General features: G+C 32.7%; 4 protein-coding genes and 1 long non-coding RNA gene across 6 annotated transcripts; 3 read left to right on the top strand and 2 right to left on the bottom strand.

Annotated features, from left to right (window-relative positions):
* The first annotated feature begins 9,870 nt into the window (after positions 1-9,870).
* LOC144574910 (vacuolar-sorting receptor 1-like) lies at positions 9,871-16,846 on the top strand. Its single transcript, XM_078325012.1, has 13 exons — positions 9,871-10,175; positions 11,709-12,012; positions 12,443-13,144; positions 13,720-13,808; positions 13,934-14,003; positions 14,115-14,198; positions 14,442-14,518; positions 14,763-14,844; positions 15,353-15,435; positions 15,578-15,635; positions 15,906-16,034; positions 16,307-16,413; positions 16,493-16,846. Exons 2-13 carry the CDS (start codon positions 11,721-11,723, stop codon positions 16,589-16,591), a joined length of 1,872 nt encoding a protein of 623 aa, XP_078181138.1. The 5' UTR covers positions 9,871-10,175; positions 11,709-11,720; the 3' UTR covers positions 16,592-16,846.
* A 568-nt stretch (positions 16,847-17,414) lies between these two features.
* On the bottom strand, positions 17,415-21,373 carry LOC144574911 (Transmembrane proteins 14C). Its single transcript, XM_078325014.1, has 7 exons — positions 21,009-21,373; positions 19,462-19,846; positions 18,823-18,990; positions 18,189-18,235; positions 18,056-18,093; positions 17,782-17,891; positions 17,415-17,670 (listed from the first exon to the last, which is right to left on the bottom strand). The coding sequence occupies exons 1-6, from the start codon at positions 21,213-21,215 to the stop codon at positions 17,801-17,803; spliced, it is 936 nt and encodes a 311-aa protein (XP_078181140.1). The 5' UTR covers positions 21,216-21,373; the 3' UTR covers positions 17,415-17,670; positions 17,782-17,800.
* A 2,595-nt stretch (positions 21,374-23,968) lies between these two features.
* Positions 23,969-27,154, bottom strand: LOC144574730 (elongation factor P (EF-P) family protein). Its single transcript, XM_078324772.1, has 7 exons — positions 26,954-27,154; positions 26,777-26,854; positions 26,048-26,154; positions 25,647-25,724; positions 25,439-25,540; positions 25,169-25,250; positions 23,969-24,316 (listed from the first exon to the last, which is right to left on the bottom strand). Exons 1-7 carry the CDS (start codon positions 27,150-27,152, stop codon positions 24,198-24,200), a joined length of 765 nt encoding a protein of 254 aa, XP_078180898.1. The 5' UTR covers positions 27,153-27,154; the 3' UTR covers positions 23,969-24,197.
* A 12,597-nt stretch (positions 27,155-39,751) lies between these two features.
* LOC144574971 (uncharacterized) lies at positions 39,752-42,748 on the top strand. Of its 2 annotated transcripts, XR_013518325.1 has the most exons (4): positions 39,752-40,045; positions 40,669-40,942; positions 41,272-41,416; positions 42,054-42,748. It is a non-coding gene; the product is annotated as an uncharacterized LOC144574971 (long non-coding RNA). The 2 variants fall into 2 exon arrangements; XR_013518324.1 differs by having other exon boundaries at positions 41,272-42,748.
* A 4,616-nt stretch (positions 42,749-47,364) lies between these two features.
* On the top strand, positions 47,365-49,741 carry CHIL (Chalcone-flavanone isomerase family protein). The gene is made up of 5 exons (XM_078325015.1): positions 47,365-47,555; positions 47,665-47,748; positions 48,714-48,869; positions 48,961-49,184; positions 49,446-49,741. Coding segments are annotated over exons 1-5 (627 nt in total). The 5' UTR covers positions 47,365-47,554; the 3' UTR covers positions 49,608-49,741.
* Positions 49,742-72,089: the final 22,348 nt, after the last annotated feature.

Here is a 72,089-nt window from a genome sequence, read left to right on the forward strand (position 1 = left end):
AAATTTATATAATATATTTTTTAAGACTGTAGCACATCAAAACCTTATGTTATCCATATAACCTAAGCTTTACTCATAATTAAAATATCTGCCACTAAAACGTCGCAAACTAGTATCGCTTATGTTATCCATATAACCTAAAGCTTTACTCATAATTAAAATATATGTCACTAAAACGTCGCAAGCTAGTATCGCAACATGTCATGACTTCATATCCTGTCTCTCTTCAGCATGAAATTTTGATACACAGAATAATTAGGATTATTAATTTCTTTGCAATATCGCTCTTATTATAGGCCAGTAATGTTCAAAATTATTTTTGCAAGCATGAACTTCATGCAAATTTAAATTCATACAAAATCCACAACTAGAAAGTGTATATAGTTCTTATATATGATTTTCACACATCCATATTCACTCCGTCACTCTAATGCATTAATTTCGTGCTAGTAGGAGATAAATGATGGGAGCTAGAGTGAAAAAAATGTGTCATGTCGTGCCGTGCTATGGCTAACATGCTGTGACTTTGATTTTGTGTCGTGTTGTGCCGTGATTCACTTAATTTTTCACGTGTCGTGCCTGTACCGTGACTAAAATATCAAGGAGTGGTCACGGCACATGAATGATCACGCCATGTCCAAATGTGCCGTGAGTAAACGTGCCTCGCGTAACCATTTAATCATAATTTAAGTTAGTTTATTCAAAATTCATCATTTAATTAATATCTAATGATTATAATTTCACGTGACTCGCATCACTACGTGTCATGCCGTGACTAGATTTTTCATGTGCCGTGCCAAAGTTTCAAAAGATGGTCACGGCACGCGAATGGCCACGGCATGGGACACGCAAGGCACGGCACGTGTGTCACGTAACTGACACACGTGCTGTGCTGTGCCGTAACCGTGTCGTTCCATAATGGAGCCAGCTCCGTCGTGCCATTTTTCCCACTCTAATGGGAGCCTACTAAGGGTGAAAACATAGCGGATACGAAGTGGATAGTGGTGTAACCATATTCATATTTATTTATTTTCTTTTTTTAAAACATATACGGAGCGGATATTAGACGAATTCGAATACAGATACTGATTGGATCGGATATTTATTGAAATAATATAAAAAAATACTAAAATTCATAATATTTATCTAATTAATTATAAAGATGAATAACAAAAGTTTTCATAATATATATTAAAATATATGTTATATATCTACTATTCGGATACGGATAATTGAAACGTAAAATCATATCAGTATCCTTATCTAGACGGCTATTCATTCCTAGAGCCTACTGATGACGCCAAAATATATTACAAAAATTACTATCTTTTCTTTCGAAAAATGGCAAAAAGCGAATACAAAGTAGTCATTTTCCGAATTATTTACCGCAAACGTGTTTTTAGGTGTTTTTGGCAAGTTTTGGAGAAAGTTGCAAAAATAGGGCAAAAACAAAGCAAAAGTGTCGAATTTAGGCGATTTCCGAAGATGGCGTCTAAATCAGATATTTCATGGAGCATGCAAACACCTCACACGAAGCGCGGAACATGTAAAATGGCAAAATATCAAGAAAATACGCTAAGTCAGGAACCGTGCGGCCAAACCTACACCGCATACAACCTAGCCCTATGCTGCACGATTCGTGGGGCGACCCTTGAAATGTTTTGTGATGATAAAATCACACACCGTTGATGCTAGAATCGGTAGAAGCCTTCTAGAAGGTCATGAATTCTGGATAGATATGCTATTTTTGGTAAAGACATGGGTGGGGTCCTCCATGATCTCCACTACTCCCTCAACCTTATCTGCTCATCTTAGGAATATTATAAATACCCCTCTTGTAAAATGATTTAGTGTGCATGTTTTAATTGAGTAAGTCCAGATGATAGGCTAGCGCCCTCATGCTAGGTTAGGCCAGAGAGTTACTTAGGGAGAGAAGAGTAGCCATTGGAGCAAGGCAACAAAGCGACATCCTAAGGAGTACAAAGGTTTTTCCATCTCTACAAGGGTGGTATTCAATATTCTCTTTATTTTATTTCCTTTCTTTGCCATGGGTCTAAGTAACTGAGCTTCTCATCTCTAGAGTGAGGGTTTAGATACTTGAATTATTGATTATGTTTAATATATTTTTGTGATTTGCTTTTATTATGTTTTGAGTTTCTTTTTATTCTTTGATTCGCTTTTTATTAAGTCATTGCATACATAGTTCTGTCTACCATACGCCAACGTTATCTACATACCATGGTGCGTAGTCATTACATTTTTGTGCGAGAAATGTAGTATTGTAAGTACAAGCACTTTGGCTAATGAGGCTTTGCCACAGTTCAAAGACTAGGGTTAGAGCCCAGTGAGCTTCCTTTGCAGAATAGTGTGAATTGTGATTTAGATTATATTAGGAGATACTTCGTAATAAGTAGGGTCTTTGGGATATTTTAATTGTGGGATAGAATAGGGAATGATCAATTATGTTCGTGTGAGAAAAATAATTGCATACTTAGGATATTCTGAATTGATAGCCCAAAAGCCGATCGAAAGATCCAAAAACATTTCAAAACGCATAAGTAGATACCTTGGATGCCTGGGGTAGTGACAATACCGTATGCGGGTTGTTATGTGGGACAATCTATGTCGGTCCGAAAATATATTATCGTAGTTAGAAGGATAGTAAACCCAAACTCTAGAGAATCTCTATTTAATAATATAGCTTAACACTTACATTTGATTAGCAGCTCCGCATCAAATCTAAATGGAGAGCACCGTATAAAACTTATACAAATATCAATTAGTGACAAATAAAAATATGTATAAACCAATCAACCTAACTAGTTAATTTGTTCTACACTATCACTGTGAATCGACATTTCAATTTATACTACACATTAGGATTATGCACTTGTAATCCAACAGTAAGTATAAATTAGAGTTAAAAGGTATAAATTAAAATTAAAAGGTATATTAATATATTAGAGTTACAATTTCTTTTCGAGTCAATGCCTACTAGTAAAATTTATTTCCAATTCAAAAAACAAAATTAAATAGTAAACCTGAGGTATGCCTTATAAAAGAGTTTTCTTTCCAAGAACAGACAAAGAGCATTATAGATGACTCCTACAAGCCACTTCATCCAGCCCACCCCAGCGAAACCATGGCTTATTCGACTCTTAATCCATGTTGGCTTTTGGGAGCCATCGACTTATCTGTTTGACTATATTTGCAAAACATACATAATTGCATTTTACAGTTTTCCTTCTTGAGTATTTGTGCAAGTTCATGACGAGTAAGGATTAGTAATTACACATCAAGGATGAATTAATACATTGCAATACAACATCATGGATGTAGTCATGAAGCACAAGACACTAGATAGAAAAAGTATTAACTCAAGATTAAGGATAATGTATATGTAAGATTGATAAAATAAGCTTGAGATTGACCTAAGTAAGGCCTACCGTGGTCCAGTGACCGTGATAACGGAATAAATAAATCATGTACAAATCCTATAACGCATAAAATAGAATTTAGTGTCACCACATCGTTAATCCTTCCAGAGGATTACCGTTATAGGGACCATTGTCACGGTCATCTACCGTGATCAACAGTGACCACCTTTACACTCCAAACCACTCCGATTGACCTACCGTTATGACGGTCCCCTATACCGTTATAACGGTCAGCACCACTTACTTCCTTTTTATCAGCTCTCTATAAATAGAAGCTATACCAAGGTTTAGAGCATCACTCTAGCCGCCGCCAACTTCAATATTTCGTATTTACAGATCTAGAGAAAGCCATTGTTGCTTGTGCACTCTAACTTCAATATACACAATCAATCTCAAGCTTATTCAATCAATCAACCAACTCCTAGAGTGATTCTGCGTGATTAAATCATTTACTACTTTGAGCTTTATGCTCACTTTGCAATCCTTGAAGTCCTTGCGACTCAGATTGTGTTGTTAGGGCCGTGTGACTTCCCAGAAGAATTGTAAGGACTCACTGGTTCCACCTTGTACTCATTTCTCATTTCTCATTGGGTAAAGAAAGGCGCGCCATCTAGAAGGTCGTGAGCCCCGGAGACGTAGGCGTTAGTGCCAAACTCCGTAAACAACTCTCGTGTCAAGTGTCTCTAAACTCTACTATTTATTTTACAATAGTTTAGAACAGTTATTCTAGTTTCCACCAAGAATAACTTATAGACACGTTTGAATATTATTACTTAGACCAAAAATATAAAAAGACTTATTCACCCCCCCCCCCCCCCTCTAGGTGCCTTTGGGACCAACAATCCATAGGATGCTTTGCTATACCAGAGTCGTAGGCCAGTGGGTGCTATAATTTTGGAAATAACGACACATAATTTAAGCCGCAACTAAGCCTATAGGTCATGTTTGGTTGTGGAGTAAAGTTAATTCGGATTAAATTTCTTAATCCAAGTTAAGATAAATTAAAATAATCATGTTTGGTTGGAGGTTGATTGAAGTTTAGTGGAGTAAGCTCATGAAAAGAGAGAAAACTATAACATTGTTATCTAATTGCAGGATCCACATGCAGATGAAGTTACTCCACCTAAAGAGGTAGAGTAACTTAATCCGGATTAACTCAAATGTTACTCAACCTTATTTCTTTAAATTTACTTCTCGTTTGACTCCTTAAAAGTTGAGTAGTTTACTTTACCACTTACTCCACAACTAAACATGACCATAAGGAATAAGAGTGTCCTATCCCAATGGTATTTTTCATCAAACTCCATCCTGGCGGCCTCATTCCTACCTTTTCGAATTGGGTGGCTTTGTTTTATGATGAGTGCTTCAATGCTTACTGGGTCCCAACTCAACTTCCCCTCATTCCTCTTCAAATGGATATCCTCCTCGACATCACCTGTGAGTTACATCAAACTTCCTTCGGGTGATGGTTGATCTGCTCGCTCGAATCTATGTAAGATGGTGTATTTGGAGAATTCGTATCCATTAACTCAAAAGAGAATATTTTGAGTTAATGAATCTCAACCGTCTGATATGTTATAAGATTCGTGCAGATTAGATCCACACTAATATTAAAATACCTCTATATTGTAGACAGAAGCCCGATTGACTCCGTTTAAAATTAAACGGTTGAGATTCATTAACTTAAAAGATTCTCTTTTGAGTTATTTGTATTTGAAAAAAAAGCTTAAGATAGATCAACTATCTGACTTGTTTGTGAAATAATTGAAGTGAAGATTTATCCATAATTATGGCCCGTACGGACAGCAATCGGATGATCAAAAAGAACAAAGAGACTCATCGGCGCTCACTGCTTATAGAAATTGTACAACATGGACTAGACTGTCCTCATTTAGTTGCACTATATATAAAAATTAAAATTAAAAGTTCATTTTAAATGCTCTAATTAATGATTTACTACAGAATATAAATTAGTTGATAATCTTGACCATAACTCAACAATCATAACTATAAAAATAAGCACGCAAGAATATGAAATGTTTATTTTTCTTACCTCTTTCATCCTTAGATGTCACATGCAAAAATATTTCCAAGGTTGGTTAAACTACATTGATGAGATTGAAAAAGACATCAGCCAATAATTAGTTTTGTTGTTATTTGTTAACGCTCCTTCAGATGAGATTGAGAGATCAATCTCCAAAAGGAGTAAGATGTTGATTAAACCATTCCAAAAATATATATATATAATATCTAAATTTTTGGATCTGTTGTTTGGTTTCTGAGATAGTTTATTGATGACATGCAATCCATTATAAATTAATTGATTTTTTGAATAACGCTTAATTTGCAAAACTAATTTAATAATAACTTAAAATTACTATAAATATTGAAGACTTTATTCTGTCAATGATCATACTAAGAAATAAAAGAAATTGATTTTGCTCTGAACTTATCTTAGTATCTATCGATCGCATTGTATTACGTATAATTTCATTTTATAAAGAACAAAATTAAGTATAAATATTATGTAAATTTCCATCAAATATAAACTCCTCATAAATTTATATAAATTTAACACTTATTAACAAGTACATGAATGAAATCGATGGGGGTGGGTATACCCCCACTTTCTTTTAAAAAAATAAAATAAACAAATATATGAGATAATATAACACAGTTACACACTCCAAAGAGCTCATTAGGGGTGCAAACGGTATGGATAATATCCGATTCTTATTCAATCCGTATTCGAAATTTAGATTTGGATATCTGATATTCAAATATCTATATGAATAAAGATATTGATACGGTTCCATATCTGAATAATAGATATATACCATATATTTTAATATATATTAGAGAAATTTGTATATATCCCCATCAAAACTTCTCTTTTTAGATATATCCCCATCACAACTCTAAATTTAGTCATATCCCCATCAAAACTTAATTGTTTTATTTATATCCCCATTTCTTCATTTGACCTCTTAAAATTTAAGAGAAATATTAATAAAATGTCTAAAAGACTGTTTTGCCCAGCATTAAAGTTACAGTATTAATTCTCCTTTTTCTGTGTCATCCTTTCCTTCCCGTTAAAACTTACTTTTGTTTTCTTTTATCCAGCTAACCTCTCCCTTCACACCGTGCTTAAATCCCATACGAAGACTTTTTAGATAGTATTGTTACTGGAGATATAACACTACTATCGATTTCAACCAGTCAGAGATCGTAGCAACTAGTAAGCTCGCAAAAAAAAAGACCCAGTCAAAGATCGCGTTGAAGAAGATGAAGACGCGGAGCTGGTCAGTCAGAGAGATATATCAAACCAAATTTAGTGATTCTTGTTGCGTTAGGATCATGTGTAAATAAGGAATGTAATTGTGGAGTCAATTTGAAGGGATTGTATGATTTCCACCTAAGACTTGGCATTTGCGCCATTTGTATCATTTTTTTGAGATTTAATCAAATTGATTTTGTTTGTTCTTTGTTCAATTCTTACATTCTTTGATCAATTGCAATCATGGGTGTTGTATTAACCGTTGCAATTAGTATTCTAGGCTGGATTGAAAAAAAATAAAAATAAAACTTGTCATTTGGAAGCTGATTGGAAATCTCACTTATATGAAATTAGTTTTTATGATATAGACATCTTGGTACAGTACATGGATATGACTGACATAGCTTATTTGTGCCTCAGTTATTTCTTAATTAAAACAAATTTACCCTCGATTTATCAATATGTCTATCAAGAACTATAAAGTATGGAAAGGAAAAATGGAAAAGAAACAAAAAATGGCTTTAATAAACCAACCACAATGGATAAATATCATTTGGTGACCTCATGTTTATCTTCTTAACATGATTCAATCGTACCAGTATGTTATCTATAAACTGTACCAGTATAGATAAGTTGAATGTTTTTTTACCACTTGAAATCAAGTTAAGCTAGATAACATACTATTCTTTAGTTGATATTTAAATCTTATAAATTAGATTTAAGTATGTGATATTTAAATCTTAATGGCCAATGTGATATGGTCTTTGTGGAGGTGCAGAAATGACATGGCACACGGAGCAAAGCAGCCATCTTTTGAGATTTTTAATTTCTACCTCAACAAGATCTCATCAGAAACTATGCTAGCAAACACCAAATTGATCAATAGAGGGAGGAAGACTACTGTTGCAAAACTCAGTACTAGCATCTATCCCTCTGTACTTTCTGACATGTTTTGTTTTGTCGAAATGGGTTATTAACCGAATTGATGCAGTCAGGAGGAGGTTCCTTTGGGGGAAGTCAAATACTCAAGAGAAAGGCAATTTCCTTATCAATTGAAGAGGCACAGCAAATCGTTGAAGAGGTGGTGCTTTGGAGGAGATACTGTCAAGGGCGAATTACCAGAGAGGGCATAGGCTAGTTGATTTTATATGTTTAGTTTAGTGTGTGGTTTGCTCTCCTGGGATGCGTAAGAGATGCAAAAGGGAATGAAATCAATTCAGAGAAAAAGAAAAGGAATTAGTGATGAAGGGCAAAATAGTCTTTTAAATATTTTACTAATATTTATTTTAAATTTTAAGAGGTCAAATGAAGAAATGGGGATATAAATAAAACAATTAAGTTTTGATGGGGATATAACTAAATTTAGAGTTGTGATGGGGATATATCTAAAAAGAGAAGTTTTGATGGGGATATATACAAATTTCTCTATATATTATAAAAAGTTTATGTTATTCACTATTATAATTAGATAAATTACGAATTTTAATATTTTTATACATATTCAATCTGATCCGAGTCCGTATTCGTATCCAGGGGCGGACCCATGTTTTCATCAGGGGGGCAAAAAAATATCGAATCGGGTTTAAATAGCTTATTGGATTTAAACCCACGAGGAGGGATCAAGTTACAATAATTTTTGAGTTACAACAAGTTACAACAATCATTTTCTACATTTTCAAAGTCTAAATCGTCGATCCAAACCGTTAGATGTGATCTCTACAATAAAATGTGTTTGGAGACCAAATTTTATATTTTTTGGAATTTTTTTACTATTTATTAAGATGTGTACAAAAACTAGTCAAATTCATACCATTGAATTTTGTACCCATCTTAATAAATAGTAAAAAAATTCAAAAAAATGTAAAATTTGGTCTCCAAACACATTTTATTGTAGAGATTACATATAACGGTTTGGATCGACAATTTGGACTTTGAAAATGTAGAAAATGCTTTGTTGTAACTTGTTGTAACTCAAAAATTGTTGTAACTTGATCCCTCCTCTAAACCCATTAACTAATTGAGTACTCGATAAAAAAAATAATGTTTTGACTTATATTTTCCAATATCCTGACTTATAATTTCTGATCCTATACCTTATAATTAATATTACCAATCATAATTCAAAAAGATTATTTTGATTTTAACACTAAATTAAATCTGAATTACAAATCAAACATCCAGAGGGGGGCAAAAAAATTTCCAGAAAGGGACAAAGTCGATCGGTACTAATAGATCACCACTAAAACTCAAAATTCATGGGAAAACGGCTACTCCCCTGTGCTACAGTAGATCCACCCCTGTTCATATCAATCTGATATTCGCTCCGTATACGTATTTAAAAAAAATATATGACTATAATTTTACCACTCTCCGATATTCGCTCTGTTTTCACCTACCTCAAACATTAAAAAAGAAAAAGAAAAAAGAAGAAGAACAATTTAGGGGGTCAATTCCCAGATCAGTTTTAGACTTTTAGCTCATATAATAATATTTTTACCTTGTGTAATTTGTTTAATTGCAGAGAATAAATCTTTTTCGGCGGAATAAGGTCACGAAACAGTGTAGCAACTCTGCTTTATCACGGTATCGCATAATACAAGATTCGCGAATTATTTGCAAATAAAATTTGAATAATTTTTTTTTTCGGTAATGTTGAATCGAATATCAAATTATTCAGTTGATCAAATTTTGACCGAATTAAATCTGAATAATTCATCAATTTTATGAATTATTTGTGAATTTTTTCTAAAAAATTGAACATTTTTTTTAAGTTTTTTTTTTCTTGTAGGACTAAGATTAATGATTCGGATAATTGAATTATTCCTGAATTATATCCGAATTATTCCCGAATCATGAATTTTTGACCTTGCCAAACCGAATCCGAATAATTTATTTGTCACTGTACTGTATCCTAGGAGATCAATTTGTCAGCAGCGTGTTACACCATCTGCTACTTTGCTTCACATCTCATAAAATCTCATCTATTTAGAGGACAGAGAGGGGAGAGGATATTACCGAAATCATATCAGTTAGGTAACAGAAATTTTGAGTTTAGATCCTTATCGTTCGATCTGCCTTGATCTTGGCTCGGATTCCAATCGGACAGTCAAGATGTAAACTCAAATATTCTGTTACCTCAGAGAATGCGGACTCGGAGATTACCAACCCAACACGTTGCACTTGCGGTTTCTCACTTCACACTCTCTCGGTGTGTCTCGTGCTTTCTCTCCCAAACAGTCACAAACTCACAACCAAACAAAAAACCTCTCCACCACCTCTGCACGAAACCCTAGAATCCCAGTTAAGGAAGGAACGAAGAGGGGTTTTGAGTCTCTCTCTCTCTCGTTCGCTCTCCCTCCTCTTTCGCTCTCTGTTTCGGGGCCTTGCGAGGTTATTTGCGCTTGATTTTTGCTGGATACTGTTATCTCGCTCTCTTTTTCTTCGTTTGGCGTGATCCAAAGGTAAATAGTCTATGTTCTCTTCACTTCATTCGTTAGATTGGTTTTGAAATGATATGAGTTTGGGATGCTTTTTTTTTCAGTAGATTTGTTTCGTAATTTAAGCGTAAGAGTTATTGAATAACCCAATTCAATTCGACATATTGTTTTCTTATAAATCACGGTGCAGTTTATATAATTTGATAAATTTAGTGAGACAAATTGGGAGGAACTTGGTTAGTTATTTTGAATAAATTAGAAGCTTCTTAATTTGTTTTTATATTTTTTAGTATTTTGGGGTCAGATTTTACCTTAAGATCAAGTTTTACAATCTAGCATTTCAGCTAATATATTGGGACTTTTATCTTCTTTTAAGTAATTTGTATACGGAATTGCTGCTGGTTAATTTTTTATTACAAACAACTGTCAATTAAAATGAACTTAAAAATTTCAGTGCGGTCAACAACAAATGTTTAAAAATTGGTACTTCCAGAATTTGAGGAATTTATGTGTTATTCCTTCTGCAACTATCTTCCTTTGTAGTTTTGACTTTGTCATGTGGGTTTTCTTGAGTGTTAAGTTTCTTAAATTAGGTTGAATAGAAAAAATAGTTTGGCTTATTTTTAGCACAGCATTAAGTGGAAATGTAATTGTGCTCTTTGCTTTTCTCCATTAATGCAAATTTAAATTATATTATTTTCTCCCAAATTTTTTTTTAATATAGCTTGGTTCTAGATATATCCTTTTGACCTTGTTTTAGCCAATTGATAATATTACCTAATTGTTGGTCAGGCTTTACTTGAGATAAATTTGATAATATCACCTCATTACTAAAATTATCAAATCATGTTTTTACATAAGCTTTCTGTACTGAGGAATTAGTGTTTTACTTTACTATATTGGATGTTCTGCTCAACTACTAATTTTTTAAGGTTTTGAGCCTAAAATGTGGGGTTCCTTAAGTGTTAAGTTTCTTAAGATAAGGGAAACTTAATTCTTTCAAAAAAGAAAGTTAAAACATAGAATATGCAACTTATGCATTGGTACCTCATTAAGCAAAAATATGGTTAATTCCTTTTGCTATTAGTTGGATTTTTTTTTTTTTTTAAGCTAATAGATTGCCCCCCCCCCCCCCCCCCCCCCCCCCCCCACACACACACACACACACACACACACCAACAATAAAAAAAGAAAACAAATAAATTAAAATAATTATTACATATGATCAAACATGGACCATCAGATTTGAAGACACACGACATCACCCTTTGTATATTACTATACTATCTTTTTATAAATGGTAATTTGGTGACTTCAAATTAGTGAGGCCAGGAGTATATGGACTTCTTGGTATTTTCATGTGGTGAGAATTGTCCCTTTTTATGTTTCCACCTAATATTTCATTAAATTAAAGTATATTTCTATTAAGTTACCCCTTGTAAAATCAACTAAATGTGTGTGTGTCTCTCTCTCTCTGTGCCCATTTCTGATGTTAATCATTGTTCTTTGGTAAACCAAGAAAATAAGGGAAAGTCACTAACCTCTCTTATCTGACAGATATTTCATAAGATGCTCCAGGAATTTTGTACCTCTCTGCTCATTCTCTCTCTCCTCCACTCATGCACGGCTCGGTTTGTGGTGGAGAAAAACAGCCTCAAAGTGACATCACCCCAGGACTTGAAGGGGATTTATGAGTGTGCCATTGGAAATTTTGGGGTGCCACAATATGGGGGCACCATGGTCGGATTTGTTGTGTACCCAAAATCCAATAAGAAGGCATGCAAGAGCTTTGATGAATTTGATATATCTTTCAAATCCAAGCCTGGCTCCTTCCCTACTTTTCTCTTAGTTGATAGAGGCGGTTAGTTCCTTTTTTTTTAATATAAATTGACAATCCCTTTCTTTCTTTTTTTCTTCTGCTGGCCGATGTAGTTTTATGTGGTATTGTAACAAATTCCAAAAACTGGTGCCAAACCTTATCAGCAGAGTAAGGACCAAGGAGTGGTATCAACTCCATTTTTTTTATTTTTTTTGGGGGGTGGGGTGTGCAATTGTAACTTCTTATTACTGGGACAATTTACTTATCGTGATCCCCAGCCATAATTTTGTGCTGTTAGTATAGTTAGTACAGTGATCCTCCATTTATTTTGGGTTGACTTCAATTTCTTGTGATAATAATAGAACTAATTCTCGTCTTCTACAGTTCATTCCCCATTTTTTCTTTGTTGCAAATGAACCCTCAAATTTCTAAAATTTTAATTTCTTTACTTTCCCCAAAATCCCACATTTAGACTGCTACTTCACAACAAAGGCATGGAATGCTCAGAAAGCTGGTGCGGCGGCGATTTTAGTAGCTGATGACAAAACGGAGCCGTTAATTACCATGGATACCCCTGAGGAAGAAGGCGGTACTGGTACCGACTCAGACTACCTCCAGAAAATCTCCATTCCCTCTGCTCTCATTAGCAAGTCCCTTGGTGACAGCTTGAAGAAGTACATTGACAAGGGCGAGATGGTAAATGTCAACCTAGACTGGAGAGAATCCCTCCCCCACCCTGATGAACGGGTCGAGTACGAGTTCTGGACCAACTCAAATGATGAGTGTGGCCCAAAATGTGAGGCTCAAATTGACTTTGTGAAGAACTTCAAGGGAGCTGCGCAAATTTTGGAGAAGAAAGGATACACCCAGTTTACCCCTCATTACATAACTTGGTACTGTCCTGAGGCATTTGTTCTAAGCAAACAGTGCAAGAGCCAGTGTATAAACAAAGGGAGGTATTGCGCACCTGACCCGGAGCAAGATTTTAGCAAGGGTTATGATGGAAAGGATGTTGTTTTGCAAAACTTGAGGCAGGTATGTGTTTTTAGGGTTGCAAATGAGAGCAAGAAGGCGTGGGTTTGGTGGGACTATGTGACTGACTTCGCGATTAGATGCCCCATGAAAGAGAAGAAATACACCACTGAATGTGCCGAGAAGGTTATCAAGTCACTAGGTGAGGTTTTTGGGTTTATTGCTAATATTTTATTATTATTTTTATGATATGTTTTTGGGTTTATTGCTAATATTTTATTATTATTTTTATGATATTGACAAGTTCAAAAAAGCAAACTATAGCCATCCAGAAGAATCAATACCTTTTGGAAAAAAAGATTCGTTAAAATCCTGGCTATTAATGAAAAAGAAAATGAAAAAGATTTCTCCTTTGAAGATGGAAAATGAAACAAATTCCATATTTATCAAATTGAGAAATTGTTTAAATCAGGGGTATCTAGAGTTCTTAAGGAATCTGGTATAAACAACATGAAGGATCTTGTTTATTTTGACGATATAATACATGGGTTTATAGTTCAGGGTTCTGAAATATCAGAGGTCTATATTATACGATCGTTTAATGCTATCATCTCTGGTACAAACTATTTCATATTAAAGGGTTTGAAATATCTAGAGTTCAGGGACTGGAAAGAAAAACTCTTTCATGTCACCTAGTGCGCCAATAGGATTATTGATTCACCATGTCTTAAAGATAAATGTTTTGTAATGCTGGGTCCTTATAAATATTTGCTTTAGGTCTTGATCTGAAGAAAATAAATGAATGTATTGGTGACCCTGATGCTGACAAAGAAAACCCAGTGCTGAAAGCCGAACAAGATGCTCAGGTTTATATTATTATCTTAACTAAAAGAATTATTATTATTTCTGTTGTAGTTGTACATATTGATATTATTTTGGTTTCAACATTTACTATTATTGCTTGTATGTAATGAGTAAATTATTTATTCAGATTGGGAAGGGCTCTCGTGGAGATGTTACTATACTCCCTACTCTTGTGATTAATAACAGACAATACAGAGGTTGGTTTACTCTTATTCTATTCTGTTAATTTTATCATGTTTTATTCTCTGAGTGCTTTCAAGTAACTTGTTCCATTTTCTTTTTAATCTCCAATTTTCTTATTAATTCAGGGAAGCTGGATAAGGGTGCGGTACTCAAGGCAATTTGTGCTGGATTTAAAGAGACTACTGAACCAACTGTTTGCCTAAGTGAAGGTATTTTTTTTTCTAATTATTTTACCCTTGACTTGTATGATTACTCGTAATTCCATAGATACGAAGTATTAACTAGTCCAGGCATATAGAGATTGTGAATACAACAACTAAAAATTATTGTTCAAGACTAGTAATCCGAGGTAACTACAAACTGTGATTGGTAGACCTTGGCAATTACTTTGGGAATGAAGAAGATTTTCAAACTTTGAATAACTCTTTTTTATCCTTTTTATTTTCTCTCAGACATACAGACGAATGAGTGTTTAGATAACAACGGTGCATGCTGGAAAGATACAGCAGCTAATATTACTGCATGCAAGGTTAATTTGATAATTTCAATTTAGCACATTTTTTGTTTTGCCTCTTCATACCATGGAAAATAGCAAATTTTCTGTTTTGCCCTTTTCAATTTAGAAGAATGACTTAATTATTTATGTTTACCCTATGAACAGTGGTGCATAAAAAATAACCCTCTAAGCCCAAAACTACTTTTGATTCCTACTCATGGCTTTCTAGAATTAGTAACGTGTATACCTTTTTGATGTTCTTGTAAATATAATTCAGGATACATTCCGTGGGAGAGTTTGTGAGTGCCCAGTTGTGAATGGTGTGAAATTTGTAGGAGATGGTTATACTCATTGTGAAGGTAATTTACTGTCAAATTTTGAACTTAGACATTGCAGATGTGATACTTTCTCTTGGGACATGAATATAATTCCTCCGTGGTTAAAATTAATTATCACATGTCAGTTATTTATTGACATGATATGTATGTTGCAACTATATATTACTCTTGGTCACTTGGATTCATACATTAGTTGTACTCGTTGGTTGAAACTTGACAGGAAGAACTAAATGTGATATAAGTATAATATGTTGTTTACCCAAACCTGCTATTCAATTTTACGTGATATATTAATAGTTAATATATGGTACCCTTGCATTCTTGCATTGATTCTCAAGAGAAAACATGTACCATTTGCTTGTTTATTGGAGTGTCTTCATTGTGTTTTTTTAACCTCTTTTAGTTTTGAAAATTACTTGGTTCTTAGAATGTTGTATCATTTGTTTGTTAATCAAAACATCATTTTCTTGTATTTTGACTTCACATTGAAAAATTATGTATTCTTAGAATGTTTTATTTCTGATCTCAGCCTCAGGGTCAGGTCGATGTGCAATCAACAATGGAGGTTGTTGGAAGGAAACCAGAAATGGTGTCACTACTTCGGCCTGTGTGGTATGTAGTAAATTTTAATAAATAATAACTAGTGAAATAATAATAATATTTCGAAAAAGAAATGAAGCAGGTGGTGTTCTTATAACAAACAGTAATGGTCATCATTTCAATCTAGTGGAAATGCTAATTTGTAAATATGTAGGATGATGGATGCAAATGCCCTGCCGGTTTCAAGGGAGATGGTACCAAGACATGTGAAGGTATGCTGTTTTGCTAAATAAAATTCAGTTCTATAATATTGGTGTTTGTTTTCTGTTCCTTGAACTTCTTTCGTTCAAAGTTCAGAGAAGCTAAATTGTTCATTTTTTTCTTAACCTTTGGAATTTCTGTTTTTGATTTGTGGCTGTGGTTGAATTGGATCTATATCATCAAGCTTTGATGAAACACTATATGTTTTATTTATTAGGTTTTCTTTCTCCTCGCTTCAATATTTTAACGGAGTTTTGGTTTTGGAAATTTAAAATTTTCAGATATTGACGAGTGCAAAGAAAAGAAGGCATGTCAATGCTCAGGCTGCAACTGTAAGAACACCTGGGGTAGCTATGAGTGTACCTGTAGCGGTGACATGTTGTATATCAAAGAACATGATACTTGCATAAGTATGATCTCTTTCTCATCCCTCACTCACAGACTAACACTACACAGACGTAGGAATTCACAGTCTAGGGAATATTTTAATGAATGAATTACTGATGGGATAATTATAGAGAAAGAAAGCTACTAAAAGTGAGCTATATTTTCTTTTCAAATTGATTTTTACTAGAAAGAAAAAAAGACTAAACCATTAACATATCTAGGGATAAAAAATGCCTTTTCATTAGTTATATATAATGGTATAGATAATAATAGGCTTCTTGGCATATTTACATAGGTAAGAAAGGAACAACGCAGATGGGAATGGGATTTCTGTGGTTTATTTTTCTCGGGCTTGCTGCAGCTGGAATTGCAGCCTATGCAGTGTACAAATATCGCATCCGGGTAAGTCTGCTTAATTTAAGTGAGAGAAACATGTGACCTCATCTATAATTTCTAACAAACTGTATTATCTTGCGTGCAGAGTTACATGGATTCTGAGATACGTGCAATCATGGCTCAGTACATGCCGCTAGATAACCAAGGGGAGGTGCCGAACCATGTCCAGCATGATCAAATATAAACAGCCGGAAGTGGATTTGTGTGAAATTTGGAAATGAGGGGAAGATGGCTTGTTCTGACTTAATGAGTATCTATCAGTGTGCCATTTTTTTATGCGGTGCATTTGTTGTATCTTTAGGTCTGGTTTTACCTTGTACATGAACCCTATGCTAGTAACTTGGGTTGTAGCTGTGTATGGGATAATTAATCAGGTTTATTGTTATTTTGGCTGTGTAAGACGATAGTTTAGATAAATAATAAGTTGAGCATCAGCAAAGAATTAGTTGTATACTTATGTCATCACTGTTGAATCAGAGATAAGATAGGCTTAACATTATTCCCTTGATAGCTATACCAGACATACATGAACATACAATATCATAACTCACAAGTTTGTCAAATTTTGATTTGGATCCGGACTCTTATATCAGAATCCGGTCCAAGTTGAAAATTCACATGACCTTAATAGTCGTGTCAAAGCTGATCAGACAGTCCATATTCAAACTCAAAATCTAAGGGTTTTTTTTTTTTTTATGAGAATAAATCTAGGTTACTTTTGGGGATCCGAACGTGAACTCATGCTGTCTTGTAAGAAAGTGTTAAAGTACCTAATTGACTCCATTTTTCTGTTTGTCTTGTAAGAAAGGGTAGTATATTGTAGTGTAGGAAATACAAATTTAGGCAGTTAAGCTTTTCAAGCTTGAGAGAATGCAAGTACTTCAGGAGATTCTGACTGAAGGAAAATAATATAATAATTTTTAACATCAATTAGATCCTCCAACATAATGCGCTTTATCTTCTAATAAAAGAGAATTGAAAGACAGAAAAGGGGAAAATGATTTAACAACACGAATTCAGATATACATTAATTAAACAAAGCGCGCTGCTGCACTGGATCCAAGACACAAGGTAGTACAAAACATATTCCAATCGCCACTATATTCTGGGAAAAGGTAAAAATAACATATTATCATAGCAAGAAACGAACAAATCACAGCTCATGCACGTTCAGCAGCAGAGAAAAGTCACTGAGCTCTCCATTTATTCCACAAAACCTTTTGAGCCTTCAGTATATCTTTAAATCTATCGCCACAGAATATCCTGGTTAAAACAAAAGAAAGGGCATAGTTGCAAACCTAGATGATTATATTTTATTTCACATCAAACCATTTCATACAATGTACAAAACAAGTGATGTCTAAAAGCAAGTACCTAATTGAAATTGAGGATTCTAATCTTCTGAGATCGGCTGACTGGTGGGAACCTTACTTTGTTCACCTCTTTTGAACATCGTATACACGAAAAATCCTGCTGCTGCTGCACTGCAAAAACGATAGAGAACAAAAGAAGAACAAATAAGAAACACCGTCAAAATATTTTTCACTCATAGTTTTAGATGAGTCTCTATTTCTTTCCCAAATATATTACTAAACTGACCATAGTAATAAATCATAAAACAATTAACAATTGAAGAGAGATTTCTTACCTGATGAGCACGCGTATTAAGCTTATCAACATGAAACCCTTCAATACAAAATGATCCAAATTAATTAATAAATATTTCATGCATCCATAATTTTGCATTACATAACATTAAAGCAAATATAATAATAATTTACCTGCCTAAAGACCATTAGTTCCCTTAAGAAAATCACAGTTGCAATTGCTGCAGGATCAAAAGTTCAGACAATTAATAATAACATACTTCAAAAATGGATAAATAAATGAAACAAGTCAATTAAGTGTTCCAGATTACGTTAATCCTTGGATTATGATAAATACTAATAGCCCCAGTTAAAGACATGGACTAAGCCTGAGTATGCAATTAAGCTTCCATTGACATACTATAGTCCAAATCTAACTTCAAACTTGTTCTTCATTTTAAAAAATATGCTTCAGTCAAAACTCAATATCATCTATTGTAGCCTCTATTTACCTCAATTGTTTTCAACACAACATGTTAATACAATATGAACTAACAAAGTGTACAATGTGAAAAACATGGGGTTGTGTTTTGTGCCGGTCAACACAACACATGTAATTACACTTCAACAAAGACTGACTTATCCTTTCAACTATAATCACAATTTAACTGAGTGAACACAATTTATCCATCATATAGCTTGCCATAGAGGCATGACAGATACTTCTATTTTGCATATATACATAAAGCGTTGATGTTTTGCAAAGACAGACATGAAATTATTGCATTAAGGGGAAAAAAAAGATAGTTCAAGGTCACAGTATAATTACCAGTTTGCCCTTGGAAAAGAAGTAGAGATCCATGACCACTATTATAAGAGCGCTTACTACATATAGCTAAGGCCACAAGAGCACCACCAAGAATTATACCAAACCGAACAGCAGCAATACTTCCAGTTAGCATGAAAGACAAAAGGCCCCCTATGGCCAGGTATGACCCTGCCATTTATATACATTTTATCAGATAGGATAGGATGCATTTCTGAGTCAATAAATAAATAAAGGAGATATTCTTGGTTCATTTTGTAAGGCTACTAAATAATAGTCCTGAGCACAACGTTACGGTATTGTACTGGTACCATTAGTTCTAGCAGTCACAGAAAATTGGGTAATATTAGTTCTAGTATTCTGACCAAAGGTTTAAATAGCGTTTATCACGTCATAGTGGAACAGCTAAAAAAACGGTGCTACGCCCCATATTGCGCCGCTATAGCACCGATAGCGCCATAGCTTTTATGGTCCAAAAACGCTATAGCGCGCTATTTAAAACCCTGATCCTGACACACACCATTATTGCTGTTTTTACTATTTTTTATATCTAATAGGTAATATTAGCTCTAGTATCCTGCCTTCAAAGTTCAAATAATTCAAATAATCTTATATATAAGAAGCTAGCATCCTAACACATACCATAAACAACTCCGACATGATAATCTCTGACATCATCAATGTTCTTCACCTCAGAGCTCTCTCTGAAAACCCCGACCAATTCCTTGGTTGATTCGGGTGGGTTTTCAGAAACCCTAGCTAGATACTCCTGCCCCTCTTCACTAATTTCTTTTGCTATTTTACTTATATCCTTTTGGGCCTTTTTGGCTTCAATTTGTAATTTTTCTGACAATGTCAACAGCACCTCTGAGGCCTTCTTGGAGTATACTTCATATGCCTCTTCTGACATGGCTTTAAGTTTGATAGCTTCTGATTTGAAATAATCAAGAGATTCCTTCCATGCTTCTTGCGAATTGTCGATTTTTATGTCACTTTCATTTTTCTTTTCTACATCATCAACTGGTTGCTGTAACAAAGGAAAATCAAACTTAATTACTTACTGTTTTTAAGTGAATACCTAATATAAGATGCACCTCTATAGAGGGAAAAGGACTCATACAGTTTAAGAACAATGCATCTTATACAGTCAGCATTCTAGAGTTTCTTAAAGGTGGAGATATATGATTTATTTTTCTCATGATTAACAGTCACATGATAGCCTAACAGGAAAATCATGTAATTTAGGAAGGAACAATTTCTCTTAGATTAGTTTTACAAACATACAATCAGATTTCAGTGACAAAAAAGGATCCAAAGCAAAAGGAAAGCTTTCTTATAATCAGTAAAAACTTTACGCCTTCTCATTTTTTTTATTGAAATGATATAATATTAGGAAGCAATCAAGAAAAATATGGGCTTAGTAGGAAATTGAAATGAATTTTGATCTTATAACTTGCAAGGTTGATTTTTTATCACTAATTAATGTTTTGAGTGCATGAAAAGAAAAGAATAAATTTTCACTTTACAAAGCCTAGAAAAAAGAAAAGCAATTAACTTATAAAAGGGAACTTCTTTTCTTACAACAGAAGAAATGCATAATAGGAACCATTACAAAAGTAAGGAACACATTCCAATAAAATGTTAAAAATATTCTAATTTGAAAAATATAAACCTTCCAAAATGCATTGATAAAACAGCAATATCAATAAGGTATGCAATTTTATTAACTTACTAGAGTTCCAAAACATGAAACTTAAATTCTCGAGAATAAGTATAGCAAAGTGGTCTACCTTTATCCTCTCCAAACAAAGATTAACATAATTTTTAATAAACAAAAATTAAAGTAATAATTAAGCTTGGAAAAATCCATTAAGATATTGCATTGTTGTAAAAAATAAAAATACACACGAATAAAGTGCCACAAGTCATTCATAATTCTAGGCTAATTAAATATAGTCAGAGAAGAACTGACATTCTATAATACTGGTTTATTGGAATAAATGTCAATCAAATCTAGTTCCATTCCAACAAGCCTGTTTCTTGGAATTAGTTAATTATCCAAAGATACTTCTCAGCAATTTATAAACAATCCAAGAGGTTGATCCGCAAAAGAAACCATCAATGGATAACTACCATGCAATGATTAAAAAAAAAAAAAATAGAAACAGAAGAGATAACAGAAAACGAACCGAGTCATCGTGAGAAGCCGCGAAGGAAATAAGACGGGAGACACCACGGCGGTCAACGTGGATGCTCCTACGACACGTGGCGAGTTGCAATTGGGCCAAATTCAAACGGCGGAGGCACACCGGAGCTGAGGCACCGCGAAGATGAGACCTGGAGATGCAATTGGGGTTTTTCAGAGACACAAAGCTCCTCTGGAGAGAGAAAGCCATCGGGTAATTGAGATTTGAGAGAGTGAGAGAGAGAGAGAGAAATAGGAGAGAGAAAGTAGAGGCGCTATTTAGGTAGGTTAATAAGAGAGAATTAACAGGCGGCGAGTTCGAAGAAAGAGAAAATGAGCGAGCTTTGATATCGCTTTTGCGCTTTTGGGGTTTTCAGGAGGTTTTTCAGTCCGATTCCTGTGAAGCAACTCAAAATTTGAGTTTAGATCCGGATCGTCTGATAAGAATTCAGCCTAATCCTGTCCGAGGTGAACGGACGGGGATTTTTAATATTCATGCAAAAACAAATCGGACGGTCCCGATCTAAACTCAAAATTTGAGTTATTTAAGAACACATTTGGCAACATATGGAATAGTTAAATAACAGAGAAAAAAAAAGTATTGGAATAGGTTTCTATTTCATACTATTATGGTTGTATTTCATTAATGGTAAAAGAGTAGTTATTAATAAATTAATTCATCTTTTGAAAAATATTGATTTCTCTATTTTATCATTCTCATGAAATAAAAAAGAGTAAATTTCGCTGGAGGTCACTAAATTTTGTTATTTGTCTCGAATTGGTCACTCAAGTTTGATTTGTCCATTTTTAGTCACTCAACTTTGTTATTTGTTCTAATCAAGTCACTCTATATTTTTTCATCCAAAATCTTAACGGAATATTCCTATTCCGTCCAAAATATTAACGGAATATACTCATTTCATCCAAAATATTAACATAATGAGCATATTTCATCCAAAGTACTAACGGAATGAGCATATTCCGTTAGCATTTTGGATGAAAAAAGTATAAAGGAACTTGATTGGGACAAATAACAAAGTTGAGTGACTAAAAATGAACAAATCAAACTTTAAGTGACCAATTCGTGACAAATAACAAAGTTTAGTGACCTATGACGAAATTTACCCTAAAAAAATGACTCATAAAAAAATAGAAAATGAATCAAAAATGTAAAACACATAAACTTAACTACAAAAGTTTAAATCCAATTTTACTTATCTCAATTCTACAATTCTACAGGTCTGGGCGTTATTTCGCATTAGTCAGTTGATCATATCGAGTTTTTGCAATTGATTTATATTTGGCAAAGTAAAATATTAGCTATTCGTATATAATTATGCTCATTGATTGTACTCTGGTCCTTGATTGTGAGCCATTGATTGTGAACCTTGATTGTGAACCTTAATAATATATTAGTTATATTAGGCTCATTTATATTTAGAACCGAAATAACTGAACCGATCGAACTTTTTATATTATGAATTTGGTCCGGACCGTTCCAGTTTATTTCTTAATACCCCAGTTTATTTCTTAATCAAATTCTTTAAATACTTCTATTTATTTATTAATATTCTAATTTATTTCTTAATAACCCGGTTTATTTCTTAATACACTTCGGTTTATTATAAGTCAATTGCTTTAAACAAAAAAATTAATATATTTCGGTTTGAACAGAACAAACTGAAATAAAACTTTAGTTCGGTTTGATTCGGTTGCAATGCTAAATCGGTTCAGTTCTATTTTTAAAACCGAATTATAACTTTGGTTTGCCTAATTTGGTTCGGTTTCAACCGAACCGATGAACACCCCTAGTTGTACTCTGGCCCTTGAGTTGTAATGAATCAGTGCGGCTCATGAGTCATGAGCCGTAACGAGTCACTGTGTCTTTATTAATTTGGATAATTTGCAAAAACCGATGCTACTGTTTATTTTAATGCTATGAAGAAAAGAATAGTTAGTGACCATAGAGTGGAATAGACTGCTTTAAATGATAGAGCTAGTTTTATGTAGTATTATATAATGAGTAGAACCAGGGTGCTCTTAAGCTCACCAAAGTGTTTGGTGAGCTTGAGTCTAAAACCCACCAAATCGATTTTAAATGATGAATCCGAACCGTTGAAACCCGCCTACCTTACGTGTGATGCGTCTACATGTGAAATTTTTAAACATTCGAATTAATTTAGTATAAAGTCAAGCGGTCAAAAAATGTTCAAAAAATGAATGCACTAAAATTAATTTATTAACCTTCTAATTTTGACCGATTGACTTTATACTAAACTAATTCGAATGTTTAAAAATTTCATATGTAGACACATCACACGTAAGGTAGGCGGGTTTCAACGGTTCGGATTCGTCATTTAAAATCGATTTGATGGGTTTTGAAGTCAAGCTCACCAAACACTTTGGTGAGCTTAAGAGCACCCTAGTTCTACTCTTATATAATTGCATCAGAAGTGGTTATTGTACAAATGTTTGTATTTTTATCGAAATTATAAATAGTTCACATTACACTTTCTCACGTGTGAATCGTCCATTACAGAAAGGGAACGTGGCACCACAAAGAGAACCAAGAAAGAATTTGATACGTAGCTTCCATAAGCTACAGATGGAATAAATGTGCAAATTAAGTAGCAAGCAATACATAGAACTCGAAAATAAAAATAAAAATACCGTCTAAGAAGCCTTAGTTGAAGTTTGAACACGAAATACTACATAACAAATAAAGAGAAATTTTTCACAAAAGGAATTATTTCAGTGTTCATGAAGACTCCCTTTTTCATCGCAAATTAAACTCAAATTGAAGCTATGTGAGTAAAGTATCGTTTCTAATTAAGCATTAGCCGCTTTACAAGCCATTTATTCGAGTTACTTATCAGAGCTGTATTTTTTTATTTTTTATTATTTGATATTAGTAACATAACAAATATATGTTGGTTTTTCAAAACTTGTTGTCAATTATCAAAATACGGAAAAAAGTAGCGGGTTTGATAAGCAGAATAATTCAATAACTAACATGTTGGTACTAACAAATAATTGTTGGAGGCTATACCATGAAATATGCCATCATAATGCATTCTGTTGAGTAGAGTTGCAATCATTTAATGTTAAAAAAACAAAATAAATCAACGGATGGGAAAAGGACTCTAGCAGAAAAATAATTAAACAAAAAGTAAATAGATGTGTAGAAAACTGTCTAGGCCCGGCTGACATATTGGCCTGATCTGGTATCCACCACCACATTATCTCCACTTTTCACAAAAGCTGGTACGTTTATTAAAACACCTGTCTCGAGTTTTGCTGGCCTCGATCCCGCTGCCAGGTAAGCATTTTGTCAGTGCAATTTACATATTGTGTGGTACATTACATACCGCGCTACCATTTACATATTTTATGTGGTACATACTCTAGGGGTGTTCATTGGGTCGTTTAGTTAAAACCGAATTAAAATAGTAAAGCAACATTTTATTTGGTTTTCAAAAATATAACCAAACCAACCGAATTAAACTTGTTAACCGAATAAGAATTGAACCAAAATAATAAAGAAAATTTTTGTTTGTTCGGTCGAAATAAGAGAGATTAAAAATTTTAAAAGGTCAAAACTCAATACATACACAAATACACATTGTTTTATTCCATACAAAATATGTAGATGTCCTAAAATATCCAAACCAAAATTTCTCTTCATTAGTCCAAAAACCGAAACATGGATTTGAACCATATAGAGTTCGGTCGGCTCAATCTTTTCAATTTTGAAAAATCTAAACCGAACCAAATATAAAAAACCAAAAGTAATTCAAAAATTCACCTAACCAATCCATTTAAACCAAAAAACCAAACCATTTAATCCAAAAAATTCAATTTGGATGAAAACCGAATAAACCGGAACTAATGAATACCCCTATGTATGGCTGGATGTATCCAGCAAAATATTATAGTTTTGCAATGTACTGTGCTGGTCTGCTCTTGTGCGTTTTTTTCTGGTACTGGTATAATAATGCTGGTATGGTAATAACACAATATGCACTGGTTTTATAGCTGTATGCTACCACAAGTTTGGCATTGCCTTCTATTAAATTTATTCAGCAAGTGATATATTCACCATCAAAACAATACTAACAAATAAGTAACAAAAAATGAAATAACATGTATTAGAGAAATACATACTTCCCTTGGCATCGCCTTTAACATCACCTTCAGCTTCTACAACCTTTAATGCGACATTTACGGGGAGGTCAAAACCAATTACCTGCGATTTGAGGAAAACACTTATTTTCCATATTTTATAATACAAAAACATGGTTTATAAGTTTTTTTTTTTTTCCTAGGGCTTGACAGCTTAGTAAAAATTTGCAATCTTTCTCACTCGCTTTATCATACACAAGCGCACGTGCACACACACAGAAGGAAAAAATGAAACAGAAAAGGCACTAATACATTTCCATTCCAGAAGAGAAGAGTGCACTCAGTGCCTTCTTTAAGAAACATTCTTTTGTCGCCTACGTTTTGCTCATTCAACCTTATTTCTTCAAAAGTGGTCTGAGTTATACACATTTAATTGTTAAAAAAATATTGACATAAGCAGCCACAATACAAATGGAACAAATTGAACCGAAATAAAATCAAAAGAACAGAAAGGGAGTACCAGATCCATGAAAACAAACTCATCACCATCCTTGTATGTATATTGCTTCGTTTCTTTCAATATGTTTGCCTCATCTAACTGCAAGCAAAAAATTTATATATCAATGTTGTTAGCTATCCTTGGCATGCTACCAGCCAATTATGGGATATTATCTAGAGACCAGACAATGACTAGTACCAGTAGTATATAGTCTTTGTTCAAGCTCAGTTTTCAATGGGAGATGTATCTATTCTGGTACTGAAACCTCTAATTAAGATTATAGCGATGAACCCTCCTAATTTCAAATTAAACCACTAGAAATATAATTGAGAGCACTGTGATAACTGGTAACTTCTATTTTTCTATTCTAAAAAAACTATTTAATGAATAATAAAGGTAGAAGTTAAAAAGCTATAGTTTACCGTACTTCCAGCCCTAAAGGTTTTCTCAACTGTGTTGCCTGAGAGGTAGTTTTTCATTTTAGTCCTTATGAATGCTGCACCTTTACCAGGCTTCACGTGCAAAAACTCTAAAAATTAAAAAAGAAAATGAAAAATAAAACAACTCTGTTTCTTATAGATGTATGTTGTAGTTCAGTGATTTTGTTTTTAGCATGAGTTGTAAACTTGTAATGCAGGGAGTAAGATATGGTTTTGTTTCTAATAGGCTGGTACAGTGGTACAGTTACTAGTTAAATGCAAAAGATGATCAGGCAATGAGAACCATCACATTCACATAAGAAACCATTCATGTGGAATTTACTAAAAAAATATTTTGTGCAGAACAAAATGAGAAAATTGGTTGGTTGCGCTATACCTGTTCACTTATTCTAATGGCTTACAAGATATTTCAATTAAGATACTAATAATTTTTTGCAACAAATGCTAATAAATTTGGTAATTTGCAATTGTGCCCCTGAAAATCAAGTATACCACCCCAATTTACAGGGAACTTGTTCATTCCTAACTGAATAGAACAATTTTTTGACAGCAGGAATTGCAAATGGCAAAATAAATTGCTTGCCTCCAGGACCAGGATGAGACTAACTGTTTCAATGTACTAGCCATTTTTTTTTTAAAAGTATTATTTTTCAAATAAGAAAAATCAATTACATTAAGAAAGGAAAGGGATATGGAGAGTAGAAACCAAACCAAGTACTTTCCAAGGAGCTCCATCTACCTCAATATTCACGCCAACTTTTATATCATTGCTTGACAGCGCATATACCTCTAAAAGTCCAAACGATACAATAAAACACACTTCAAACGAAATTCACACCTCCCCCGAAAAAGAAATAAGCACCCCAATTAGAGAGATAGAAAGATTACTTAATAATGGTGAGCGGAGAGAAATGAAGCGACGAAGTGCGCGAGGCGGTCTCAAGGGTGAAGAGAAACAGACGCGTCCATTGGTAGTGAAATGGAGAGATGCCATGTCTTCCTTTCCTCTCTGTCTCTCTCTCACGCTATCTGGTAATGGCGCGGAGGCACTGGCCGAACACTGCTTTGGTTGGATAAGAGAACACATTCCTCTGGAATTCGGATTGCATTACTGGTGCAATATGAACTTGGGCCTCTAAACAGGCTTCATTGGGCCTGATCAATTGCGGTCTTTATATTCAAAAATTGAAGCCCGTTAATATTTACAAAGGTCCTTGAAGGTGCGTTGAAGCCCGTGCAAGGTATGCGGGTCCTACTTGTCACTGTCAGTTAGTTATTTGCTGCTTCATAAAATCGCCATAGAACTTTGTGATTAAGAGCGTCTACGTTCCAACAACTCAAATGAGTTTTTAAATAAATCTAAAAAAAATCACTGTTTTTGATCAGTTAGTTATTTTCTCTAAAAAAAATAACAAAGTTGATCTGATGGTACTATGCATATCACGGGTTGTTACCGTGCTATGGCTTTATATTCGATTTTTCAAATCCTAACGGTTGATCCGAACCATTCATCTTGTTCTCCATATTAATATGTGTTTGGAGACCAAATTTTACATTTTTTGAAAAAAATTTATTATTTTTTTAGATATTTAGAAAATCACTTGATCTGAAAATTCTGGACCATCCAAAAACAGTGATTTTCAATAAATCTAAATAAATAGTAAAAAAATTTCAAAAAATATAAAATTTGGTCTCGAAACACATATTAATATGAAGAACAAAATGAACGGTTCGGATCGACCGTTAGGATTTGAAAACTTAAATATAGAGCCGTAGCACGGTAAGAAATCGTAATATGCATAGTACCATAGACTCACTCTTAAAAATTTCATTTGACGGAGAATTCAGATTTTTTTATCCCTGAATTTTTTGAAAAAAAAATATTAAAATTATCCGTAAGCTTTTAAAAAGAAGTCAGATTAGTTTTAAACATTAAATAAGATAAATAAAGTTGATCTCTAAATTTCAATATAGATCAAATTGGTCCTTTTAAGTTTTAAAAAGGAAAATTAGAAGGATTAATTTGATTACAGGTGGCAATGGCAGGTTGGTCTAATATCGAGTCGGAGTCCATTTGTCTTTGGAGAATTGTCGGATCAATATATAATCGGATTTTGGATAAACTAATATTTAATCATGTTTGTCTTGAGTCGTCTCAGACAGATCGGATCATATTCAAGTTAAAGACTTTAAAAAAAAAAACTAATTACTGTGTGATTAATTAGGGATTTCTAACAAATAATGGTTCTGACCATTATTAAGGTTACTTGATGCTTCTATTTCCTTAAATGATAGACTCCTTGTGAAATTATTAAGGGGAGCTATATTATGGAATGTATGGTTATAAAGAAATAAAGTTATTTCTGCTAAATCATTAGGGTTTAAGATAATCTCTTTAGCTACTTTTTGGTGTAAGTCTAGCTCTGATAATTCATATTTAAAATTAAGTCTAATGCTTCCATGTGATGTTAAGGACCTTCCAGATCATATACTGGAGGAAGAAGAGGTATCCATTCAAGCTCTTGGAGCTGGCAACCCACCAGATCATATGTCTGGAGACGAGATGTCGGATGAGAATCTCTTGGATTACTAGTCTCCTATGATATGATTGCTTTTTGAGACTTTTATTTTGCTTAGTATTCATTTTGTTTCCAGTTTAGCTTTTGATGTAGTACTATCTCTCCTTGTATGCTTTTATGTTTGTTGATGATGACTTGATGTATGACTTTTCATATTTGATTTTGGTACCTATTTTAGGTACCATATCAGGTATGCTTTGATTTCTATGAAATCGGTGGTAATACCACTATTTTTCAAAAAAAAAAAAAAAATGGTTCTGTGATATGTATGTCTTTGCTGATTTTAACAATATTTTAACTGTGTGATTTTTTCTTTAATTGCTACGAGCTTTCCCTCAAAAAAATATATCAAATTTTAACGAAAAAATGTATAAATTGAGAAGGTTTAAAGTGGCTCTATTTTTTAACCTCCGTTATGCTTTTGCTTTTAAAATTTTTAATAACAAAAAATATAAAATGTATATATCAAAACAAAAATGTTAGATCGTAAATGCATATAAAAGTTATTACTTTATTATTTTGTTTTCATATGAATTAATAAATTAGTTTAGAAATAAAGCATAATAGAAACACAAAAACAAAAGTGTTTAAACTTTAAACCATCATCATATTGATTTATATGAGGTTGAAGCGTCAACAAAGAAATTGACTTCCAATAAACTTATGTTTATTCGTTGATCAATTTTTTTTTCTTTAGTAGATAACATTTTTAAAACCAAGAGTGAGTCTATGGTACTATGCATATCATGGGTTGTTACCGTGCTACGGCTCTATATTTGAGTTTTCAAATCCTAACGGTCGATCCGAACCGTTCATCTTGTTCTCCATATTAATATGTGTTTGGAGACCAAATTTTACATTTTTGAAATTTTTTTACTATTTTTTTAGATATTTAGAAAATCACTTGATCTGAAAATTCTGGACCATCCAAAAACAGTGATTTTTAATAAATCTAAAAAAATAGTAAAAAAATTTCAAAAAATGTAAAATTTGGTCTCCAAACACATATTAATATGGAGAACAAGATGAACGGTTCGGATCGACCATTAGGATTTGAAAACTCAAATATAGAGCCGTAGCACGGTGCCAAATCGTAATATGCATAGTACCATAGACTCACTCTAAAACCAATCATGGTAGGATTTTTTTTTTTTATATATACTTAGTAGTAGCTACCAAGTTATGGTAGGATTTATTATGTTTTCTTTTTTTTGAAATCATGGGTTAAGGTCAAGTCACCTAACACATTTTCAAATATTTGTGTATATTACAAAGGACTACATCATTTTGTAAATTTCGAACCTATGGATCTCTCGTATAGGAGCCATTTGTCTTTGCCATCAGACTAAAGACAATTTCTTGGTAAATTTTGTTATTGAAATGACTATAGTCATTCAAGAAATAAACAGTGATTTTTCTAAACAATCTAATTAATATTGATTATAAAACCAATGGCTGATTCTGAAAACCTTTTGTTATACTTGTACTACAAGTTGTTTTTAAAACATATACAATTTTATACTCTTTTTAATTTTAGTTGTATTTAGATTTATGATGAGATTAACCTCCGTTACGCAGTTATCTTTTCTCAAATTCCATTCATCATATGGATTTGCTGACAAATACTAATTTCCTGAGATCTTATATATAGTGAACTGAACCTATGTTTTATGATAAATTGTTGAAGATCAAGAAAGGCACTTTAAACATGTCAGCTCAAGTGAAACTTGCGTGTCATGCTTCATAATTTAATTATGTAACATGCATGATGAGAAATTTCTTATGATTTATCACTATAAATGAAGAAAGATATTATATTTTACAGTATATTTTCTGTGGTCATTAGAGGATAATTAATTAAATCATTTTAAAATATCACGTGCCTTTGGTCAGGTTTCTTTGTCACATATGTTAAGTTTGTATTCTTTGGAACAATATATATATTACCGTTAGCGTCCAAGTTCGACTCTGTTCAATGCTGAATAAGAAACAATTTTTTTTTTTTTTTTAGTAATTTAGTCCGACTCTGTTCAGCATTGAAAATTACAAGTTTTCAAAACGAACAACAAATATTACCGTTGGCGTCCAAGTAACCAAGTCCTCTAACACCATCAATTTTCGGGATTTATAATACAAAGTTTGTTACATAATTGACATATTAATACCTTCTTATGTACTTAAAATTTCAAGCTTAGGTCGGACAACAATCATAGCTATTACGAGATGTCATTGGCACATAAATTAGTTGTATTAATTATTTTTTTTTTGAAAAATATTTTATAAATTAAAAACACTAATTAATATGTCAATGATATTTTTTTATCCGTTTAACAAATTAGTTGTATATTAAACTTCTTTTTTGAATAATATTTTATCAAAAACACAAATTGAAATGTCAATGATATTTTTTTAGGGTGTGTTTGGTTGAGTTTAGAATAGGTTATTCTTGAGGTTATATTGTTTGGAATAACATATTCGGTGTTTGGTGGGGTTATAATAGCTAGAATACGAAATACAACTTTTTTGTCTTATTAGAATTGGTTATTTCTAAGGGTTTTGAGATTTGGCGATTATAATAAGACAAAACAACAACTATTCTTGATTTTATTGTTCTAGCTATTTTTGTTTTGCAACTAAACATACCCTTATCCATTTATTCGATCCGTACCGTATTTAAAAAGACAAATAAGAATAAGAACCAAGCAAACCAGCTGAGCAGTCGTCATGGAAATGCTTCTATCTGATTCGTATTGTGCTCATTGACTATTTCACATCCTTCTCGGTACCGTAAAAGGGAATCTTTTAGAATTAGTGAATCTGAACCACAAGACTGATCCTGAAGAATTTAGGGCCCGATATAGGAGAAAAGTTTAGACCATTTATATATGAGACCGGCTAATACACTTGTAAGTACTTCAATACCACATGCTTATAAGTTATTTTTGTATTTTCAAAGTCTAAATTATTGATCCAAACTGTTCAACAAGATATTGATGAACCATAATTTGACGCATTATCTGACACATAGTTGACCCAAAATTTACCTTGATCATCATGTTTTGTTGCATTTTATTTATCGTTTCGTTTAATTTTAGTTAATGTTAGTTAAGACAAAAGATACTGCGCAAGTTATTAATTATTGCAGAATTGGAGCACGAAACCGCACGATTTGCTTGTGCACAAAAGATCAATGTTATCAAGCCGAATGGAGAAACAAATGGAGGAGATCAATCTTTGAATTCTCACCAATTAAATTTGGCAATTTATTTAGCTGGCCGATTAATGCGTGGATTTAGCATTCCATTTTGTTGGCGCTGCCAATTAAGGCATTTGGAATTATGCATTTTTGGAATTTGTATATTGGCGCATACTGGCCCATTTAATTTCTTACCAAAGATTTATTTGATGACATGATATATTCGGCTTTGGGGGGGAATCAGGGGGATCTTCACTTTAGCATTCTTTTTATTTTTCGTTACTGGGAATTATTGAGAGAGGTCGGCCAGAGGGAAAACCAGGGGAGAACATTTCATTTTGATAACGAGAAGTCAGAGGCAAATCGAAGAAACTGCACTTGATTAAGGGAGCCCTTATTCTTCTTTTTTTCTTTTATTTCTCTGATTTTAATGGAATCAAATATGATCTGTGCTTGTGTCGAAATTATGCTTGGCTAAACATTTTATCTAGGGATATGGGAGTAACTTGATATTTTTGTTATGTTAATTTAATTGTTTGAATTCTATTTGTGGTTGTGATGTTGATTTGTTTATGAATGTTTGCTTGGTTTGTTTAGTTATTTCTTATTTTATTAAGGGATCCACTAATAATAAATTGAGACCGAAAGGAGAAATTTATATTAGAAGTACTTTTTAAAATAGTGATAATTATGCAAATAATATTAGGTAAATTTGGTGATGGACTGAAGGAGAAATTGAATTGCTAGAACAACATAAACAAACTTAAGTACTCGGAGCTACGAAAGTAGTCCAAAAGGCTTTTGGGGAAAAACACGGGTTATCAATTAGCTTAATGGGTTTAGATTAAAACTGGTAAGCCACGAACGTAGGAGACCTATTTAATCTAGATACGGTGCGAAGCCACGAAAGTGGATAAACATCTACATTAGGATAACACCCCCTCAATAATTGTAACCCAAATATTATAAAAACAATTAGAAATACATAATTAAAAGTATCATAGTGAAACCATAACCCTAGATATCCATTCTCTCTGATTTATCTCGTTATTTACTGTTTCTGGAGTTCAATCTGCATTCTGTTGCATTCAGATAATTCAATCTGCATTCTGTCTGGAATTTAGGTTGAGTTTCTGGAATTTAGTCTGCATTAGTTTATAATTCATTCTGCATCTAGTTAATTCATCCAGCATTTTTATTCAGTTTATAAAAAATCACTCAATATCTGCTTGTCTAGATTACTGAAAACCGGTAAACCAATACTTGCAATACCTCTCTGTGGTTCGATACCCAAATTACTAAGCGATAAGGTCATGCGCTTGTGACCGAATTGTATTAGGATTAGGGATTAAATTGTTAAGCTACCAAAATACCATCAGATATCCATATTAAAACGTACTTAGAAACCAAATTTTATTTTTTTTTTGAAATTTTTTTTACTACTTTTAAGATAGATAGAAAATCAATTGATTTAGAAGATTTTGAACCATGAAAAATAATAATTTTCTACCTACCTTAAAAATAGTAACAAAATTTTAAAAAAATATATAAAATTTGGTCTCCAAACACATTTTAATATGAATATCATATTGAATGGTTTGAATCGACTATTTGGACTTTTAAAATGCAAAAATGACTGCATACGATAGTGAAGTACTTATGGAAGCGTATTAACAGGTCTCATTTTTTTTATTGATATGCTAAAAAATCATATCTATTTATAGAAAAGTTGGGTTCTTTATATATACAAAATTAGAATCCTAATATTTTTTTATTTTTTTTATTTTGGGTCCCTTGGATCTTGGGGTCCAAAGTGGTTGCCCTGAGTGCCCTACACTAAGATCAGCTCTGCTGAACCGTTCTTTTAACTTTGCACCAATCTCAAAGACCAAATAATATTGCCCCTGCTCTAAACTGAATCTCAAAGCAGATAAGAGTAAATCTCAAATCGTAAAATAAAAGAAATATTTTACACATATTAGAGAATTTTTTTTAAAAAAACCATCACCAAATCGTCGAAAACCAACTTGATGAGAATTTTTTTTACAAAAGTCATCACGACCGGATAGGGCTGTAAACGAGCTGGGCCTTAGCTCGGCTCGTTTATTTTGGCCCGAGCCTGGACCGAGCGAGCTGGACCTAGGTCATCCGAGCCAAAATCCCTGGCTCAGCTTGTGACAAGCTAGCCCGAGCTAGCTCACGAGCTGACGAGCTGGCTCGCTGGGCTTTATTGGACTATTATTATACAAATTCAAAAATAAAAAATAAGAAATCTCATTCAAAAAATTTAAGAAATTGTCCAGCAGACACATCTTCAAGCAACTAAAACCATATCCTTTCTTTCCAAATCGAAAATACATCAATTTTGCATAATTGCGCCTTTAAAAATGGGACTGGACTTAAAATTATATGGGACTAAACTCTAAATTCATTGTAGCTTAACGAGCCGAGCTGACCCCTGGCTCAGCTCATTTATTTTGGCCCAAGCCTGAGCCGAGCGAGCTATTAGAGAGCGAGCTAGAGATGAGCCACGAGCTTTTTTGACAGCCCTACGACCGGAAATGATCCTCGATATGTATGAAAATTTGAAAACCGAATATCATACTCGGTATTTAATACTACACAATGATTATGTTGGGTTTCGAGGAACGGTTCAAACCCATTTAATTAGATTAAGCTGCGGAAAGAGTAAAACAAAATTTTTTTTACATCTAACTTAAGCTACGGATTAAATGAATCAAGAAGATTCGTTTAATCCTATTTACAGATCTACTCCATAATTGATTTCCTAAAGCATTAAATCTATTTACAAATTAAATAGATTAATATAACAATTTATACCTTGATTCCAAATCTCAGTTGGAATGCAGACCGAGCGAGTAGAGCCTCACCAGGGATGGAATCGACTCGCAGTATCACACGTGTGATACCTCTATTGGTTATCCACCAGGACTAACCGGAGAGCGATTTATTTCTTCTGCCAGAAATACCGTAAACCGCGGAATTCTACAGAAACACTATTCACCGAAAAAGGGACAATTTAAATATATTTAAGAATGCAAGTTATTCCGTTTTACTAATAAAGCAAAACATGAAATACCGCAGAATCTAAAAATATATTTTTTCGAATCTCGTAATAACTGAAATCAGGGAAGAGAGGAAAAACCGATTAACGAAGTAATCAGATTAACATGTGAATTAGCAAATTTTCTCTCTACCCTCACCCCTCTATTTATAGTGTTTTGAGGATGTTCGCAAAAGACCAAAATACCCCTCAAAACAAATCTATTTACCAAAAACCCTTGACACCTCATCCTTTAATATGTGAAAAGACCAAAATACCCCTTCCACACCCTTCCACACTCTTCTCCATGCTTCTACACCCCTAAGGTGTCATGCAAGGTGGCATAGGTGTGAAATGACCATTTTGCCCTTGGCCCATTAAGGCATGAATAGTAAAAGGCTTTGATTTTGGGCTTTGACTTTGGGCCTTTAATTTTAATTAAGGCTTTGATTATTTTGGGCTTTTAAACCCATAATTCAAATCCATAATTAACAATTAAAATTCCAAATCATATATATATAATTGTCATGTACAATTATATTTCTTTTCGGTTATTGTTCGGTAACTTTTATACAACGTAACGTGTACGTTTATAAATTAACCGTTGTTTCTGCTTGTCATTCTAAATGACATTTATAATTTAATTATATCACGTATAATTAATTATAACCATCTTAATATTAATTATAATCAATTTATAATTAATCAGTAAGATTCTCCGAGTAGCTCCTATATGGTGTGACCCAATATGATCTGTGTTATGTTGGTAAACAGAGTTAAAACTGTTTTAACTTCTGTTAGTCATGGGTGGCATCTGGCAACACATCATGACCATCCAATTACACAGATGATGCTGTACTGTACAATATCACGATCCAGTAAACAATTTACTTGTGTCAGTTCTTCTGTCTCATAGCTATCAGATCAGTTTTAAGGTAGATATGTGTCATCCTTGTTAACTGTATCTTTTCTTGATCTTGAGTAGATTATCAAATATAATTACTCTTGTAATTATACCGCATGCAGATAATCTAACTCTATCAAGGGGCCCAGTGATGCTATAGCTCGTTTAGAGATACGAGGGACAAATAGTATTCTTGGCAGACTATCACTTCCTCAGCTAAGTTATATATATGGAAATGCTACCGTTATGGCTGCTTTTTACGGACAGCGTTAGATAGCACTCACTCATATATATTTCTTAGTGGGAACAATAAATACCTCATACTGTAGAACTTTGACACTGAATGAAAACATTAATGACACGAACACAATTCTATTTAATGTTTCATTCGGGGTCTGTCAAATACCATGTTCCTAGAACATGTATCTATGTGATTAAAATGACATCTCGTGTCAGGTGGTTTGTAAAACTTAACCATCTTTTAATCCACATACTAACCTTATAGCGGTAATTAGTGTTCCTGCTAATTACCTTGGTCAGTGACCTTTTAAGAGTATATATCATCTATATTATGGAGTTTCACAATTTCAGTCATGAACTCGAAATGATCCATAAATGCAATAATACTCAAGGCAACAAAATGATATATAAATAAACATTCAATTCATGAACAAAGCTTTATGATTAATTTATCGTATTATTGACTTCTAGATTATTACAAACTAACAGATTACACAGAGAACAACCTGTTTTAATTTAAAAATCATACCGAAAATGATAGCCGGTTTCCAATTTGTCAAACCAAACATGATTGCTAGTTTTCTATTTTTGTTTTTTGTTTTTTTTTCCAATTTATCAAACATGGCCGGTTTCTTACTTCTATTTGATTTTGTTATTTTTATTTAGAATAATTATATCATTCCCCTCAGTCCGTTCCTCCATTTATCCCCCCATTCTTTCTCTCCAAATTAACTTCCTTAACTGTCTTTTATCCCCCATTAATTCCGCTAAGAATTTTCATTTAACCCCACATTAATTACTGTCCTTTAATAACAATTCTCGCATTAATTATTGTCCTTTTAATAATAACCCTCACATTAATTATACTGTGCTCTAATAACAATCCCCACATTAATTATACTGTCTTTTAATAACAATTCCCACTAACAATTATTTATCTGTTTGTTGATGTTTAAGAAAGTATTTACCATTGTTCTGACAAGTATTTATCATTGTCCCTGACATAATAATACTTTGATTTGATTAAACATTACTTATTGACAAGTTTAAGAACAAAATTCAAGAAAGTATTTATCATTATGTCAGAGAAGTATTTATCACTGTCTTTGACGTACATATGTTTTACTAAAAATTGCAACTATGTCTGAGAAATATTTATCCATGTAACATAAAGTATTTATCATCATAGTTGAGAAGTATTTATCATTGATATTTTACTGAAAGTTACAATTATGTCTGAGAAGTATTTATCCATGTAACATAAAATATTTATCCATGTAACATAAAATATTTATCATTATGTCTTAAAAATATTTATTATTAGGTGAGGTGATTGTTTATTTAATGGTCTCCAGTTTTGAGGGACAATAAAAAAAAAAATTTTGTGCGGGGATAACTGACAAGTATTTATGAGGGGATTGTTTATTTAATGGTCCCCAGTTGTGCGGTGACGATTCAAAAAAAAAAAAAAAAATTGTGCAGGGACCATTGATGAATTGATTTATTTTTTCATAACTAGAGATCATTGCATAATGATTAATACTTTGAAAATTCAAGATAAATACTTTGATGCTTCAAGTTAAATACTAACAGTTTACGAAATGCTTATTAATGACTGAGTAGTTTTCCCATAAATTTTTTTGGCAATTTGTGCGGGGATTGTTATCAAGATCCTTTTATTTAATATCCAAACTTTACAAACTGGAGATGGAGCTTAGTTTCTTTCTCTTCAATTTCAAAATTTTAACGGTCGATCTGAACCGTTCATCTTGTTCTCCATATTAATATGTGTTTGGAGATCAAATTTTATATTTTTTGGAAATTTTTTACTATTTTTTTTAGATAGGTAGAAAATCAAATATATGAATGGTGCATAATTTTTTAGATCAAGTGATTAAATTGTTTTTAGTTTAAGAAGACACTTTTAAACCTTTCTCAAATAAAATAAAATAAAATAAGGCACTTTAAACATGCAATTGTCAAGTAAAATTTGTGTGACGTGATTCATAATTTAATTATGTAATACTCTTAGAATTTCTTATGATTTAATAGTATAAATGAAGGATAGATATTATATTTAACAGTCAATATTTTCTATAATCAATTGATGGAAGTGTATGACAATTTCTGACAATTTCAGGCCAATTTGTTCAAACTAAGTTATTAGAGGATAATCAATTAAATAATTTTTAAATAATATTTTAGTTCGACTATATGCCTCTGGTTCATGTTCGTCTGACACACATGCCGAGTTTTAACCCATAGAGACTCTTTTGCACTGAAAATTTCAACCACGAAATGAATAACGAACAACCACCGTGTTTCTTGCTTTGTCTCTTGTTTGTCAAATATGCATGCATTCAAATAAAAAAAAAGAGAAGAAGATCAGTATTAATTTGAAATGCTGAACACACACACATATAACATAATAGGTCTCTTTGCACCAATTTAGTTGCACCTATTCAGAAAGATTGCATAATTTTGACCCAAATATATGCAACCTAATAATTTGAGCATGTAGAACATTTCCATCACATTGTGATTGTATGCAAAAAGTAAAAAATAAAAAGAATTTTGCAATCTAATTTCCGTGAATTTTTTTTTTCCATCTTATACGTTTTTATGATAGAAATGAATGAGTTCTGTATTTTTTTTCATAAGATTAATTAATCAATAAAAATTATGCACATAGTATTATTTTTTCCAGCGGGTATCAGCATGAAGTTTGATCTAAACCGTTCGATCCGGGTTGAATTCGTATGAGTAGATATAAATCTGCATTAATATTAACCGTCTTGTAAATATAAATTGTTTGTTGAATGAGGATTGATATGTATCAAGCACGACACATCAAAGGACATAGCATGTGATGCGCCTTCATATTTTTTCAAATATATATTTTTTTCTTAGTAAAATATCATTAAAAATGTATGAAAAAAGTGGAAAATTGAAAAAAAAAATTAAAATATTAAATGTAAATAATATATTTCCCATTTTGGTTTACTGATTTTCTCTTTTTTTTACTGAAAATATTTCAACAAATATTTAAATATATGTGATTTTTAATGTAAGTGAAAATAATGGTATAACAGCTGTATCTCTCCTCCTTATTAATCTCTCCTCCTTATTAAGGAGTTTAATGTCTAGATTCTGCAAGGGTTCTGATTTAATGTTTGTTTCGGATTGAATCTGAGCCATCTAAACAAATAATGTGCATTCCTTTGATTAAATACATCCTTTATATGTGTAGAAGTCCAAAATTAGTTCAAATTGTACCCGTTACACGTACCGCTACATGTATTACCACATGTATTTTGATTCTGCACCGTCAGATTTCAATCAAAAATCGTGCAAATTAATGTACGATATGTAAATTTTTTCGCTGGAGCACTGCGCCTCTCTCAGCAAATTATCTTTTTTTTTGCCCCTCCCTCCCCGATCCCTTCTTCCAAAATAAGAAAAAACCCTAATAGCCCTCAGACCCTCTCTTCCCTCTCCCAGGGAAGCGTATCCTCTGCGGAGGTTTTACCTGCAGAGCTGTGCGGTGGTTTTGATCTGGTCCGTTCGTTTTGAATCGGACGGACCAGATCAGATCTTGCTCGAATTTTAAAAAAACTCAAAATTTGATGAACCCTTAATCCAGTCCGTCCGATCCGAAACGAACGGATCAGATCAAAACCACCGGACAGCACCGCAGTTAAAACCTCCGCAGAGGATAGCGTTTCCTCTCCCAGCCCCGACCTAACCCTCTCTTCCTCACGCGATTTCACATATATTGCCGCCACCTCCAGCCCGACCCCTCTCTTTCTCTCTCACGGACCCCCTGCCCGAACTCCAACTATTCTCTATGTCAATCCACTGAGATAGCAGTTCTGACTGGATTTGCCCTTCATTTTTAAAAGAGACGCGACAACCTTTCTCCTTCCCGTACGACCCTTCCTTCTTCTACTTCTTGTTCGATGGCACGACATCGGAATAACTTTTACTTCCTCCGACGGTACGACAATAATTTCAACACTTTCGCTTTTTATTTCTTTCCATAATTTAGTTTTCAGTAAATCAATCAAGCCTTTTGTATAAGGCGTAAACTTGAAATGTCCAATTGGGAAAAGAAATAAATCATCCCGTCAGTAATGGCCAGAGAAATTTGAAAAGTGGCGGATAATAGCAGGAGGACCGCAGGATAATGGTAATAGTAGTATGGGAAATAAATAATCGTTCTCATACAACATGATTCCCTTTTTTCCATTATTTCTTTCCCCAATTCGAGGAACAAACTAATTTTCGTGATTTTGGGTTAAATTGGGTTGTTCACCTTTTTATGGCAACAATTGGGGGAGAAAGGGAGAAAATAATTTGGAAAAGAAGAGAGTGAGTGTAATTTGACGTTTGGTGCTATCTGCAACTATCCACATAACTTGTTCAATTTCTTTGTAAATTTGTTAAAATTCTAGATGAATTGTGAAAATTCAACACAAATAACACTCATTCTATCTGTAACTAATTTTACTTTAAGTTTCTACTTTGACATTTTATCTGTAACTATTTTTATTTTAAAATACCTTATTTGGTTTATAGCTATAGCGTGCATTATTGTTGCTAAAGTCATATTCTTTTCAGGGACGCCTTTCACAGTAGATGCATTTCACTATGGTGCAATAGAAGGGTGCTCTGCTTATTTTCTGAGCCATTTTCACTATGACCACTATAGTGGTTTGTGCAAGAGGTGGTGCCATGGTCCCATTTATTGCACCTCAAAAATGTCATCCCATTCTTCTCAATTAAAACAAGAGGTGGTTAGAGCATCCAAATCCATGCAATCTCATCCCATGCTACTCAACTACCATGTAAATGTCCTCTACCTTGATACAACATACTGCAACCCCAAATATAGGTAAAGTTAAGTTGTCCTTGTTTTTAATTTATTCCCTGGTCTAGATTACACTTTTTGTGTCTCCTATCTGGATTGTGGTTTTTACTAAAATATGTTGGTTTTTTGTTTGCAAATCACACACTAAAGTATCGAACTTTATTGCCTTTGCTATATTGCAAATGATATGCAGCTTACGTTCATAAAATGTGCAAAATGGTTAAGGCAGTTATCTTGAAGGTTAAGAAGTTGTAAGATATGATGTATATTGAATAACAAAAACAGTTGGATCAGATTTGCAGTATTTTCTTATGTATACCATAATTTCCATTAATAATTAAAGCGAAATTCAGGTTTTCATCTAAGGAGGAAGTAATTGATTTTGTTGTGAGAACAACACGCAAGTACTTGTAGAAGCAGCCAAAAACTCCAATAGTTGTGGGAGCATACAGTATTGGGAAAGAGAGGGTTTATCTTGCAATTTTTCAGTCTCTGCAGGTTCTTATTTTAAAATACGAGTCAAGTTCTACTATTCCAGATAATTATTCTTATTAATGACAAATTGTATCTATCCATTCACAATATCCTGATTGAATAGATGCTAAAATAATCCAAAATATTGAATAAGGAATTATTGTTATCCCATGCCGGTTTAGAAATTGCCAGCTTTTATTATGAGAAGTATATAGTGAAATTCGATACTGTCATCCATGAGTTTTAAAATCATACTAAATACCTGCCAACCTAATTAGTTCAATCATCCAGCTAAAGTTTGATAATATTAGATGCTTCACTTCATTAGAACCTTGTTTAATAATTCTGGAGTCATTTTATAATCTTAGGTACTACCAATATACACTGATGCATCAAGGAGAATAATACTAAAGTCATTTGGTTGGTCTGAGTTATTGGGCAGTTTCATTTTGTTGTCAAATTTCAATAAAATTATAAAACCTTAAAAATATTTGTCCGAATACACTTTACCAAACTGACATGCCTTCTTTGCAAATATCTCAAAATATGAAAAACATCAGGTACTAATCGCAATTTGTAGATGATGCTTTCTCTTTCAAATGAGTTAAACATAGGGTGCAATTTGCATTATTGACCAAGAACATTGATTTATTAATTTCAGATGCAGGGTTTTGTCGTAGTATCAGCACTCCTTGTGACTGCACTCTTTCAGTTTATTTTTGACGGGAAACCGCCTTCTATCTACTACCTTATGGCCTACGTCTTGTCACTTCCAGCATTTTCATTTAACAAAAATACCCCTATGTCAACAGCAAGAAGAAAGACTAAGCATTTACATTCAGCAAAAGAGCTATATATATTTTTATTTTTTAGAAAGCTCTTTTGTTTATGTTGTTGGAGTACTCCACTTCACACATTCTTGTTAGCTAATTGAAAGGTCTTATTATAATTAGAGGAAAATAGAGGGACTTCAATGCTTAATTGTTGTAGGTTGTAAGAAAACATGCTTTCGTTGGTGTTACTAGGAATATTTATTTCTCTTTTTTGCACTGTGGTAAATTAAGCTCAAAATTGTGTTCCTCTTTTTTCTTTTTTTCTTATTTTTTATTTTTATTTCTGGTAATTGCTACAGTTAATTTTGTTATGTATGAATCAAAAAGTTGAAAAATCAATATCTAAAAATTATCCATATTAGTGTATTTTTGCAAGTTCTTGATAACAATCAAAACAAAATTAAAATATCATAATATAATATTTTATGTGCATATAGAGAAAAATGATATATATTAAGTTTAACGGTTTTATTTTGACATTTAAAATTAAAATTTTAAGTTATTAAAGTTAAAAAACTGAAGACATAACAAAGAAACTTCATTGATAATTATACAAATAGGGGTGCAAACGGATCGGGTAGTGGTAAAATTATATTTGTATTTGTTTTTATTTTTCGGATACGGATATCTGCTTTTTATCATAGTCAATAATATAAATTTTTTCATAATATATATTAAACTATATAATATATATCTACTATTCGGATACGGATAATTGAAATTTAAAACCATATCCGTATCCGTATCTGCAAGGATATTTGAATATCCGTATCAAATTTTCAAATACGGATTTGGATACGGTCAGATAATATCCAATCCGTTTGCACCCCTACAGACAAAAATTGATTAACTATGTTTTATTGTAGGCTTTTTAGCTTTCACTGCACTTTACCATCATATAGAACGATTTTTCTCAAAAAAAGAAAAAGGAATTTTGTTTTTAAATTTTCTCAAGCAAAAAAAACGACTTTTCTTTATTTTTTTGCTTTTAAATTTTATTGTTATAAGTTTCATGAATATCACAATATTTTCAGATATTGTGGCTGGTCCTGTTAGCAAATTAAATTGAAGAAGTTATCTACACCATAAAATATAATAAATATATTCTTTCCATTCCTTTTATTCTATTAAAAAAATTGACAATAGTGAGAAAAGATTGAAGACATCAACTCCAATCAATTTTGAGAGGTCAAACATATAGAGACAAGGCTAATACCAGTCAACATGAAAAACATGTCCATAAGTTGTTTGATGATAAAATTTCTACTAAGAAAAGTTTGACCGACTTTGCTAATTTCAATGGACAAATTCTATTATGATACAAGTTTTGTGATGTAATGGTTTACAAGTTTTGTGATGTAATGGTTTTTGGTTTTTTTTGATGACTTTGCTGTTTAAGGTATGTTTATATTATATTCAATCTTATAATATATCTTTGTTGTAACGGTCGAGCACGATACTAGTATATTTTTATGATTCTATTATAATAAATTTATTTAATAACATTCAAGCACTCGTCAAATTGAAAATCAACGGTCAAATCAAGCATAGAAAGCACAATCTTTGGCTTTTGTTTTCCTCCAACTAAGTGGCGACAAGTGTCATTCTCTAGTTGGAAGAAAAAGCTCTGTGTTACATAATGAAGTTAAAATATTACACCATGTTTGGTTGTGGCCTAAATGGTAGAATAAATAGTTTAGGCATTGTTATTCCACCAAACGTGTCTTAAATGAACCGGCCTAAGATGGCATAAGCCGATCTTTAAGCCGGCCTAAATTAAGCCACCTCACGTGGTGGTTTAATTTTTATTTCACCTCATGGCCTAATTTGAATGATTATAATAATATTTTATTTGTATATAATTAGTATGTTATTGTTAATAATTATTATTAGTATATAATTATATAATTAATATCTTATATTGTTAATATATTAAATAATTATAATAATAATATTATATAATTAATATCCTTTTATTAATAATTATTATTAATAAATAATTATATAATTATTATGTTATATTGTTAATATATTAATATTGTGTAATTAGTATCTTATTAACGATATATAACTATATAATTAATATGTTATATTGTTAATATATGAAATAATTATTATAATAATATTATAATATTTTATAGTTATTATTAATATATTAATATTATATAATTAGTATCTTATTATTAATAATAATAATTAATATATAATTAATACCCTATATTGTTAATATATTAAATAATTATTATAATAATATAATAATATATTAATATTATATAATTAATATTTTCTTATTCATAATTATTATTAATATGTAATTATATAATTAATATGTTATACTGTTAATATATTAAATAATTATTATAATAATATTACAATATATTATAGTTGTTATTAATATATTAATATCATATAATTAGTATCTTATTATTAATAATTAATAATTAATATTCTTAATATAGTAAATCATTATTATAATAATATTATAATATATTATAGTTATTGATATATTAATATTATATAATTAGTATCTTATTATTAATATATAATTATATAATTAATATTTTATATTGTTAATATATTAAATTATTATTTTAATAAGATTATATAATTAGTAATTATTATTAATATATAATTAATATTTATATTGTTAATATAATAAATAAATTTTATAATAATATATAATATATTACAATTATTATTAATATATTAATATTATATAATTAGTATCTTATTATAAATAATTAACCAATTTAGGCTTTTAAAACTTTAGTCCTCCACCAACTCTAACCAAACAAGGAATAGTTTAAGCTGTGATTTAACTTTAGGCCTCAACCAAACACGAATAATTTAGACCGGCATAAGTTGGAATAACCAATTTAAGCCTCCTTAGCTTTAGGCCACAACCAAACATGGGGTTATAGAATTACACATGCGTTGATTTAATGGTGTGTATTTTAATATCTTAGAAATGTATTTTAATATTTGAGTTTTAAATTTTAAATAATAGATGTTGTAAAAATTTAAATATAGTAGAGGCATTAAAAGGAATACTTTAAATGTATTTGACGCCTAGTTTTTAATTTATCTCTAATCAGAAATATTTGTCAGCCGTAATTGAATTCACATGACGTTAGTTTTGTATCAATCTTGCTACCTAGTTATTTAATTTAATATAGTAGATGCATTATAAATGCTGTGACTAATTACAATTATTTTCATAAAAAAAATACTTACTGTTGAAATAATTACAATATTATATTATTCAACTTTAAAAAAAAATCCACTTTATCATATTTTTTGCTCCATTTCTTGAACGTTAATGTAAAAATATAAAAAAATGGCAGTACTTATCTCTGTTGATTATTTAACTAATAACGAATTCGCCTAATTGACTTAGGACCAATAATGACAGTATATCAGCAATGGGCAAATTCTTAATTTTATTATAAATTTTTAACTAGTTATTGTTTAGCTTTCATGAGATCATGCGGTGAGACTCGCAGTTAAGTAATTCTAGTATCAGTATCAGCCGGTCAGAGTCAGAGCGTTCCAAGTTTGACTCTTAGTTCTTACCAGATCCACTCAATTTTACTGTAAACTGGACATATCCTGACTGACAATTTGGGTGTCCAGTTTTTAAATTGTGCTCATTAATTATGTTTATAACTTAAAGTGGAGACTGGAGACTCTGAACGCTGCTGCTCTATCAATGTCCCTATTTCAAGCTCCAAGCATCCATTTTATTTCCCCAAATAGTAGATGCGCAATCTCATGCATTTAATTAATTTACTTTTCATTCCATACAAAAATTAGGACAGAAATCTCTTATAAGAAAAAATGGATGTCTCCATTTTGAGAAACTGGAGGTAGGAAGATGTGGGTTTTCTGGCGGCCACGAGTCTTTTTTTTTTTTTTTTTTTGAGGTGAAAGCCCTTAGCCGGCGGAATTCATATCTTCTGCATTAACTCAAATTTTGAGTTAAAATGTGGACCGTCCAATTGAGATCTGTACTAATATTAAAGGGCCCCGTGCGTTATAGGCTTGGGCCGGATTGACCCGAATTCTGATCGTACGGTTCAGAAATTAACTCAAACGGTACGTTAATGCAGAGGATACGTGTCCTTAGGCGGCGGCCACGAGTCTTACTGGCGGATTCACAACCTACCAAACACACAAGTGATCCCTCCATTTCTTGATATTATCATTGGAGATGTCCCTCAATCCCAATCGCTTACAGTACGGTGATTTATACTTGCATTTGTAATATAATACGAGAAGGACATTGATATAATTAAATGCTATAGCGATAAGTTTATAAGAGACAAATAAATTTTGTTGGTTTGTCTATGTGAGTACATAATTTCATATTTTTAAATCACCATGACCTAGCTTAATATTGATAGTTAAACAAGAATTTGATATTTACAAAGTGTTACTTTCTAATAAGAAAATGAATGCGATGTAGTTAAAAAATATTAATGTAAAATATGTGGCTTGGAATTTGCATGTCGGATAGCTAAATAAAAAATAAATTAAATAATATCATTGTTGCAGGAGACAATTAATTTAAATTTGTAAATTTTTCATTGCATAAATCGATGTACCATATGTAGTTACTAAAAGTAGAACGAAAAGAGTAATATAATAGAGCATAATAAGATGATGTAATTTTTTTGTTCCTTGTATCAGTTTCATTTTATTAGCTCAAAATTAAGTTATAGAAAAATTATTAATTTTAATATGTTGCCATGTTTTATAATAAATTTTTATCATTTCTATATACATTTTTAACCGTATTATTGTTAAAAATAATCATCACATATAATATTTAAATTTGAAAATTAATACTTAAAATGTAATCTAGACTTTATATATCATGCATGCTAATGATGATAAAGTTCAATGTAAAATTAAGTTTTTATCGGACGACTTCAAATTTATAATATTTATAATTAATTGTTCTTGATGAATTAAATTACACTCTCACTTGACATAAGAAACCTATATAACAACACTATATTTATAATTTTGTACTTAATTTCAAATATATATTCAAATTAATTAATTATAAGAAATCTCTCCAGTGTTATACAAATGGAGAAATGTAATAAATCCCTGCGTCTGCGTCTGACTCTCGGTGGGTAGTTCGCGAATGAATACAACACAGAACACACCTACCTCCTAAAACTAGAGCAATTTAAACCCTTGCTCTCTTTCACATCCTCTCTCAAAATTCTCTCAATCAATCAATCAATCAAAGAATAACCCAATTTCTCTTCTTTCTCATTCTCTCTATAACATTTTCTTCCTACCTCTTCATTCTTTGACAAGTAAGAGCACAACCTTGCCAATTGCCATTGATGCAGTATTTGTTTTACTTGATGCTTTATAATTTATTGTGTAATTTTTGGCTAATTTTGAGATCTTTGTCAATTGTAGTGGGATCAGAGATGATAATGGTTGATGATGTGGCGTTTGCACCTGAGCTAACTCTCACCAAGCCTCTTGCCCTCTGGGGAACTGGTAATTTTTTTTTAGTTTTAGCATATTCACTGTTGATCTGTTATTAATCAGTTTTTGGGAACTTCAGTTTGTACCTGGCACTTAGCACTTCATATTTTTTCTCTCTAATATTTTGAAACTTACAAATTAGAAGACAGGAACCCAAATTTGCGAACAAGTTTCTCTGTTCTTTTAGCAATCAATCTGAGAACTTTCTAGTTCTCAGATTTTATAAATTCGTTGTTCTATCTACTAAGTTTAAAATTCGGATTACTAACATAAAAGAATTGACTTAGCATGCTGTTAGTAGTGATTGATTTAGCAATTCAGGTTGTTTTTCAAGGCCTTCAGGTGGTCTCTTTTTAGTTTTTTCCTTGTTTTTACATGGTCCCATGCATAATTTTCAGAGATGATGAATTGGAAAAATTGAAAATTTGTAGCAATTTTTTTCAGATACTATATAAAAGTAGCAATTTTGGGTCTGATCAGGTTTTGTTATAGCGGTTTTCGTGGTTTCAGGGATAATATTGGAAATATAATTGAGTAATTTTGGCTTTTGAATTGTCAGTATGCAATTATGCATCAAGCAACTGGACAGTATTTATGCTCCACATAAAGTTCTAATTTTTAAATTAAATGACATTACCCTTTTGCTATGATTAAATGAAGTAACAACAAATATTTTATTTCTGAACTATTTTTGGTTATATAACCTGCTGACAAATTGGAGTTTTATACGATATCTCTTCTGCCTTTTGTTTTTCTAAGAGTTATATTATAATTAAAAAAAAATATGCACAGGGACAATTATTAAGTAACTCAGGACAGACATTTCATAATAAGAAATTGCAACTTGCATTGGTTGGCATGTCATTATCTTTGCAATTCTAGATATTTGCAAGAATTAATGCTACCAGACATTATATGAAAAAAAAAATATATTTCCAGGTACAGCTAAATTCACATATTTTTATCCTGCTTGACAGGTCTCACTGATATTGAAATTCACTTCCTCCAAATCAAGTACAACGCGATCGGGATTTACTTGGAAAAAGATGTCATCTCACATTTGTCCAGCTGGAAGGGCAAGAGTGCCACCGAACTAGCCGATGATGACACCTTTTTCGAAGCCCTCGTTTCCGGTAAATTCTTAAACCCACAACATAGTTTGCACATGTATATTATCTGCGATGCGCACATTTTAATGAGATACAAAAATATGATGAAATGTAGCTCCGGTGGAGAAGTTCTTCAGGGTAGTGGTGATAAAGGAGATCAAGGGGGCACAATACGGTGTGCAGCTGGAGAGTGCTGTCAGAGAACGCCTTGTGGCCGTTGACAAGTATGAGGAAGAAGAGGAGGAGGCGCTCGAGAAGGTAACCGACTTCTTCCAGACCAAGTACTTTAAGCCGGAATCCGTTATCACCTTCTCCTTCCCCACTTCTGGCAAAGCCGAGGTATATACAATGCTTTCCATATTTTATTACATCTTTAACTTACAAATTTTCTTGTTGTGAAAAAAATTACCGGCCATAGAAAACTAGCCTTTAGTTTTCCTTGTAGATATTTCAGTTTGATCCCACCTTTACCCCAAAAAAAAAAAAAATGACGGGCGAACAACTTTCTCTTTTTCATACAGTAATGTAATGTGAAACAAATGCGCAGCATGCAAGTTGCGAAATATTGTGTGCTAAATTTGTGTTATTTTTTTGGTGTAGATATCTTTTGTGACAGAAGGCAAGCCAGAGGCGAAACTCACAGTGGAGAATGCCAATGTGACAGAGATGATCCAAAAGTGGTACCTGGGCGGTAGCAGTGCCGTGTCCCCTACCACCGTCCAAAGCTTGGCAGAGAAATTGGCTGCTGTGCTTGTTCAGTAGATTTATTTGTTTGCTTAATTTGTTAAGGATGTGTAATAGTCAATAATTTGAGTGGGGAATTGGTGTACCGTTACTTGTTTTGGATTAGTATTATGTTAAACCATTGGTTAATCAAAAATTCAAATTTTTAAAAATGATTATGGTTTTTTCTTCCCCATTTCATGGGATTATGTTCTTTTGCTAATGGTACGCTTCTTCATACTTGTGCTGCCTTTTGTTCTCTCTTTTTGTATTTCTTTTTTTGGTTCCTGGTAACTCAATCCGGGGGAGATACAAGAACTAGCCTTCGCTTTAGTAATAAAGAATGCTTTCTGTGTGAGAAATTGTACGTTCAAAACTAAGAGAATATGTTATAAATATTAAAATTGTTGGATTGTAAAAAATAATATTAAAATTGTTAGATGATTTGACTTCAACTTTACACTAAAAAAATAAAGGGACAACAATAATAAAAAGTAATTTGTGATGGTATATAATCATGGCTGTTAATTATTTTCAAACAAACCAAACTCTCTCTGGCCCAAACAATGTAAATGATCAAGCACAAAATCATTTAGCCCAAAAAGGCCGATGGGCTACTAGCAAAACTTTACTAGAAGAAATCGTCAGCGACTAACACATCTGCTAAAATATAGCAGTGTCCAGAAACGTTCCTAGTTCCTAGTCCAGGTAATAAAAAAAAAAAAAAAAAAAAAAAAAAAAAATTATCCTACATTTTGTGGTCCCAGCAGTAATATTCTTAACATGGGGAAATTTTATAAATTGCCCATCTCAATCAAATTATCAGAAAAAAAAAAAGGAACCGAATCGTCTGCTCCCTGGGGGCAGGAAATTCCTGCCCCCAAAGTCACTGCAGAGTGGTCCCCATTAAAACCTAAACCCAAAACTATTTTAATCCTAAACCCTTTAACAGTAACCGGGCCCACCCCGCAGTGACTCTGGGAGCAGGAATTTCCTGCACCCCAAGGGGCAGGAGATCTGATTCAAAAAAAAAAAATCCTTCTTCTAAATTTTTTTGTCAAAATACCTTGTAGACCCCACTTTTCATTAAAGATGCATACTTAATGGCACAGTTGTACAATTGTTTCACTTGAACGGTTGAACTTCCTGTCCTGATCTGATTCCAAGTTTATTTGATCCTTTAACATACATAAACTGAGTTCTGATGTGATGTAAAGAACCTTGTTTAGTTATATATGTGATCAAACGAACTGAGGCACAGTTTTTGTCAGAACTGTGCTGGTTAGCGTAAATTGATTTTGGTTGGAAACTGTGAATTAATATTGGCTGAGCCCAGATGATTGTCAAAGGACATATTTTCTTCTTTTCTTAACAAGACAAACATGTCTACGGAACAACCACAGAAGCAAGAAACAATTAACAGAGCACCTCTCAATAAAAAAGAAAAGCAAAACAGAGAACCTCAACACTATAGAAATAGATATTGGTATGTAGAAATATGTTGATATTAGGCTTAATTAACTAACTAATGATATTGAAGACATTGTCTGATGTGCATGGTGTCCACACACCTCATTCGTGTACTTCTTAAAAGGTAGGGGAAATTTACAGAGAGTGAACACGGAGGGAGAGGAAGAGGTGCCAAAAACCGTGGGAGTGAACGGGGAGAAGTAGAAGGGAAGGGAAAGGGAGAGAAAAGTCGGGTCCACAAGGGCATTTTGACAAAGATTTTATAAGAGAGGCATTTTGTTTGATGATTTGATTAGAAAGGGTATTTTGTAAATTTTCCCCTTAACATGAGCCAATCTGAATTAACAAAAAAGAAAAGAAAAAGAGAAGTGCTTTAGCTGAAATTAACTTTGCAAATTAATTACCCAATTTAATGGGAAATAATACATAATCCAGCTATACAATGTAGGCAAGAAACTTCTAGAGTTCTCTGGAGTGTAAAGAACCAAATTAGCAAAATATAGAAAGTAGTGAGGCTAAATGAAAGGCAGATAGCATTTAATGTAACACCCTGTTTGGATAGAGAGTAGAGGAAGGAAGGGGAGGTGAAGAGTAGAAGGGAATGGAATGGAATAGAAAAGAAGATTAACATATTTAATCTCTTCGTGTTTGGATAATTAATGAGAGAAAATAAATTTAATTTTTCTTTCCGTCTTATTTCTTGTTTGGTTGATTAAAATTTAGAAGGTTAATAAAATTTTTTGTGGCTGTTATAGGTTTGTGATAAAAAAACTTGTATGAAAATTATATTGGTAAGATATAGAATTGAGCATTTGTGTTATTTTTTCTAAAAATATTTGCAATAAAATTTCTTTCCATCCGTTACACTCTAAATTGGGAGGAAAACCGATTCTATTAATTACAACGATACAAGATTAAACCTTTTACCTCCTGTACCCTTCACCTCCAATATAATTTTATCAACCAAACACAATTTGATGGAAAGTTTTCTTTTCTTTCCATTCCCTCCCTTCATCTACTATCCATCCAAACAAGGTATAAGTTTACTTTATGTTGGTTCAGCGTGGTTCTCATTAGGGATGAGTAAATCGCTCATAACTCGTGAGCCGCTCATAACTCGCTCATTAAAAGCTCATCTAAACTCGCTCATTTATCCGCTCATTTAAACTCGCTCATTAACAACTCGCTCGTTTATTTAATGAGCGAGCATGAGCATGACCCAACTCGCTCATAACTCGCTCATTAAGAATTTGCCACACCTAATCCCTGCCACATTTAATCCTATGTAATTCTGTATAACATCAACCTTGCCTCATTAAAATTGATAGATAGTGAACATAGTTTCATATTTAATTATGTGTAATATAATGAGTACAATGTAACATTTAATGCTGTGTAATATACTAATATTCATAGTTTCATATTCATTTTTTTTGTAAATCGGCAGAATCAAAACCTCCGCCAAAAGCCCAAAACAAGTAATAGTCATAACAACTCACTCATTTAAATGAATTATAACAATTTGTTGGATTTTATTACGATGACTTTTAACAAATTTTGTTATGCGTGGACACACTATATAATTTTGTTATGAGTCATAAGTCATAACTCGTGAGCCGCTCATAACTCGCTCATTAAAAGCTCGCTCATTTACAACTCGCTCATTTATTCGCTCATTTAAACTCGCTCATTAACAACTCGCTCATTTACTTAATGAGCGAGCATGAGCATACCCTAACTCGCTCATGCTCGCTCATTAATCACCCCTAGTTCTCATGACACTCATTGATTGGAGAGGGACATAAAACCATTTTGAAAGGGATACAACCCCATTGGCCTAATCATATATGCGTGTCAAACAGTATAGTACTAAATAAGTAAGGCTTCAAAGATAAGGGGTTTCTTAATTTGCTTAATATTTCTTCCTTTTTTTTCCATTTTTTTTTCTGGGAGGGAGTAACCTCTTTTCTTCTTTATTTATTTTCCTAATATAATGAGTATTTAAAAACATACATTCTATAAAGAGGGAATAAATTTGCTGCGATCCGAAATAGATGAACAGTACCCTGAAATCCCTGTTTTTCCAAATCTAACCGTTCAACTTTTTCTGTGCACACATCTCGAAATAACTAATTTGTCTGTGCACGCATCTCAAAACAAATCGACAGTTAGATTTAAAAAGGTAGAGATTTCAGGGTACTGTTCATCTAATTCGGATCATAGCAGATTTATTCCCCTATAAAGAAATAAATTTCTAAGTTCTAACTTTTAACTATGTGACATCACTATCATCTATCCGGTCATATCTATTTCTCCTCATTTATTCCGACATAGAGCTTCTGTATTGTGATACTTTATTCTTCTCATTTAGAAAGAAATATGTAATAAAACTCTTTAACTAAATACAACTCTTTTGTGTTTCTTTATATGAACTATTACACGACTAATTGTGTTGTTTTCCAATACATACATATTTTTAGTGCATCGAAAAGTACTTGTTTATAAAATTTATCCAATACAATATTTTTTTCATTTAAAAATTAAGGTAGTTTAATTGATATTTTGCTTTTCGAAGCGCAAGTACCAAGAATAATCTCGTAAATTAAAGAAAATATTTTGGTTTTAGAATGAACATGTAAGAACCAGAGCAAGTGAGCATGCTGGATGCATGTACAAAAAACACTTTAGTTGAGCCAAAAGCAGGGACAAATTGATTGCACTTCACTCCTCTTTTATGATTTTGCTTTGAGTCCAAATAAAATAAAAGGGCAAAAGGAAAATGAAAATTCAAGCAAGCTTTGATCTATACATGCCAACAACAATTATATCTAAAGAAAGCTGCTAAAGCTCTACAAACTGAGAACCATGGCCTTCTTCAATTGAGATATACAAACTGAGAACCATGGAGTCCTTTAATTGAGATATACAATGGATAGACTATATTGCTTAATTTCCTACACAAAACTCTACGAGATATATATATCCACAACAGCCAATATAATTCCTGCCAATATACGCCGAGGTGTTCGTCTCGGTATTAATCCTCTTTGCTTTGTTTACTCCACAAAGCATACCTAACTAATCGAGAACCAACAGATTTTGATCTAGTGACAAAATCAATAACCTCCGTGTGAAAAGTTGTAAGTTCAAAACCCGAATAGAGATCACTTGCGGATATTAAACAGTTAAATGGCTTGACTGATCAACCTTCACTTAAAAAAAAAAAAGATTACCTAAGTAATCACCATTCATGTATCCATGCAAGATGAAGAAAAGACGAAGAAAGCATTTCTGATTAAATTGTCATCTTCTCAAGTTGGTAATCTCCACTGTCACATGAGCAGATTCCAAATTCTGCTGTGGCGAACTGCCTCCTCTCTTACCATCATTTGTCCCATCAACAATCGGGCTTCGACATGTCGGGCAGGATGGGTGCCCCACTAGCCATGTGTCGATACACCGAACATGGAACCCGTGATGGCACTTGGGCAAAACCCTAACCTTCTCGCCATCTGCAAAATCTCCGAGACAAATCGGGCATTCGGTTGCCGGGACACTGGTACCCGGCCCATACACTTCCACCGGTATCTTACGCAGAGCACGCTTCTTCAACCCGGTGTTGATGGAAGCATGCACGGGCTGCTGCTCCATGGCAACCCTGCGGCCGCACCGAAGGGCGCACCGCACGATGGTGTTGAGACCCAGTGCGCATACCAATGCGCACAGCAGTGCGGCCAGGATTATCACCATGTTAGTGTCGAAATTTGCTTCTTGACCGTCAGTACTGCTGTTTTTGTTGCTGTTATGTATAAAATCAGTGCCTATCGTCATGTTGGGAGACGGTGTGGGTGGTGCGTCGGGTTCTCTCTCTAGAAGTCTGGGCATGAGAGAGAGAGAGAGATTATAAATAATTTGTGCTGGTTGGAATTCTCTTTCCTAAGGTTCGTGTTGATCCTTTGTTGATGTTATGAGGATTCTTGAAAGATGTAGACGTTGGATAGAGGGAAGCTAGAGAGAGAGAGAGAGAGAGAGAGAGAGAGAGAATCTAGCAACCTCTCATTACCTCTATGCCTCAAGAATTCTCTTAATTGTTGCATGATTGATGATGTTAATTAGCCTCAGTATGACCTAGTCATGGAGAGATATTTTTTTGTTTTTCTGGTGAAACTGGTTCCGGGGTTATATATACATACCTATCAAATCATTTATTATTTTTATACAACTTAATGGTTTTGGTGACTTGCCAAGAGTAAGTGTGGCTTTGGATGTATCTTGTATGGTTTGGTTCATCGGTTGACTCGTATTGAAATAAAATTAATTATGTGTTTCCTTTCTCCATTTTCCTTTCTCCAGTTTGTTATAAACAATAAAACTTCAAGACCTCCAAAGAAATATCATCAATTAACCGTACATGAAATGGTATATAAAATTTTTAATCCGCACATTTTTAATTATCTTCCACTTGATTTTTATGAGAATAGACAATTGTTACAAAGAAGTTGTACGAAATTTGATTAGTGGAATCCGCACGTGTAACATTCTTATTTCATTTTTTTTTTTTCTGGTATTTTTGTGTGCTAATTATTTTTATTTTATTTTGCTTCAATTAATGGTTATACTCGTTAATACCCACCGTGATTGATTGCATTTTTTTTTTATTATAAACAACACTAAATGCAAGGAGAGAACAATATCAGTCAAAATGCATCATTGATTCATTTAAAATAATACGTCTGGTGAGGTGGAGCCCCTCTCAATTTTTTTTTCCAAAAAATGGAGAGAGAGGGATGTGGGATTCAATAGAGATTAGTTGCAAGAGATTAAGTCAACAAAAGTTTATGTAATGTTTTATTTTAATAAAAATGTGGGAACTGAGAAGATTGGTTTGGAGAGATGAGATAGCACCTAATTAATCATAGTTAATTATTATAGGGAACCAAAGTAGCTTTTGGTTTGGCTTTCAAGTCACCACCAAAACTTGTCAATGCATGCTGGACAAGGAATCCGAATGAAAAAAAAGCATATTAAAATTGTCTTGATCTTAATCCCTATTCAAAAGAATCAATTTTTTTATTTTGCTGAGATAATGTGGCCTGTGTGAGAGGTTGAAGATACAAACATATAAATAATTTTATATAAATAATTAAATATTTAGAAGTGAAAATTTTACTCTTAAAAAATAGTTGAATCTCAATTTTTTTTCCTTAAAAAATGATAACGGGGAATTAAATTTTGAAATATCGGAATTTAGTAGTCCGGCTAATGCCATAACATTATAATGTGTTAGTTTTTGCGATTTTAAAGTCTAAATAATCGATCTAAAGCGCTTAACATGTTCTCCATACAAAAATGTGCTTGAAGACAAAATTATATATTTTTTGATTTTTTTTACTATTTTTCACTATCGTATATATTTATTAATTCTAATTTATAAATCGTTCTCCATAAATATGAATCTTTTTTAGAAGAATAACACTACTATTTTTTTTCTATTTCCGAATTTCTAGAAGAATAACACTAAAATTCTTCTTTTTTTAAAAATTTAATAAGATTATACCGGCTTTATATGTATGCAATTTATGTACAAAATTTTGTCAAATTTTTGTAACTTAGACAATTAGTATTATTTTTAAATAAATTCTAGCGCACATTCAATTTTTATGATACATTCAGCTCTTATGATACATATATTTGAAATATATTATTCAAATTAAAAATAAAATAAAACCTATACCATTTATCGAGATAGGAAATGTATCAAATTTGAGTCGATTTGCAAGACGTTTACCCTTTCATCAGGCAATCTAAAATTTTAATGGCTTCAGGATGAATGTCTAAACAAATTATAAATTGACTCAAATTTAATACACGTCATACCTAAATAATTTATAATACATCTAAAATTTTATTTTTTACAAACATAAAATATATATGTAGCATAAAAAGTTAGATGCATGTAAGTTAAATAATATCCTACTTTTTTTTTTAACTATGGGAAATAGAAAACGATTTTTTTTTTTCTTCTGAGCATTAGACAGTTATTAAAATGAGAAAAGGTATCATCCCCCACCTTCAGTCCCTCGATAATCCCCGCCGACTTTTTTCACGCGGTTTCAATCATTTTTAACGGTCCGTCTCAAACTGCTTATTTAAGGCTTTTCCAATCCCTCTCTGTTTACTTTCACCTCTCAAAATTTAATTGCCAAATAAGAACGGAATCGTTTGTCCTTTTTACTTTTTTATATTAAAATAATATAAAGTTTATGGTTTGAGATGTTGAATCAATATTTTAACATAAAATTTCATCATGACATTTTGTTTTTTTCACAGAACTGTTAATTTATTTGAAAGGTTGAATTATAATATTTTAATATAATAAATGTTAAAATATTAGAAAACGATTCAATAATACAACAAAACAATACAGCGAAACAATACGGCAATCCTTGTGTGTTCAACGAATTCATTTTGATGGTCAACGTTCGGCAATCCTTTTTTTCAACGAAATCATTGAGATGGTCAACACAATTTGGCCTTCATACCTTCTTCTAAGATACCTCACCTAGTGAGTAGAGAAGGTTAGTTTTGTAATTTTTCATTGTTTTGTATGTACAGAGTCATGTGATGAGGTTTATAGAGTTAAAAAAATTATAATAAATTTTTTTTACTGGTTTATAGTATTCAATGAAACTGTCTACAGAGTTATGTGATAAGATTTATAGAATTTAAAATAATTGAAAGTAGCGTCTAGATGCAAATTTAAACAAAAAAAATTTGAAATATTTTTACGGGTTTACAGTATTCAACGAAATTGTCTACAGAGTTATGTGATTTTGTTTACAGAATTCAAAACAATTGAAAGTATCATTTAGATGTAAATTTAAAAAAAATTGAAAAAAAAAAATTAAATTTTGAAAAAAAAATTTGAATTTTTTTTATTAGTTTACAGGATTCAACGAAACTATATATAGAGTTATGTGATAAAGTTTACAGAATTTAAAATAATTGAAAGTAGCATCTAGGAGGATATTTAAAAATTTTGAAAAAAAATTTGAAAAAAATTTGGAAAAAAAAATGGAGGTTGAAGTGGAAGTTAAAGTAGTTATTGGAGACCACACAGAAATGAGAAGTTTTTATGTTGACAGAATTTGTTGAATTAGTTTACAGGATTTAGTATTGATGTTTATATAATTAGTTGAATTAGTTTACATGATTTAGTATTGATGTTTACAGTATTGATGTTTACAGAATTGAAAGTTTTATGTTTACAGGATTTGTTGAATTAGTTTACAGGATTTAGTATTGATGTTTACAGAATTAGTTGAATTAGTTTACAAGATTTAGTATTGATGTTTACAGTATTGATGTTTACAGAATTGAAAGTTTTATGTTGACAGGATTTGTTGAATTAGTTTACAGGATTTAGTATTGATGTTTACAGAATTTGGTATTGATGTTTACAGGATTTAGTATTGATGTTTACAGAATTAGTTGGAAATTTTTTTTTGAAAAAAACATTCGAATTCTTTTTTACATTTTTAAAAAATAAAATTTGAAAAATAAAATAAAATATTGAAAAAATTTAAAAATTGAATTTTTTTTTACCGATTTATAGGATTAAACGAAACTATTTACAGAATTATGTAGTAAGATTTACATAATTCAAAATAATTAAAAGTAGTATCTAGAAGGAGAAAATTTTTTTGAAGAAAAAATTTGAAAAAAAATTTGAAAAAAAATTTGAAAAAAAAAACTCGAATATTTTTTACCTATTTCTGTTTACACAGTTTTAATCTAGTCATAGTTAGTTTTTAGTTTTGAAAAGCTGTTAGAGATCTTCTAGATATGGTCCTAGTCAAAGGTCTAGAAGTGGTCCCAGTCAAAGTAGTTAAAGTGGTTAAAGTGGTGGTTAAAGTGAAAGTTATTGGGGACCACACAGAATTGAAAGTTTTATGTTGACAGGATTTATTGAATTAGTTTACAGAATTTAGTATTGATGTTTACAAGATTTGGTATTGATGTTTACAGAATTAGTCCGGGGATTTTTGGGGGACTGGAGTTGGGAGCCTGTTAGCTCCTTCCTATTAAAATATCTACATAAAGAAGTTAAACAAATAGCTAAGCTCTTAGTCAATAAACAAGTTAAGGTCCCAAGTAGGGGTGGCAACGAGCTGTTAAAGAGCGAGCTAGGCCACACTCGTACTCGGCTTGTTAGTGTATCAAGCTGAGCGAACGAGTTTAGATTTTAGGTCCCGAGCTAAAACTATTGCTCAAGACAGACTCGTGGCTTGTCCGAGCGAGCCGAGCTAGCTCGTTATTAGCTTGGCAGATTTATAAATTTTCTTTCCTGTTATATCTTAAATTTTCATAACACATCTTATCAATTATGGCTAAAACAAAATAATATTTATATGACTAATTACTGAGGAATGCTCTTAATTCAATTGTAATTAACTAAATCAACTACTATAAATTAAGTTTACATCTAAATTCATAAAAATATATTCACAGAATAAATTCATGCATACCAAATCAAACAAATTCATACAAATTAACTTAATTGCTTATAATTAATTCACACATATTCCATATAAAATTACCAATCAACTTAAACACAGTCCAAAGTGCAATTGTCATAACACTGGCTATAACATCCATAGACCATAATATCCCCAATCTGAAGTGAACGGATCCGATTAAACTATTAAACTATGTATATTAAATAGCTCGTTAACGACCGAGCTGGCTCGTGCCGAGCCAGGCCAAACTCAAACTCATTAATTTTGGCTCGAGTATGTAGCGAGCGAGCTAATTTTAACTCGATCCACTAACGAACGAGCTGTTACCGATCCGAATACCAAGCGGGCCACGAGCTTTTTTGCCCGTCCTAGTCCCAAGCCCCAATAATACAACATGAAAGGGATCCATATATATATATATGGATTATGAAAATATCTGGTGGTGGAAACAAATGCAGCTTGAGTACAAAGCCTCCAAATAAAACAAAAAGAAAATGACCCAATAGCGACAGAATTGAGAATATATCTCACTCTATACAATATAGAATGGTTATATGGGAGCCGATCGAGTAGGTGCTTTCTTAGAGAGTCCATATCGATCCTATAAGGTAGCATAATATTTCTGTTTAGATCTGGACCGTCCGAGCAGAATTTGGATCAATTAGATCCGAAATAAAATGTACGAAGCTCTTTTAACTATTTGTACAGATTCTAATCAAACGGTTTAAATCTAAACAAAACTATAATGTTACCTTAGGTGATATGAATATATTCTCCATAGATGCACCTTTTATTGTCCACTTGCTATTCTTACCGTTCAATATATCATTCTTACTTGGCATTCTTACCGTTCAATATAGTCTAGTAGTTAGTAGTGTCGGCAAAATTTTAAATGAAACATTATTTAATAATTATTTTTACTATATATATATATATATATATATATATATATATATATATATATGAGTAAGGCTATGTTGCTATGGGTTGCATAGAGGACTACGGTGCTACAGCTCAATATTTGAGTTTTCAAAATCCTAACGGTCGATCCGAACCGTTCATCTTGTTATCCATATTAATATGTGTTTGGAGACCAAATTTTACATTTTTTGGAAATTTTTTACTATTTTTTTAGATAGGTAGAAAATCACTTAATCTAAAAAATTCTGCACCATTCAGATATTTGATTTTCTGTCTATCTAAAAAATTAGTAAAAAATTTCTAAAAAATGTAAAATTTGGTCTCCAAACACATATTAATATGGAGAACAAGATGAACGGTTCAAATCGACCGTTAAGATTTTCAAAACTCGAATATTGAGCCGTAGCACCGTAGCCTTACTCTCTCTCTCTCTCTCTCTCTCTCTATATATATATATATATATATATATATAGAGAGAGAGAGAGAGAGATAGGCTAATGTGCTTTCGGTAGCATATGGGCCGAAATACACACGGTCAAAATTTGAAATTTCAAAATCCAAAAAGTCGATCTGAACCGTTCATCTTGTTCTTCATATTAATATGTGCTTGGAGACCAAATTTTACATTTTTCTGAATTTTTTTACTATTTATTAAGCCACTTTGAAAATCGTTGATCCAACAGTTTTACTGTTTTGTTAAGCCACCGTTGGATCAGCAATTTTCAAAGTGACTTAATAAATAGTAAATAAATTCAGAAAAATGTAAAATTTGGTCTCCAAGCACATATTAATATGGAGAACAAGATGAACGGTTCAGATCGACTTTTTGAATTTTGAAATTTTAAATTTGAACCGTGTGTATTTTGGCCCATATGCTACCGAAAGCATATTAGCCTATCTATCTATCTATCTATCTATCTATCTATCTATCTATCTATCTATCTATCTATCTATCTATCTATCTATCTATCTATCTATCTATCTATATATATATATATATATATAGAGTTAGGCTGGGGTGCTATGGATAACATAGTGGCCTCTATGCTACGGCTCAATATTTGAGTTTTCAAAATCCAAACGGTCGATCCGAACCGTTCATCTTATTCTCCATATTAATATCTGCTTGGAGACCAAATTTTATAATTTTCTGAATTTTTTTACTATTTATTAAGCCACTTTGAAAATCGCTAATCCAACGGTTTTACTGTTTTGTGCAGCCACCGTTGGATCAACAATTTTGTAAAATACTTAATAAATAGTAAAAAAATTCAGAAAAATGTAAAATTTGGTCTCCAAGCAGATATTAATATGGAGAATAAGATGAACGGTTCGGATCGACCGTTTGGATTTTGAAAACTCAAATATTGAGCCGTAGCATAGAGGCCACTATGTTATCCATAGCACCCCAGCCTAACTCTCTCTCTCTCTCTCTCTCTCTCTCTCTCTATATATATATATATAGATAGATAGATAGATAGATAGATAGGCTAATATGCTTTCGGTAGCATATGAGGAGGGTTCCACTGCCTCAATTTTTCCTGCCACAATTGTACCTCCAAATCTTAACCGAACATCAATAGACTCAATCAACGGATCGAATTAAAGTATTCATCAGCGAAAAATAACATTCAGTTCGCCTCCAGTTTGGTCTTTCTCCCTCTTTGTATTGTTGTTCTCCTTCACCCCCTTCGCCCTACCTTCTCTATCACAGCGAAATATCCTCCCCTTCTCTCGTCCTTCCACACCAACCGCCAACCCGCGCCCCCTCCCTCCACCCCTCTGGTGCCTCTGTGCGCCCCAGGATCCCTCTGCGCCTCTCTGTTCCCCAGCGTCCCTTCATCGCCACCACCCTTCATCGCCACCTTTCGTCGCCGAGATAGTGGTGGTGCGCCATGGTGAGACCTCCTGGAACGCTTCTCGGATCCTCCAGGTCTCATTTTTCTCAAAACTTCTGTGTTCAACTCTCTTCCTCTTTTTCCAAATTCGGTCTGTTGAAATTCGATTTGCGTTTTAAATTGCAATATTGAGACGAGAAGTAATTACTACATAAAGTTAAATTTATGATAAATCCTCCTCTTGGTAAGTCTAGTATGAGTTAGAAAAAATGATACAGACTGAGCTAAAAGGGAGGGAGTAGACCTACTTGCTTATACTGGTAATTATGGTATGATTTAAAGAAAAATAAAAAATAAAAACAAGCTTGTATTCAAAACACCAAAAGGGCTACTGACTGTATCACAAAGTTGTAATCAAAACACCAATTTTGCAAATTCTTTTGGGTCGTGCTTAGCTCTTTTTTTTTTTTTTTTTAAGGGTCATACAAAGCAATATATACATGAGCATATTTTCATTTTTTTTACAGAATTGCATTATATATTGATTTGAAGCAATATATAATGTTCCAATATTGTTCAAAAAATTTGCCAACTTTATATTGATGTTACAAAAAGGCATTATATATTGATTTGAAGGTTAAGCATAACCAAAATTAATTATTTTAACTTTTTAGGTATTTGCTTGAATGGATGGTGGCAACCTTGTTAAGATGAGCAGTGCTCACGAGAAGTAATAACGAGTCTGGATCCCCTAAAGTAACCCAATCTTTGGGTTTTGGAATGGGACCGTCCGATTCGAATCCATCGCTCGAGATTGCTTCACGATTCAAATTCGATCGGAGGTATTTTGGATGGGCGCGAGAGATCCTTCAAGCACTCGTTCTCCCTACAAATTCAATCAGATGTATCAAGGTATACTACTTTCCAATTGTTTGGTAAATTTTTCCAAAATTTTATTTTCAAATTTCATAACTTTGTATTCTCTTTTGGAAATTGACAAGGTATCAAGGTCAAATTTCAAGCTTTGGTTTCAACCTTTCTTAGCGATGGACTAGAGGGTCAAACAGTACCGTGCCTCCCTCACCCCTCTCTCGTGTCTTCTTACCCCGCGCCCCCCCCCCCTGAGAGAAGAAAGAAGGCCAATGCAAAAACCCCATTGTAGTAAGATGCCAAAATATAGTGTTTTTTTGTGATTATTTTGATAGCAAATATAGTATGTTTTTTTGTTGCAGACTAAATAGATACTGATTTTTGTGATGTTACCGCTACTGTTTTTGCCTTGTGCATTTACTGTTGTTTTAATATTGTACTGTTGCTGCTATTTTTGCATTGTGTTTGCTGGTTTATTGCTTGCTGCTACTATTCAAGTTACTTGTTGGTATTTTTGTAAATTTGAAATCTTTGCTACTACTTGTTGATTGAAGTTTATTGCTTACTGGTACTGCTACTATTAAGCTTTTGGCTAGTGGAGATTGAATTTTTTGCTTACTGGTACTACTTGTTGATTGATTTTTTTTTCTACTAGTGGTACTGAATGAAATTTCTGCATTTAGCTTTATAATTGATGAAGGACTGAAGGTATTTTGGTGTCATTTGGTCAATTAATTATATATACTTAAGCATCATTGTGACTCTTGAATAACAATAATTTAAGAAAGGAATGATTTGATTAAAATAGAAAAGCTATGTAAAAACACCAGACTCCCTGAAATCCCTTCCCTCCCTTCATTTTATTGGTTCAATAATTTGTGTTACTACACATTACAGGGGAGACCTCCTTATATAGGAAGGCCTATCAACTTGCGCACCAAGGCAGCCACAACTATTTCTATAATCAAGATAGCCACCTGCCTTATTCTTATTTCCATAATCAGCCTAACTATTTTTATATTTTACTCAAGTATATATTACAAAAGATATTATTCTAGATCCCCTGAAGATATTCATTTCTTTCCTTCCTTGCGCACCATCTTCCATCTTTATTCATTTTGGTTCTTCTGTGGCACTTCAACACTCCCCCTCAAGTTGATATGTACGGATCTGTCATAGCCAACTTGCTTAGTATGCCATAGAATATCTTGCTCAAGGTTGCCTTAGTCAGGATGTCTGCAAGTTGCTCCTCCGACTTAACATGTATTAGCTGGATTATTCGTGCTTCAATATTCTCACGAAGATAGTGTCTGTTCACCCCAACATGTTTGGTCCGATCATGTTGAACCGGATTATGAGAGATATCCATTGCTGCTTTGTTATCACAGAACAAGTCCATTTCTTTTGTAGACGGGAAGCCAAGTTCTGTCATCAGTTTCTTGAGCCACATTAGTTCACAAATTCCGTTGACTACCCCTTTTAACTCGAACTTAGCACTTGACAAGGCAACAGTTTTTTGCTTCTTACTTCTCCAAGTGACTAAGTTTCCTCATACAAATGTAAAATAGCCAGATGTTGACCTCCTATCTGTGACATCTCCAGCCTAGTCAGCATCTGTAAACCCCACAACATCTAAATGTTCATTTCTCAGGAATTGAATCCCTTTCCCTGGAGCTCCCTTTAAATACCTTATTATTCTTATGACAGCCTCCATGTGTTCTTCGCTTGGGTTATGCATAAACTGACTTACCAGGCTTACTGCATAAGCAACGTCTGGTCTAGTGTGTGATAGATATATAAGTTTCCCTACTAACCTTTGGTATCTTTCTTTGTTCACGGGTACTTGGTCTGGATTTTCTCCCAACTTGAGATTCTAGATCACTGGTGTGTCTGCTAGCTTACAGTCAAGCATCCCAACTTCCTCTAGTAGATCAAGAATGTACTTCCTTTGAGAGAGAATAATGCCTTGCTTTGATCTTATCACTTCAATTCCAAGAAAGTACTTGAGGCCTCCTAAGGTCTTCATTTCGAACTTCTTTGAAAGGTTTTCTTCAAACCTCTTCATTTCGTCCCTGTCATTTCCTGTAATGATCATGTCATCTACATATATTATCAAAATAGTTAGTTTCTCTTGTTGTCTTTTAAAGAATAGAGTATGATCAGAATCACTCTGTTCAAACTCATAATTTTTCATAGCATTACATAATCGACCAAACCAAGCTCGGGGTGACTGTTTTAGACCACACAATGCCTTATGCAATCTATAGACCACTGGTTTTGATCCCATAGATTTCTTCCTGCAAGTCACCATGTAAAAAAACATTTTTTACATCAAACTGATGTAACAGCCAGTCTAGATTTGCTGCAAGAGATAGTAGAACCCGAATAGTATTAAGTTTGGCAACTGGTGAGAAAGTTTCCTGAAAATCAATACCATAGGTTTGTGCAAATCCTTTCGCAACTAATCTGGCTTTATACCTTTCAACTTCACCATTAGCATCGAACTTTATTGTATAAACCCATTTACACCCAACTGGTTTTTTTCCTTTTGGTAACTCTACCAGGGACCAGGTTCCATTTTTATTCAAGGCTTCCATTTCTACATCCATTGCATGCACCCATTTTTTATCCCTTTTTGCTTCTTCAATATTTTTTGGTACTTCTAAGGATAACATGTTTTCACTAAAATTTCTCAAAGGTTGGGTCAAATTCTTTGTGCTCACATAGTTTGCTATTGGAGCAATACTCGTTCCATCTTTTGGAACATACCGGTCTGGTGGTTTTCCCTTATTCTTTCGTGGAGGTAGAGTATAGTTAGAGGTACTTACCTGTGGATGTTCCTCAGGAGATCCCGGCTCTTGTGGTATCTGGTCTGTTTGTATCATTTCTTCAGTTGTGTTGACCCAAACTTGTCTGTTTTCACCTCTCCTAAACACCTTCTGCTGCTTCTGTTGTTCTTCTGACTCGAGTGGCACTGACCCGAGTGGCACTGACCCGAGTGGTTCTGACCTGAGTGCCTGCTCTGCTCTGACTCGACCCGAGTGTGTCTGGCTCGACCCGAGTGAATACTGTAAAACTTGTGCAACTTTTTCAGAATATTCACTCTCATTTGTATTCTCCCCCTGAGGCGAATATGTAGAAAAAAATGGTTCGGTTTCAATAAAAATCACATCCATAGTAACATACCATTTCTTTTCTGCTGGGTCATAGCATTTGTACCCCTTGTTATGTAGTCCAACTTCGAGCGACACACACTTAATCGCATGAGACTTTATTTTTGATCGTTGGTGTTTTGGAATATGGACAAAAGCAACACATCCGAATATCTTTGGAGGTAGGCTTTGAACAGAAGGTATTGAGACAAATGTTTGAAGTTTTTTTAATGGGGTTTGGAAATTATTCACTTTTGTGGGTAACCGATTAATAACATAAATAGCCATACTAACAGCATTATCCCAGAAAAATTGTGGTACATAATTAAATTTTGAGCTGTTACTTCAGCGTTTCTGATAGGTTTAAAACGTTACAACGTTTTACCTCTGTTAAAACAGCCTCAAACTTACTTTACCAAGTATCTGATTTTACAATTTGTATTCTTGATAAAGGTCTTCATGATTTCTTCAGTCCAAGCACTCCATAATGCAATTTCATTTGAATTGAACCTACATATCTTTCAAGAAAGTAGAAGAAATCGTAAAATTCAATAATTGTATGTTTTTGCAAATTAGTCAAATAGATGAAAAAGATTATTGCACGAACAACATATATATATATATAGGAGATGGCTAAATTGCTACCGGTAGCACTTCGACCTAAGTGCTTACGGGGTCAAATTTTAGTATTTGATGTTCAAACAACAAATTCAAACTGTTAGATGTTCAATCTATATTAAAATGTGATTGAAGACAAAATTTTACATTTTTTTGAATTTTTTTTTACTATTTATTAAGCTGGTTTGAAAATCGCTGTTTTTCAATGTTACAGATATTTAATAAAAATAATGGTTTTCAAACCATCTTAATAAATAGTAAAAAAATTCTAAAAACTGTAAAATTTGGTCTCCAAGACATTTTAATATAGATTGAATATCTAACGGTTTGGATTTGTTGTTTGAACATCAAATACTAAAATTTGACCCTATAAGCACTTAGGTTGAAGTGCTATCGGTAGCAATTTAGCCATACTATATATATATATATATATATATATATATATATAGAGAGAGAGAGAGAGAGAGAGAGAGAGAGAGTGTGGCTAAGATCAAAGTGGTAGTTCGTGAGCTTTGGTGCTACCAATTTATTTTTCAATTTCAAAGTTCAAAACATCGATCCGAACCGTTCAAGTTGTTCTCCATATTAAATTGTGCTTGGAGACCAAATTTTATATTTTTCTGAATTTTTTTACTATTTATTAAGCCACTTTGAAAATCAGAAGCCACCGTTGGATCAGCTGTTTTCAAAGTGGCTTAATAAATAGTAAACAAATTCAGAAAATTGTAAAATTTGGTCTCCAAGCACAATTTAATATGGAGAACAACTTGAACGGTTCGGATCGACGTTTTGAACTTTGAAAATTAAAAAATGAATTAGTAGCACCAAAGCTCAGGAACTACCACTTTGATCTTTGCCAACCTCTCTCTCTCTCTATATATATATGAGTAAGTCTATCATACATTGCAATGCATAGGTATTTTTGTGCATTGGAATATAATCACCGGATTCAAAGTTCAAATGACCGATCCAAACCATTCATCTTGTTCTCCATATTAATATGTGCTTGGAGACCAAATTTTACATTTTTTGGAAATTTTTTTACTATTTATTAAGCCACTTTGAAAATCACTAATCCAACGGTAAAAGTAAAATTAAAAGGCACCGTTGGATCAGTGATAACGAGTGTTTTACTTCACGTCTATATCTTCTATTTTAAAGTTCAAAATGTTGATCTGAACGGTTCAAGTTGATCTCCATATTAAATTATGCTTGGAGACAAAATTTTACATTTTTTGAATTTTTTTTCTATTTCTTTAGAATTTTTGAAAATGGTTGGTTTTCAGAAAATTCTGGACGATCAAAAACAGCGATTTTAAAAAATTCTAAAGAAATAGTAAAGAAATTTCAAAAAATGTAAAATTTGGTCTCCAAACACAATTTAATATGGAGATCAACTTGAACGGTTCTTATCGATGTTTTGAACTTTAAAATCGCAAAATATGAGTGTGAAGTAAAACAGTCGCTTTACTTAGCGAAGCACCGTAGCCCAACTCTATATATATATATATATATATATATATTTGAATTATATAAATAATCTATATATTCTGGAAAATATTATTTTTTGAAATTTAAGTATATTTACATAATTTTATTAATTAATGTAAAAATTGAAACATATTTTTGAAGTTTTTATAATGTAGTTCTGCACTGAAAAGATAGACTTATTCGGATACACTTCTATATATATATATACTCACTCTTGAAAATTTTTTTGTACTTCCTCGAATAATTTAATGGTTTTTTTCTAAATATATTATGGGCTGCACGGGGTAGAGAGAAGAAGAGGGATTTTTTGTATTTGGATATGATTTTTTTATATAATTTAGAGTAAAATAGTATAGATTTGTCATAAAGTTCAATGCAAATTGCAACTTAATTGATCGGAGTCATCTCATTATCCCTCTTACAAAATATAGATTTGTCATAAAGTAAATACAAATTAAGTTTTTGGGTGTAAAAAACATATTACAAAAATATCAAACCTTTGCTAATGTACTAATGATTTGTTTCACACAGTCTTGGTTTAAACAGTCAAGTGTTGTTTGCAAACAACAAAAAAGCCAAAATGAGGTTTTATTGTCATTAGGAAATATGTATAATCGCAATCTACTAATAATTTTTCTTTCCATTTTGTGACGTTTGCTGCTTAAGCACTTTGCCCAAAAGAGGTACGGGGGAGGGGAGGAGAGGAGAGGAGAGGAAGAACATAATTACATGACATCTCCATTTAAAATGCAAGGATATTTTAGTCAATTAAATTTTAGAATTAAATTAATAAAATGTTAAATAATAGAAAGGGGATAAAAGAAAGTATGTGAACTTTTTATGGGGATATTGGATATTATGATATTTTTATGGAAAAATTGGCTATTTCAAACATTTCAATGGGCACACTAGAAATTTTCCCAAATTAAAAAAAAATAAAAATAAAGGGGAGGTAGCACAATTGGCTAGGAATAAGTCCTAGAGTTGTTGTACCCAAAGGTCGAGAGTTCGAGTCCCCCTCACGACTTCGCAGTTTCTGCGAAGATTTTCAAAAAAAAAAAAAAAAGATAAAAAAAAAAAAAATGCAACGAATAAAGAAAGTGCATGTAAGAAATATCCAAGAGACGAAGAAGACAAGCTCAGATTATGGCTGAGAAGATGGTGCAAGAATGAAGCCTCTGGATGAAATTTGTAACTCCAGATCAACGCTGCTGTTGCAGACAAATTTAACAGCTGATTCGGATTAGTTTGGATAATTGTCAGGTTTGATTATGTAAGCTCTGGTAGTTGTGTTACAGTGTTAGTCAGGTCAAAAATCAAGAGTAGGTTGTAATTGAAAAACTATCTTGATTAATGATATGTAATTAAGATGTAAAATGTTTTATTACATTAATGAACACCCAAGCTTTTGAAAAAAACAGAGAGAGAAAGAGGGAGGGAGAGGGAGATAGAGGGGGGTGGAACCGTGGGAAGATTATTTTTTTTTTTAATAAGAGTAAAATGGGTAATACATAAATTTAAAATGAGCTGTAATAGAAATTAAAATAAAAAGTGAGTGAGTCTATGGTACTATGCATATCATGGGTTGTTACCGTGCTACGGCTCTATATTCGAGTTTTCAAATCTTAACGATCGATCCAAACCGTTCATCTTGTTCTCCATATTAATATGTGTTTGGAGAACAAATTTTACATTTTTTGAATTATTTTTACTATTTTTTTAGATATTTAGAAAATCACTTGATCTGAAAATTCTAGACCATAAAAAAACAGTGATTTTCAATAAATCTAAAAAAATAGTAAACAAATTTCAAAAAATGTAAAATTTGGTCTCCAAACACATATTAATATGGAGAACAAGATGAACGGTTCAGATCGACCATTAGAATTTGAAAACTCAAATATAGAGTCGTAGCACGGTGTCAAATCGTAATATGCATAGTACCATAGACTCATTCATAAAAAGTTGGGTAAATATACGAGTTTTGGAAATTTAGAAAAATAAATATGATAATTATGAATTTTTGAAGGAGAAATATGTAATTTCGAGGTTTTTTCGAGATATACCTGAAATTCCCCCAATATTTAAATATACATGTGACTGGTCTAAAATAGAAGAAAAATCTTACTAAAAGCAATCTTACAAAAATAGGGTGGCATCTTATAAAATGCCAATTCTGAGATGGAGACCCGTATTTGTATTTTGTGCCAGCGATAAATAAATGGTTGGATGGTATGGTATCTGGTACCACCTCGGTTTTATAGTTTAGGAGGATTGATGAGGTTACGGTGATAGCATGGCCATTGAGGAACAAACATAATTTTTTTTTTTATGGTCGGCGAGAATGCGAACAAATATTCTAGTAGAACAGTAGTTGCAACGCTTCCAATTGCACAAAAGACGCACTTGACCCATTGATGATTTTTAAAGTCCTTTCATATTTTTAGTAGGCCGTGGTCGGAGAGGTTGTCAATGTAGATGTCACTAGCCTAATTAATTGGTTACGTAATTTTCTCAAATAGTCAAATTCCTTCCTATATCTAATATCTGTAGCAATAAAGCTTGTAAGCACAACTATCCGATAATTAATTACATCTCTTTCACAAATTAAATGTCCTTAATTATCTTCTGCTGTTATGGTCAACAATTTAATAGACATCTATCATCATGGCCCAATTAATGAAGAGAAACTGCAGTCTAGGTCCTTCATAAATTAGGCCCAAATTTCGATTGGTATAAGGCTGGCAACCAATGGAGATCAAGGCTTTTTTACTACTTTGTTCATTTGTTGTGTAATCCAGTTTTCTGCGGCAGGAATTAACTTTAAAAAGCCTACCATCCTTCAACCAAACAACTAGGCTTCTGCCCCTTGAGTTTAGGGTTTTCAAACGGTCAGTTCAATTGAAACCAAACTAAAATAATCAAACCAATTTTTTTTTTTTTTTTTTCAAAAATAGAACCGAACCGAACCGATTAAGAATCAAACCGAACAATCAAATTAAATTTCAGTTTGTTCAGTTCAAACCGAAGTAAACCTATTGGTGCTATTATTAACAAAAATTACACATGCTCATATACAAGTTGTTCAACTTCATACAAAATATGTAGATGTCTAAATTATTTAAACTAAAATGAAAAAAAGGAAGCAATAATTAAACCAAACAAAATATAAATCATACTTCAACTAATATAATTTGGTCAGTTCGGTTTAGTCGGTTTTGAAAAGTCTAAACAGAATCGATCCATTTAAACCGAAATAATTCAAAATTTCAACCGAACTGGTTCATTTAAACCAAAAAACCGAACCATTTAAACTGAAATTTTTCGGTTCGGTTGAAAACCAAACAAACCGGACCATTTGAACACCCTACTTACGTTTGCTCCAGAGCGTCTGACAAGTGTTTGACGAAATGCTTGGCTGAGCACTTATCAGAAAAGCATCTGCTTCTAGCGTAAGATACATAGCCATTCTGAAGAAAGGGAACCTGGAGCTGTTACAACACACCCAGTTTCCTGTTTCACTCTATGGGGCACGGCTCCAAGGTACCAATGCTGATGCATTATTTCATAACAGATTTGGTACTCCTAGATTGTAGCTTGGAAATGTTTTGCAACAGTGTTAACAGAGCAATGATGAATTTG

Source organism: Carex rostrata, chromosome 23 (genome assembly GCF_964058835.1).
Source record: "Carex rostrata chromosome 23, lpCarRost1.2, whole genome shotgun sequence".
NCBI lineage: Eukaryota > Viridiplantae > Streptophyta > Magnoliopsida > Poales > Cyperaceae > Carex > Carex rostrata.

What these genes read in the sequence shown, in the direction of transcription:
- LOC144574910 (XM_078325012.1), top strand. Translation starts at nt 11,721, where the DNA reads ATGCTCCAGGAATTTTGTACCTCTCTGCTCATTCTCTCTCTCCTCCAC. An exon ending in TAATAACAGACAATACAGAG is followed by an intron (nt 14,004 to 14,114) that starts GTTGGTTTACTC and finishes TTATTAATTCAG; the next exon opens with GGAAGCTGGATAAGGGTGCG. An exon ending in TGGTACCAAGACATGTGAAG is followed by an intron (nt 15,636 to 15,905) that starts GTATGCTGTTTT and finishes TAAAATTTTCAG; the next exon opens with ATATTGACGAGTGCAAAGAA.
- LOC144574911 (XM_078325014.1), bottom strand. Translation starts at nt 21,215, where the DNA reads ATGGCTTTCTCTCTCCAGAGGAGCTTTGTGTCTCTGAAAAACCCCAAT. An exon ending in CGGCTTCTCACGATGACTCG is followed by an intron (nt 19,847 to 21,008) that starts GTTCGTTTTCTG and finishes CCTTTGTTACAG; the next exon opens with CAACCAGTTGATGATGTAGA. An exon ending in TTAATACGCGTGCTCATCAG is followed by an intron (nt 17,892 to 18,055) that starts GTAAGAAATCTC and finishes TCGTTTTTGCAG; the next exon opens with TGCAGCAGCAGCAGGATTTT.
- LOC144574730 (XM_078324772.1), bottom strand. Translation starts at nt 27,152, where the DNA reads ATGTGTTCTCTTATCCAACCAAAGCAGTGTTCGGCCAGTGCCTCCGCG. An exon ending in TCTCCGCTCACCATTATTAA is followed by an intron (nt 26,855 to 26,953) that starts GTAATCTTTCTA and finishes TTGGACTTTTAG; the next exon opens with AGGTATATGCGCTGTCAAGC. An exon ending in TTCTCTTCTGGAATGGAAAT is followed by an intron (nt 25,251 to 25,438) that starts GTATTAGTGCCT and finishes CTCAAATCGCAG; the next exon opens with GTAATTGGTTTTGACCTCCC.
- CHIL (XM_078325015.1), top strand. An exon ending in TCTTGCCCTCTGGGGAACTG is followed by an intron (nt 47,749 to 48,713) that starts GTAATTTTTTTT and finishes CCTGCTTGACAG; the next exon opens with GTCTCACTGATATTGAAATT. An exon ending in CCACTTCTGGCAAAGCCGAG is followed by an intron (nt 49,185 to 49,445) that starts GTATATACAATG and finishes TTTTTGGTGTAG; the next exon opens with ATATCTTTTGTGACAGAAGG.